Source organism: Aegilops tauschii, chromosome 2 (assembly GCF_002575655.3).
Source record: "Aegilops tauschii subsp. strangulata cultivar AL8/78 chromosome 2, Aet v6.0, whole genome shotgun sequence".
Classification (NCBI taxonomy): Eukaryota; Viridiplantae; Streptophyta; class Magnoliopsida; order Poales; family Poaceae; genus Aegilops; species Aegilops tauschii.
The window spans coordinates 347321110-347393198 of NC_053036.3; the positions used below are offsets into that span (position 1 = coordinate 347321110).

At 45.8% G+C, this 72089-nt stretch overlaps 1 protein-coding gene across 1 annotated transcript; it reads right to left on the reverse strand.

Annotated features, from left to right (window-relative positions):
- Positions 1 to 8668: 8668 nt before the first annotated feature.
- LOC141041007 (uncharacterized) lies at positions 8669 to 39505 on the reverse strand. Its single transcript, XM_073507119.1, has 5 exons — positions 39179 to 39505; positions 31561 to 32020; positions 30980 to 31469; positions 30132 to 30220; positions 8669 to 9142 (listed from the first exon to the last, which is right to left on the reverse strand). The coding sequence occupies exons 1-5, from the start codon at positions 39503 to 39505 to the stop codon at positions 9051 to 9053; spliced, it is 1458 nt and encodes a 485-aa protein (XP_073363220.1). The 3' UTR covers positions 8669 to 9050.
- Positions 39506 to 72089: the final 32584 nt, after the last annotated feature.

Below are 72089 nucleotides of genomic sequence, written 5' to 3' on the forward strand. Positions count from 1 at the left end.
GGCACTCGTTGTTTCGAGCAAGCCATGGATTGATGCTTGTTGGTGGAGGGGGAGTATAAACTTTACCATTCTGTTTGGGAACCGCCTATAATGTGTGTAGCATGGAAGATATCGCCATCTCTAGGTTGTTATGTTGACAATGAAAGTATACCGCTCAAAATATTATTTATCTCTGCTTTAAAATCGAGCTCTAGCACCTCTACAAATCCCTGCTTCCCTCTGCGAAGGGCCTATCTATTTACTTTTATGTTGAGTCATCACCCTCTTATTAAAAATCACCAGCTGGAGAGCACCGCTGTCATTTGCATTCATTACTATTAATTTATATTGGGTATGACTATGATTGGATCTCTTTTACCATGAATTATAATGTTTAGTCAGTCCTTGATCTTTAAAGGTGCTCTGTATTTATGTTTTGCGGTCTCAGAAAGGGCTAGCGAGATACCATCTTGTTATATCATATTATGATTGTTTAGAGAAAGTGTTGTCATTGGATATTTATTATTATTGCTTGCTAGTTGATTATGCCATTGATATGAGTAAACATGAGACCTAAGCGTTATTGTGAATATGGTTAGTCATAATCTTTGTTGAAAACGTGAATGCTGGCTTTACATATTTACAACAACAAGAGCAAACAGAGTTTGTAAAAGTTTTTCTTTATCACTTTCAGTTTATCAACTGAATTGCTTGAGGACAAGCAAAGGTTTAAGCTTGGGGGAGTTGATACGTCTCCGTCGTATCTACTTTTCCAAACACTTTTGCCCTTGTTTTGGACTGTAACTTGCATGATTTGAATGGAACTAACCCGGTCTGACGCTGTTTTCAGCAGAATTGCAATGGTGTTGTTTTTGTGCAGAAACAAAAGTTCTCGGAATGATCTGAAACTCCACGGAGATTATTTTTGGAAATAATAAAAATACTGGCGAAAGAATCAAGGCCAGGGGGCCCACACCCTATCCACGAGGGTGGCAGGCGCGCCTGCCCCCTGGGCGCGCCCCCTGCCTCGTGGCCCCCCTGGAGCTCCACCGACCTCAACTCCAACTCTATATATTCGTGTTCGGGGAGAAAAAATCAGAGAGAAGGATTCATCGCGTTTTATGATACAGAGCCGCCGCCAAGCCCTAAACTCTCGCAGGAGGGCTGATCTGGAGTCCGTTCGGGGCTCCGGAGAGGGGAATTCGTCGCCATCGTCATCATCAACCATCCTCCATCACCAATTTCATGATGCTCACCGTCGTGCGTGAGTAATTCCGTCGTAGGCTTGCTGGACGGTGATGGGTTGGTTGAGATTTATCATGTAATCGAGTTAGTTTTGTTAGGGTTTGATCCCTAGTATCCACTATGTTCTGAGATTGATGTTGCTATGACTTTGCTATGCTTAATGCTTGTCACTAGGGCCTGAGTGCCATGATTTCAGATCTGAACCTATTATGTTTTCATGAATATATGTGAGTTCTTGATCCTATCTTGCAAGTTAATAGTCACCTACTATGTGTTATGATCCGGCAACCCCGAAGTGACAATAATCGGGACCACTCCCGGTGATGACCATAGTTTGAAGAGTTCATGTATTCACTATGTGTTAATGCTTTGGTCCGGTACTCTATTAGAAGGCGGCCTTAATATCCCTTAGTTTCCATTAGGACCCCGCTGCCACGAGAGGGTAGGACAAAAGATGTCATGCAAATTATTTTCCATAGGAACGTATGACTATATTCGGAATACATGCCTACATTACATTGATGAATTGGAGCTAGTTCTGTGTCACCCTATGTTATGACTGTTACATGATGAACCGCATCCGACATAATTCTCCATCACCGATCCAATGCCTACGAGCTTTTCACATATTGTTCTTTGCTTATTTACTTTTCTGTTGCCACTGTTACGATCACTACAAAACTATCATTGTTACTTTTGCTACCGTTACCGTTACTATCATACTACTTTGCTACTAAATACTTTGCTGCAGATATTAAGTTATCCAGGTGCGTTGAATTGACAACTAAGCTGCTAATACTTGAGAATATTCTTTGGCTCCCCTTGTGTCGAATCAATAAATTTGGGTTGAATACTCTACCCTCGAAAACTGTTGCGATCCCCTATACTTGTGGGTTATCATAGAGCTTATCACACCCGATCATCACGTGGTGTCTCGGCACGACGAACTTTCGCAACGGTGCATACTCAGGGAGAATACTTATATCTTGAAATTTAGTGACAGATCATCTTATAATGCTACCGTCGATCTAAGCAAAATAAGATGCATAAAAGATAAACATCACATGTAATCAATATAAGTGATATGATATGGCCATCATCATCTTGTGCCTTTGATCTCCATCTCCAAAGCACCATCATGATCACCATCGTCACTGGCGCGACACCTTGATCTCCATCGTAGCATCGTTGTCATCTCGCCAACTATTGCTTCTACGACTATTGCTACCGCTTAGTGATAAAGTAAAACAATTACATGGCGATTGCATTTCATACAATAAAGCGACAACCATATGGCTCCTGCCAGTTGCCGATAACTCGGTTACAAAACATGATCATCTCATACAATAAAATTTAGCATCATGTCTTGACCATATCACATCACAGCATGCCCTGCAAAAACAAGTTAGACGTCCTCTACTTTGTTGGTGCAAGTTTTACTTGGCTGCTATGGGCTGAGCAAGAACCGTTCTTACCTACGCATCAAAACCACAACGATATTTCGTCAAGTATGTGTTGTTTTAACCTTCACAAGGACCGGGCGTAGCCACACTCGATTCAACTAAAGTTGGAGAAACTGACACCCGCCAGCCACTTGTGTGCAAAGCACGTCGGTAGAACCAGTCTCGCGTAAGCGTACACGTAATGTCGGTCCGGGCTGCTTCATCCAACAATACCGCCGAATCAAAGTATGACATGCTGGTAAGCAGTATGACTTGCATCGCTCACAACTCACTTGTGTTCTACTCGTGCATATAACATCTACGCATAAACCTGGCTCTGATACCACTGTTGGGGAACGTAGTAATTTCAAAAAAATTCATACGCACAAGCAAGATCATGGTGATGCATAGCAACGAGAGGGGAGAGTGTTGTCCATGTACCCTCGTAGACCGAAAGCAGAAGCGTTATGACAACGCGGATGATGTAGTCGTACGTCTTCACGATCCGACCGATACAAGTACCGAACGCACGGCACCTCCGAGTTCAGCACACGTTCAGCTCGATGACGTCCCACAAACTTCGATCTAGCAGAGCTTTGCATGAGAGTTCCGTCAGCACGATGGCGTGATGACGGTGATGATGTTGCTACCGACGCAGGGCTTCACCTAAGCACCGCTACGATATGATCGAGGTGGATTATGGTGGAGGGGGGCACCGCACACGGCTTGGAACAATCAACTTGTGTGTCTATGGGGTGCCCGCTCCCTCGTATATAAAGGAGTGGAGGAGGGGAGGGGCCGGCCCTCTCTATGGCGCGCCCTAGGGGAGCCCTACTCCCACCGGGAGTAGGATTCCCCCCTTCCCTAGTTGGAGTAGGAGAGGAAGGGAAGGAGGAGTAGGAGAGAAGGAAAGGGGGGCCGCCACCCCCAAACCTATTCCAATTCGGCCTCCTGCCCAAGGGGGCCGCACCAGCCCCTTGCGGGCTGGTGTTCTTCCTTGTTATGGCCCATAAGGCCCATAACTTCTCCCGGGGGGTTCCGGTAACCTCCCGGTACTCCGGAAAAATGCCCGAACCACTCGGAACCCTTCGATGTCCGAATATAGCCTTCCAATATATCAATCTTTACGTCTCGACCATTTCGAGACTCCTCGTCATGTCCGTGATCTCATCCGGGACTCCGAACTACCTTCGGTACATCAAAACACATAAACTCATATTACCGATCGTCACCGAACGTTAAGTGTGCGGACCCTACGGGTTCGAGAACTATGTAGACATGACCAAGACATGTCTCTGGTCAATAACCAATAGCGGAACCTGGATGCTCATATTGGCTCCTACATATTCTACGAAGATCTTTATCGGTCAAACCGCATAACAACATACGTTGTTCCCTTTGTTATCGGTATGTTACTTGCCCGAGATTCGATCGTCGGTATCTCAATACCTAGTTCAACCTTGTTACCGGCAAGTCTCTTTACTCGTTCCGTAATGTATCATCCCGCAACTAACTCATTAGTCACATTGCTTGCAAGGCTTATAGTGATGTGCATTACCGAGAGGCCCAGAGATGCCTCTGCGACAATCGGAGTGACAAATCATAATCTCGATCTATGCCAACTCAACAAGTACCATCAAGCAGTCAGGCTGTTTGAAGGTGAAGGATGGAGGGAGGGTGGGATCGGGACGGTGACACGAATGCTCGGCGGCATCAAGCAGTCAGGGTCCAGCCCCCCGACGCACTGCTGCTAGTTTCACCAAGGGTCCATAGTGGCTAGGCTAGCCCCTCTGACCACTTCGTTCATTCATTCGTTCATTCTGGAGCATGATACAGGACACCAGTGTTTGAATCATGCTGATCTTATTCATTGTTTATTGGTTGTATTGTGAAGGTGTAAATTATGATACTATATATAGCAGTATTTATGAATATGATTTTGTTCATGTCAATGTAAACTTTTTTTTGTTTAGTCGGTTACTTGGATGCATTTATCTTTAAAGCAACTTCAACCGGGCGACCAAAACGTACGCGCGCTATGTCCGTTTTTCATTCGTTTGGGTCGGTCAGGCGAACGCGCGCGTTCGCTTTTCGATTTGTGTCGGCAGGTGCGTCCAATGGGAGACATACCCATTTTTGTCAACGTGGTCGAAACAGACTTAATAACGCATAATTATACATAATGGCTGGTCAACCACCGGCCAAAGTCCACTTAAGCATCAACTAAACATTAAAAAAATTCTAAACGCCCACACACTGCCCTAGTAGACCGCCTTGATCTTGCCCTTGCCACCGCCGTCGTCGCCGGCGAGGTCGACGAAGACGGGAGGCGGCCCAGCCCAACCGAACGCGGCTTCATAGGCCGCGAGGGCAGCCTCCTCCAGCGTCTGCTGCGGCGGCGGCATAGGGGCGAGGCGGGCACGCTCCTCCTCCTCGTCCCAGCGTAGCTGCTGCTCCCGGCGCATCCGCCGCTCGCCGTCGGCCTCCTCCTCGGCGAGGCAATGCGCCTTCCAGCGCTCAAGGTGGACCGCCTCATCTTCTGGCATGGAGACGTAGTAGCAGGGAGGCGCGCTCACCCAGTCGCGGAGCTGGCCGGTCCACGAATAAGACTTTTCTCAAGCCAAGTGGGGGCGGCGGTGACCGCTTTGGCTCGCGCTCCGGCTCCGGCTCGGCCTTGGGCTCGACGAGGGGCGGCACCGGCGGCGGTGGCGGGACGAAGAGGGGCGCCTGGATGGAGTCCCCCTCCACGAACAAGGCAAGGGCGTGCTCCCGCTCATCCCAACGGGCGTCCTCTTCGAGCCAGTAGCCTCCAACGCATGCTGCAGGGACTCCTCGTGGGCGGCTTGGTACTCCTCCTCCGCCTCCTCATCCTCTGGCAATACCTGCGGGGGCGGCGGGGCAACGTCGTGGCCGATATGGACACTGTGGCGGTGCTCCTCCTGGTGCTCTAGCACAAACTAGTGTTCCCTATTGGTACAGTTTGGCGCGTACGCGCTTCTCAGGCGTAAGGAGCTCGCGCCACCAGCGAACCTCCTCCGCATGCATCCGCGCGGACCACAACGCCGCCAGGATGAGGATGCACTGCGGGCCTAGATGCCAGCCGTGTGGTAGGTTCACATCAGAGTACTACAGGGGTTGGCGATACTCCCAGTGGCACCGCGCCTGGTGGACTGGTATGTATAGCCGCTCTCGTTCCCACGGTGGTGTGACGCGTCTAGCCGGCGGTGATGGAGGAGGGAGCCCGCGGGAAGATCTCGCGCTGGTGCTTGACCTCCCTTTCCCCCTCCCCTTTGTTGGGGAACGTAGTAATTGCAAAAAAATTCCTACGCACACGCAAGATCATGGTGATGCATAGCAACGAGAGGGGAGAGTGTTGTCCACGTACCCTCGTAGACCGAAAGCGGAAGCGTTATGACAACGTGGATGATGTAGTCGTACGTCTTCACGATCCGACCGATCCAATTACCGAACGCACGGCACCTCCGAGTTCAGCACACGCTCAGCTCAATGACGTCCTACGAACTCCGATCCAGCGGAGCTTTGCGGGAGAGTTCCGTCAGCACGATGGCGTGATGACGGTGATGATGTTGCTACCGACGCAGGGCTTCGCCTAAGCACCGCTACGGTATGATCGAGGTGGATTATGGTGGAGGGGGGCACCGCACACGGCTTGGAACAATCAACTTGTGTGTCTATGGGGTGCCCCTCCCTCGTATATAAAGGAGTGGAGGAGGGGAGGGGCCGGCCCTCTCTATGGCGCGCCTAGGGGAGTCCTACTCCCATCGGGAGTAGGATTCCCCCTTCCCTTGTTGGAGTAGGAGAGGAAGGGAAGGAGGAGTAGGAGAGAAGGAAAGGGGGCCCGCCACCCCCCAAACCTATTCCAATTCGGCCTCCCGCCCAAGGGGGGCGCACCAGCCCCTTGTGGGCTGGTGTGCTTCCTTCTTATGGCCCATAAGGCCCATAACTTCCCCTGGGGGTTCCGGTAACCTCCTGGTACTCCGGAAAAATGTCCGAACCACTGAGAACCTTTCCGATGTCCGAATATAGCCTTCCAATATATCAATCTTTACGTCTCGACTATTTTGAGACTCCTCGTCATGTCCGTGATCTCATCCGGGACTACGAACTACCTTCGGTACATCAAAACACATAAACTCATATTACCGATCATCATCGAACGTTAAGAGTGCGGACCCTACGGGTTCGAGAACTATGTAGACATGACCGAGACATGTCTCTGGTTAATAACCAATGATGGAACCTGGATGCTCATATTGGCTCCTACATATTCTACGGAGATCTTTATCGGTCAAACCGCATAACAACATACGTTGTTCCCTTTGTCATCGGTATGTTACTTGCCCGAGATTCGATCGTCGGTATCTCAATACCTAGTTCAATCTCGTTACCGGCAAGTCTCTTTACTCGTTCCATAATGTATCATCCCGCAACTAAATCATTAGTCACATTGCTTGCAAGGCTTATAGTAATGTGCATTACCGAGAGGGCCCAGAGATACCTCTCCGACAATCATTCGCCGGCTTTACTAAGTCACTCCGAGTATCGGAGAGGTATCTCTGGGCCCTCTCGGTAATGCACATCATGATAAGCCTTGCAAGAAATGTGACTAATGAGTTAGTTGCGGGATGATGCATTACAGAAAAGAGACTTGCCAGTAACGAGATTGAAGTAGGTAAGAAGATACCGACGATCGAATCTCGGGCAAGTAACATACCGATGACAAAGGGAATAACGTATGTTGTCATTACGGTACGACCGATAAAGATCTTCGTAGAATATGTGGGAACCAATATGAGCATTGATACGTCCATTTTGCATCATGCTTTTATATCAATATTTATTGCATTATGGGCTGTTATTACACATTATGTCACAATACTTATGCCTATTCTGTCTTATTTTACAAGGTTTGCATGAAGAGGGGGAATGCCGGCAGCTGGAATTCTGGGCTGGAAAAGGAGCAAATATTAGAAACCTAGTCTGCACACCTCCAAAAGTCCTGAAACTTCACGGAGGCAGTTTTTTGGAATTAATTAAAAATACTGGCGAAAGAATCAACCAGAGGGGGGCCACCCACCATCCACGAGGGTGGGGGCGCGGCCCCCTGCCTCGTGGGCCCCCTGGCAGGCCTCCGGTGCCCATCTTCTGCTATATGAAGTCTTTTACCCTGGAAAAAATTATAAGGAAGCTTTCGGGACGAAACATCGCCGCCACGAGGCGGAACCTTGGCGAAACCAATCTAGGGCTCCGGCGGAGCTGTTCTGCCGGGGAAACATCCCTCCGGGAGGGGGAAATCATCACCATCGATCCTCTTAGCGGGAGGGGGTCAATCTCCATCAACATCTTCACCAGCACAGTCTCCTCTAAAACCCTCGTTCCTCTCTTGTATCCAATCTTTGTCCCAAAGCCTCAGATTGGTACCTGTGGGTTGCTAGTAGTGTTGACTACTCCTTGTAGTTGATGCTAGTTGGTTAATTTGGGTAAAGATGATATGTTCAGATCCTTCATGCATATTAATACCCCTCTGATTATGAACATGAATATGATTTGTGAGCAGTTACGTTTGTTCCTGAGGACATGGGAGAAGTCTTGCTATAAGTAGTCATGTGAATTTGGTATTCGTTCGATATTTTGATGAGATGTATGTTGTCTTTCCTCTAGTGGTGTTATGTGCACATCGGCTACATGACACTTCACCATTGTTTGGGCCTAGAGGAAGGCATTGGAAAGTAATAAGTAGATGATGGGTTGCTAGAGTGACAGAAGCTTAAACCCTAGTTTATGCGTTGCTTCGTAAGGGTCTGATTTGGATCCATATGTTTCATGCTGTGGTTAGGTTTACCTTAATACTTCTTTTGTAGTTTCGGATGCTTGCAATAGGGGTTAATCATAAGTGGGATGCTTGTCCAAGGAAGGGCAGTACCCAAGCACCGGTCCACCCACATATCAAATTATCAAAGTAACGAACGCGAATCATATGAGCGTGATCAAAACTAGCTTGATTATAATTCCCATGTGTCCTCGGGAGCATTTTCCTTTGTATAAGAGTTCGTCCAGGCTTGTCCTTTGCTACAAAAAGGATTGGGCCATCTTGCTGCACCTTATTGTCACGCCCAATATGCGACCCTATCCGAGAGGAACTCGAAGGTCCCACCAAGGATAGACCCGCATATTGAAATGCTTTTGCAAGGTGGATATCATTACATCAACATTACATAATAGATGGGGAAACATACAAAAGGCACAAACGCCCCAAGAATACATCAATACATCATACATAAGATCAACATCCGACTATGGATTAAACACAAACAGAAACTCAACCGACATCCACCCTGCTAGCCCAGGCTGCCGACCTGGAACCTATCCCCTGATCGAAGAAGAAGCAGAAGAAGAACTCCAAAACAAGTAACATCGCTCTCGCGTCATGATCATCGCAAAACCTGTACCTGCAACTGGTGTTGTAGTAATCTGTGAGCCACGAGGACTCAGCAATCCCATTACCATGGGTATCAAGAATAGCAAAGCTTAATGGGTAAGGAAGGGGTAAAGTGGTGAGGTTGCAGCAGCGACTAAGCAAGTATGGTGGCTAACATACGCAAATAAGAGCGAGAAGAGAAGCAACGGAATGGTCGTGAAACTAGCAATGATCAAGAAATGGTCCTGAACTCCTACTTACGTCAAACATAACCCAAAAACCGTGTTCACTTCCCGGACTCCGCCGAAAAGAGACCATCACGGTTACACACGCGGTTGATGTGTTTTATTTAAGTCAAGTGTCAAGTTCTCTACAACCGGACATTAACAAATTCCCATCTGCACATAACCATGGGCACGGCTCTCGAAAGTTTATACCCTGCAGGGGTGTCCCAACTTAGCCCATTATAAGCTCTCACGGTCAATGAAGGATATTCCTTCTCCCGGGAAGACCCGATCAGTTTCGGAATCCCGGTTTACAAGACATTTCGACAATGGTAAAACAAGACCAGCAAAGCCGCCCGATGTGCCAACAATCCCGATAGGAGCTGCACATATCTCGTTCTCAGGGCAACACCGGATAAGTCAAGCTACGAGTAAAACCAGGCCTCGAGTTTCCCCGAGGTGGCCCCGCAGAAGACGAACCGAGCGTAGACGAACGAATCCTCACGATCGCAACGAAACGGGAACTATCGAGAAGAAGCACACAACATGGTAAACACACCACACATGAACAAGGCATGATGCTCAACCAAGTATGATGAATGACAAAGCTGAAGCTACTCATGGCAAGAGATGATGCATACAAGAGCAACACATCAAAGCAAGTTTAAATGAGGCCGGTAACAACATATAACAAATCCGGTAAGTCCTCATATGCAAGTTTTGAAATTGGACCAGATCTGAACAAGCCTTATGTTCAAGTTGTTAAACAGCAAGTTAAGATGCACCAAGATGATCTACATGAATTTCTAGTCAAGTTAAATATAAAGTTCATTAGATTCGGAGCTACGGCCTAGAAGATATGAGCAAAACAAGTTAAACATGGCATTGATGCAAAATGCATTCAAACATCAAGCAAACACCTCAAAACAAGGATGCAACAAGTTAACATGAAACTACATGCAAAACTAAGCAAGTTTCATATAGAGCATGCTCAAAACGGAGCAACGGTGCAACACATACACTCCAAACAAGATATAGCAACAATCTGTCCAAAACAGCAACTAGGCAGCTTGCAAGCATCAAAACAATATGCTACAGCACCTCAACATGAAAACAAATGACATGGACGTGATTTACAGGTAAAGCATTATAAAACATGAACACTGAGCTATCTCCAGAAACCAATACAACATGCTCAAAAGGACATGGCAAGATTGCAAATAATAACAGATTCACAGACTTAGCAGAATCACTGGACATGGCAGAAATAATATCAGGTTGCAATGTTTAGAGCTATCAAACAACATGGTACAGCAAGCTATCATGGAAAAATAGAGCATGGCATGCTAATACTAAAGACAAAGAACAAAACTCCCTTACTGAACTGATTCTAAATATCAACAGAAAAGATGGTAGGAACCATGCAAACATGGCAAGTGATATGACAGATTCAGACTTGGTGAAAATAACAGTTCATGGCAGAAACAACAATAAGTAGGCATGTTGGTGAGCCTGTACCAGTCACCACAGAGCATTATATGACATGTGAAGTCAACGAACAGTAATAAGACACATTTATGGAGCTAAAAATGGCAATAGCATAGACATAGGGAGCATGGATCACTAGCAAAACACATGGCAACACTCAACTTCATGTTAACAGGCTGACATCAACATTATTTAGCAATTTGAGAGCAAGATTACTACAATCTACAACAAGCCATAATTTCAACCAAGGGCATGGATGGATAGAGCATAACATGTAAAATAAAACAACCTTAATGATCATGTCCAGATTATGCATAGAACTCATGATAACAGCAGGTTTACATGGCAACAAAATATAACAAACTCAGACTCAGCAGAAATGACTCACAGAAATCAGCAACATCACGGGGGCTACTTTGCATGCCTGTGCTAGTCACCACATGGATCAAAAAAAATACAAGATAAGCACCACTGTAAAGATGGCATAATGTAGTTCAAAACACATGTAGCTCTCATGCTCATAGGATGCACACACAAAATGCAATGAAAAAGACAAATCATCAAGTTCTGTTAACAGACAGCAGTTACCATCATATAGCTCTTGCAACGATGCTTATGGCATCAAGATTAAATCAAACAAGCATGGCACAATGGAATGCAATGAAGAGCATCTCATGATGAACATTCCGATATATAACACGCACAAAACGGAGATACAGTCATGGAGATATGGCATGGCAAAGTATGCAACATAATATGCGTTTCTGGGGACTTAGCAGAAAATATACCCCGCGAAAACGTGGACGGGACGGAGGGATCCGGGCGCGGGGCGCAGCGTTTGGTTCCTGGTCTTGGTGGATCTGGTCCAACTTCTCCGGATCCGACCGGAGAACGAATCCGGCGACGGCGAGGGCCTCCGGCAAGGTGGCGGCCGGCGGGGGAGGCATGGGACGGCGGGGAGGCGCGGCGCGAGGATCCTCCGGCGAGCTCCGGCGGCCGGAGGAGAGGCGCAGCTGGGCGGCGAGGTGGCCGGCGTCGGGCGGCGGAGCAGAGGCGCGAGGCAGCGGCGACTGCTCCGGGAGGGGCGACGGGCGGCTCCGGCGGCGGGGCCGAAGATGGCGGCGGTGCTCGGGGCAGAGAGCGGAGGAGGCGACGGAGCGAGGGGGCGGCGCTCGGGGCGGCGGCGGCGGGTGGCGCCGGCGAAGCCCTGCGGCGGCGGGGTAGGCGCGGCCCGGCGAGCGACCGGGCGGGCGCGGCGGCGGACGGTGGCGGAGTCCGGCGAGTGAGGCGCGAGGCGGCGGCGCCCTTCGGGTGCGGGGTGGCAGAGAAGCTGGGCGGCGCCGGCTAGTCGGGTCACTGGAGGCGGCCGGGGGCGGCGGTGCGGGTGCTGGATCCGGAAGCCGAGGCGGCGCCGGGCGGGGAGGCGCGCGGTGGCCGGCGTCGGAGCGGGCGGCGCTCGGGCGCTTCGGGCGCGGGCGGCGGCGATGGGCCGAGAGGGCCCCGGCGGGCCCGCGCGGGCGACACGGAGGGGAGGCGGCTCCGGGTGGCAACATGGCGGCGGGGGATTGGGCGCGGGCGGCGGGCGGACATGTCCGGGGCGGCGAGGACGCGTCCGGCGGCGCGAGGAGGAAGATGGCTAGGGTTAGACCGAGAATTTCGGGGAAGGGGACTAATTTATAGGTAGAGGGAGCTAGGAGAGTCCAAATGGGGTGTGGTTTTCGCCCACACGATCGTGATCGAACGGTGGAGAGCATGGTGGGGAGTTGGATGGGCTAGGTGGGCTGTGTGAAGAGGTGCTGGGCTGCAAAGAGAAGGGGTTTTTGGGCTACGCGGTTAACCGTTAGGGCGCCAAACAAGCTCCAAATGGAATGAAAATTGACAGGCGGTCTACCTACTCTAAAACAACACCGCATGCCAAGTTTCCTCCCATTCTGAGAACATCTTTAAGCCACTCACGAAACAAGGTCTGAGAGGTGCAACGGGCGCGTGTGAGAGGGTTGGATCGCGAAACGGACAACGGGGAAAATGACCGGATGCAAGTTTTGAAAAACATGATGATGCAATGCATATGATGACATGGCAAAATGCAACACGCAAGCAAATGACATGGCAACGACGACGAATAACTGGAAGACACCTGGCGCATCGAATCCGGTGCGTTACAACACTCCTCCACTAACAAGAGATCTCGTCCCGAGATCTTAGGAATGAGACGGGGGGAAGAGGATGAGGTGAAACAAGAACGCAAGAGGTAAAATGAACAAAGTCTAGAGCACTCAGATAGAAAAGAGGAATGACGATTATGACGGGAATCAAAAGCTCAACGAACAAGATAGACTCTGAAAGCACTCCGGTTAGAACAAGATAGAAAAGAAATAATAATGAAGGAATTTATGCAGCACTCCGGCTGAACAAGGAAAGAATAGAACATGAACTTGAGAAATGGAACGATACTTGACTTGAGGAACAACACAAAACCTCCGGAAGACTTGAAAGAGTGGAATGAGAAGAACGGGGAAGAACATGACAACTTCTACCATGAATGAAATAGAGAGCATCCTTAGAAGGAAACATTGAATGGAGTTGTTGGAAATTCAACAACAACAGAATAAGCTTGTTGTGGACTTATGGATAACATATCAAAATTATGAGGTGGTAACCTACCACAAGCGGAAAAGATTGAAAAGCTGAGAAGAACGAGGAAATGCAAAACTCCACTTCAGAAGAATACGGAGAATTAATTGCACTTCGAGATGCAAGAAGAAAAGATACTTGAGCTCCTTCGATAAGAATCTTGGATGAACACTTGAGGAATGAATTAAATCATGACGAACCACCATAAGAACTCCGGTAACAAATGTATGATGAGATAGAATTGAAGGATGAAAGGGATAAGATTAGAGCGTCGAGACAAGCGAGAAGCTTGGAACTCCGGAAAATAAAAGATGTAAATACTTTGAACCGAGAATGTGATAAGATGAACAAACTCTGAAAAGAAGAGATTAATCCACTTGAAGAAAGAAGAATAAGAATTATGTTATGTGTATCCTCCATCAATTAAATTGATGAGAAACAATTGATTTGCATACTACTTATTCTCGTTGGAAAAGATTAAAGGGGGTATAGCGCAAAACTTGCGAAAGTCTTCATGAACCACCGGTAGGATTTGGAAAGAACGAATTAATTGATATGATAACAACAGAAGGAATCTTGAACGAGCCACCGTAGGAATTGAAACGAATGACGAAAAGAGAATGAATCACCGAAAAGAATTAGAAAACAAACGAAGATGCTTGAGGGAATCTAGAGACAAGAGAACGAAGAGATCGCGAACTGATTGAAGAATGCTTGAACGAAGAGCCGGTGCAAATATAGGAACGAACAGAGCTGAAAACTTGGAACGAAGAAATATTCCGAAAAGATGGCCTTCGGATGATCGAGAGCGAAAGCAACTCCTGAAATACTCCGGATGGATGAAAAGAATTGCACGACTAGAAACAATATGAGCGGATAGCATCGAGCTAGCGACATGAATCTTCGGGAGAACGGACAAGATTTAAGAGAAACTCTTCCTCGGTCTTCAAATGTAGAGAATGGGGACGAGAAAGAACATCAAAATTGTTGAGATACTCTAGGAGAATGAAAAGCGAAGAGGTAGAGTCAACGATGAAAATAATTTGAAATCGATCTTGGAAAGGCATATGACTAATGGAATCCAAACTTACGTCAAACTTCGAAAGAAAAGATTTGAGAAAAGCTCCGGGAAATTAGAAGAGTCAGGTAAGATCCTGGGAAATGACCTGTGGGTTAGGGCCCACCAAAAGAAACACCGTCGAGAGGAATTGAAGAAGAGACAATGCATCGGAACAACTGCGGGACTTGAATGAGGTGACAACCTTGAAATAATTGAATGCAAACACGAATCTTCTGAGATGACTTCATCACTCCGGAATGATTAAACTGGCGAGAGGTGAACGAGCAAAGAAAGCACTTGAGTCGAGGACAGGAATATGATCAACATCGAAAAAGCTTGAATTGAAACCACTGGAAAGAAAATGGGACGAACAATGATGAACTAGACAAGAATCCACCGGTTGAGACAACTGAGGAAAGACTGAAGATACTCCGCACGAATGAAATTGATGGTCGAATAGAGGCTCAGACTCCGGGAATAAAAAGGGTGGGAGGGCGGGAAAAACACAGGCAATTGGAACGACGAATAATTGAATAGAAAAATGCCGGTTGCAATGATTGAGGAGAGAATGCAAAGGCTTCGCACGAGTAGGATGGATACTCAATTTCGGACTCTGGTTCCGAGAAGAATGGTGGGCGGGTGGGAAAAACAAGGACAACTTCGGACAGGGAACAACGTCGGTTGAAAAGAGCCGAGGATTGATCTTGCAAATGGTGACAAGGATCGAAACCACTCAAAGAGAGGTGCACCGGATTGAAAAGAGGATGGACAACGAACGAAAACTAACCGCGAGATCCTAAAAAATTTGAAGGGGAAGAGGAATAATTCAACACCTACGTCAAGATTTCTCACCAGAGCGACGAAGGGGCTGAGGAGTAAAAAGAATTCCGACTCTCCGATATAACTGGACTCCGAATTTTTTTTGATCTAGACTCGACATCAGCCAAACTATACGATCAATCAAGGGGGGCTCCTATGGTCAGTCGAGGCTCTGATACCAACTTGTCACGCCCAATATGCGACCCTATCTGAGAGGAACTCGAAGGTCCCACCAAGGATAGACCCGCATATTGAAACACTTTTGCAAGGTGGATATCATTACATCAACATTGCATAATAGATGGGGAAACATACAAAAGGCACAAACGCCCCAAGAATACATCAATACATCATACATAAGATCAACATCCGACTACGGATGAAACACAAACAGAAACTCAAACGACATCCACCCTGCTAGCCCAGGCTGCCGACCTGGAACCTATCCCCTGATCGAAGAAGAAGCAGAAGAAGAACTCCAAAACAAGTAACATCGCTCTCGCGTCATGATCATCGCAAAACCTGTACCTGCAACTGGTGTTGTAGTAATCTGTGAGCCACGAGGACTCAACAATCCCATTACCATGGGTATCAAGACTAGCAAAGCTTAATGGGTAAGGAAGGGGTAAAGTGGTGAGGTTGCAGCAGCGACTAAGCAAGTATGGTGGCTAACATACGCAAATAAGAGCGAGAAGAGAAGCAACGGAATGGTCGTGAAACTAGCAATGATCAAGAAGTGATCCTGAACTCCTACTTACGTCAAACATAACCTGTCGTGGAATTGTCACGGCAGATGTCCTCGTGCAAGGACTTAGTCGTGGAGCCATCGCAGCTAGGAAGCTTAAAGGGGTTGAATGGGACAAGGAACACGAGGGTTATACTGGTTCGGCCCCTTACGGTGAAGGTAAAAGCCTACGTCCAGTTGAGGTGGTATTGCTTAGGGTTTCGATGACCAGGGAGCTTAATCGCTATGCCCGGCTCTCGATCTGTGGTCTCTCGTCCTGAACCACCGCCGGGTCGTCCCTTTATATAGAGAGGTTGACGCCCCGCGGCTCTCAGAGTCCCGGCTGGCTTATAACAGTATCCGGCTCGGACTCTTAACTACTCTTGCCTTACATTACAAGTCTTGCCATAACGTCGGTTCATAACTACGGGCCTTAAGCCGCCTCCGGGTCTTAAGCCCACTATTGATCCGCCATCCTCTAGCCTGATACTGGGCTTCATGTGATGATCATTATAACGTAACCCAGACCCTCCTGGGCGGGTGACTCTAATGGTTATATCCTCAACATTAGGCCCCAGATTGATTTGAACCGGTTCATGTCAATCTTCAATCCCTTTGAAAGAAAATCTTCCGGCTTCTGCTTGTGCGAGAGTTATAACCCGCCGTGACGTCATCTTCTAGATTCTTGGTAACCCGCCGTGACGTCATCTTCCAATTAAATTCATTTTTTATTCTGTCATATCCCAACGGATCTTATCTTTAATGACCATCCCGAAAATCGAGGCGTTTATGTGGCGAGATAATCACATCTTGGCCTCCTTGTTTTTCTCGCGCCCATTTATCAGCCACCCTTATAAATTGGCCCGGCCCATAAGCCTTCATTCACTCCTCTCTTCCATCATCTTCCTCTTCTGACGCCCGAGAGCTCGAGCTCCGCCGCCGCCACCGCGCCCCTTGTCTCCCTCAACCTTGGCCGCTGCATCACCCTGAACTGGTCCAGAGAAACGGCGGCGACCTCCGCATCTCATCAGCGCCAGTAAGTCCTTGCACCTCCCTACAGTAGATTCGCATTAGGGTTCTGTCGTTCTTCCCCTGTTCTTCGTAGTTCATCCCAAGTTCTTCACAGTTCCGCCACCGCGACCTCTTTTGATCCGGAAAACAGGATAGAACTCCTGCGGTAGTGGTTTCGCACCCATTTCCAGTACTAGCAGATCCTCTTGCTTGCAAAAGGCCTTATTAGAACTTATGAACTTCTCTGTGCCAGTTTTTAGGTCTAGAAAAATTTGCCTTTCTAGACGACCGTTTGATCCAAAGTAATTACTGCGATCTGTGAAACCTGTTTGTGCCACACTTAGTCAAAAATTGCATCTGTTAGCTATGGCGGCTCATACCTCCTGTTGAAAAGAGGCCATGCGCTGTGAAATTTCCGGCTCATTTATGATAGAGTTTTAAACAACTTGAATTGCTCATTACATCCCCAGCGGCTTAGATAACCCGACACACTTAGCCATATATCATTAGGCCCCTTCATAAGCCGCCATCTTGAATACTGAACTGGAATCTTCCTCCGGCTTATATTTGAACCGGACATTTCCTTTTGTCATAGGATTTCATCTTTCACAATGCCGCCCAATGCTCCCAAGACACCCATTACGTGCAACTGGGTGAGGTCCAACGTTACAGATGATACCTTAGATGATTTTGTGAAGACGGGTTACCTGCCTAAGAAGGAGGTCATGTCCTATCGTGCCCCTGACCCGTCGGAAGAAAGACCTCAACCAAGAGATGGAGAGGTTGTGATATTTGCTGATCACATGAGCCGGGGTTTTGCACCTCCCGGCTCAAATTTTTTTAGAGATTTTCTGAACTTCTTCGATTTGCGACCTCAAGACATTGGACCCAATTCTGTGTCGAACATTTGTAATTTTCAAGTGTTCTGCGAAGTATACCTTGGAGAAGAGCCCAGCCTACTGCTCTTTAGGGAGCTGTTTTATCTGAACCGCCAGAATGAGTGCGCCAACGGGCCTAGCTTGGAGCTTGCAGAATTTCAATCCAACGACGCAGAGATTGCCTTTTTCCTTATGCTGAGCCGCCAAGCCACCCAAAGGACTGGAACCAGACATGGTTTTACTACCAGGATACTTCTCCGGCTGATGAAAACCCTCTGCCCGGCTTTCGCGCCCTGCGTCTGGAGTCAAATCACCCCCTGCCGGACAAATTGTCTCAAGCTGAGCGACAACCGCTTATCCCCACCATCAACAAGATTAAAGCTCTTATGGGAAACAGCCTTAACGGTGTTGATCTGGTCCGGGTCTGGATTGCTTGGCGGGTGATCCCCTTGAGCCGCCGCCCCGGCTTAATGTGTGATTACACGGGTCGAAAGGATGACCCTTTGCGGCACAGCCCTAACGACCTACCTGAAGACGTCATTGACGACATGACCAAAGCCCTTCTGAACGAGAGCTTAGCAGACTGCGGGAGGACAGGCTTAAGTCCCTGCTGCAAAGCTAACCCGGCTCCGGCGGTAAGCTACTGACCTGAGCACCTTACTTTCCATTTTAACAATTTTCATCTTCACCTCAAGAAACCTTTGTTGTATTTTTCAGGCTAATGATAAGTTCTGGAAGGTCAAGTATGATCATGAGGCTGCTAAAAAAGCCAGGAAGGTTAAGAAAGCCGCCAGGAGAGCCGCTCCCCGCAAGAAGGGGAGTAAGCCTAGCGCCTCAGAGCTACTTCAGCTGGATGACTCCTCCGAGTCAGAGGTAACCCTTTATTCTTACGCTCTTCTCTTGTTTTTTTGTTTGTTCTTAACCACCTTATTGACATTGATTATCAGCAGGAGGACACTGGAGCGAGTAACCCGGTGATTGAAGAGGTAACTATACTTTCCTCCGACTCGGACCCCTTGCCAAGGCTGAAAGTCCGAAGAGTAACCCGGAAAGTAAGATTTTCCCATCCTTTAGCTTATCAAGATCCTCAATTTCTTTTGAAACGACAAATTCATGAGAGCCGGAGGCACATCCGGACAAACAAGGATGCAGACCTCTCCTCTGGCTTACCTGAAGCATCAAGGAAGCACCGGACCGAGGTTATCTCCAACTTATATCCTTTTCACCCTTTGGCGGGTGTCACTCGTCAACCGCTCAATTCTTCTGATTCAAACTATCAGGAAACTTCACCTTCCTCCGGGGACTCCATGCAATCTAACTTGCCGGCTTTCAAGACCGCACCCGGGTAATGATAATCAGCTTATGTTGTGCTTATCTTACTCATGTTTTTGCACTAACCTTTTGACTTTCAGCGCACAAGCAAAGCTCAGCAAGAGGGCAAAGAAAAATCACTCGGTCGAAGACCCGGTCTCGACTGAAACCAACGCCTCTGCTTCTGAGCCGCCGTCTGCACCAGCTCCAGAGACCACTGCTCCAACTGGTCAACAAGCCATGGGGAGTTCTGACAACCCAGAGATCCCCAGCTCAGCTCAACCGGCCGATGACCCGGATGTGGTGATTACCCGGACCGAATATGTTGAGCTGGGAAGACCCACTGTGCTGGCCAGATGCTCTGCTAAAGAAGAACTGCTAGAGCGCCGCAGGGCCAGACTGGATATCACTGACTATACTAACTTGAGCATTGGAGACATTGTTTCTGGTTATATTGGTCAAGTGCACAACAGCCGGGACCTGGAGATTGACATGGTGAAGCAGATACAGCAAAAATCTGAGGTACAACTCCCTTGCTTACTCCATAATCATCCTTACCATGCTAGCCCCCAAGTCTATTACTTATGATAGAATATGTTGTAGACTTAACTTCCGGCTTACCTTCATGAACCGGCACGATAAATAGAATCTTTCAGCATACATTAGCCCCCAAGTGCCAAGTGTCTTTGCTTGCAAAGTGCTTGGGACTTTAATGTTTCATGATAACCACTCAAACTATAACCCGGAATTTATACAGGCTGCCTGCATGAAATTTGAATCAGAAATCTCTGAGCTGAAGAACCGCTTGAAGACTCAGGAAACTGAGACCCGGAAGGCCAATGCCAAGTTTGAGTTCAGTGTTGCTGCACAAGAAAAATTGAAGAAAAAATTTGAAACAGAAAGAAAGACTTGGGCCGAGGAGAAGACTGCCTTGCTCAGCCGGGCCGAACAAGCGGAGGCTGCTCTGACTGAAAGAACCGCCGAACTCTCCGGCTTAAAATGCCATGTGTCACAGATGGTCTCCGCAATCTTCGGTAAGTCATTCTGCAAACTTTTAACAAGTTTACATCATTCATGTCTCATGAATCCCACCATTGTCATCAGCTCACCTGACTTTGCTATACAGGCCCCAGAAGCTCCAATCTGAATCAGAACGTGCTGACCAAGCTGAAGGCGGTTTACACCTTGGTGGAGCAACTCTACACCGGGTCACAACGTGCTTTAGCCGTTGTGGCTCTGTCCAATGAGGTTCCCACTCACCTGGCAGACGTACTCAGGCGGCTTGCCGTTCTTCCTTAGCGCTTGCAAGAGCTGAGACGTGCTTCTGCAAGAGCCGGAGCTATAGCTGCTCTAAGCCGGCCAAGGCGTTTCTCCTGGAGCTAGACCCGGCCGACATCGCTCTTGGATACCCCAGCCTGAAGGAAGACGGTACCCCCTTTGACCAGAAAGACTTTGCCGCCCGTGTGAAGAGCGTGCGCCCGGTGGCTACCTTGATTGGGAATGACACAGATCTTACCAAGTATCAGCCGAGCTATGACGCGGAGAATCAGAGGATCCCAACTCCATGCTATGAAGCAGTCAGCCTGATCCCGCGGACTCGTAAGCACACCTTCACCCCAGAAGTTGACCCGGCCGGGTTAATTGATGATGAGGCTCAATTTGAAGCTTTGAGCGGCATTGACTGGAAATCATCAACCTTCCAGGTCATGGAAACAGCCGGAGGAGCGGAGAGGGATGAGCCGGGAGCTTCAACCCAACAAGCATCTTGATTTCTTAGGCGGCTCATGGTTACCCTTTAAAAACAATGCCTCACCTTTTGGACTCAGGGAGTCTTGTAATAGAGTAGGACAAACACTTAATTTTGTCGTTCCATCGTGCACGTGTAGAATGCTTAACTCCATTGAAGCTGCTCCTTTATATTCGTCCGGGTTATGTTCGATCATCTACTTTCCTTAAGTTAAAGAGCTGTATTTAATTGTCCTGCATAGAGAACAAATCACAAGTCTCTGGGCGGCTTACCGCACTGAGAGTCATATACTTTACATATAACCCGGACTATGAACCAAAGTCACCAAAGACCGGCCCTCAATTGTATCCTCGAGGTAACCATAATAACATACTTACAAGCCTTCAAGTATACTTCCGGTTTATGTAACCCAAATAATGAGGTTGAGAACTCAACTCCGGTTCACCAGCATCGATAATGCTTATTGTGTGCTATCAACATTGTTAATCAAAGTTAAGCCGGCGGGGTAAGAACCGCCCTTGCACACTGTTGACATGATCAAAAGAACTTATTACAAACCAAAAGATCAAAACTTAGGGGCTTCTGATTCGAATACGACCAGAGAACCGTCCCAAAGGGGTTAAGCTAAGATTCGAATGCGATCATATAGCCCCCAGTGGCTTTGGCGTTGCCGATCAAGAGGGTACCGACAGCTATGTTCTCTTTGGTTCGAATACGACCTATGTTTGAACAGGAAGCCCCCAAATGACCTTGAGAGTTGTTTAACGACGCTGATTCGAATACGATCCACGTCGGTTCCCAAAGGGGGTTGAACTATGATTCAAATATGATCAAGAAAAACTCCCCAATGAGCTCGGCAATTTGCCAATCAAGTGGGTATCGACAGCTATGTTCTCTTTGGTTCGAATACAACCTATGTTTGAACAGGAAGCCCCCAAGTGATCATATTGTTAACGGCTAGATTCGAATACGATCATAAGCCGGATCCACCTCCAAGTGACCATGTGATGTTGTAATGGAAATAACACATTTACCTTTGGAGGAGAAAAGGACAGAGGTCCTGCTTTATTATTTATCATAATATATACATGGCTATAGAAATATGTACATTATGAGAGCCGGTGGCTCAAGTGTAATAAGGCCGAAGCTGAGCTATGTTCCATGGCCGACGGGTCTCTTCCTCTGACTTACGTGAATCTTTGTGCTCCCGAACATCGACAAGGTAGTATGACCCGTTGTGCAAGTTCTTGCAGACCACAAAGGGCCCTTCCCAAGGCGGGGATAACTTGTGCGCATCTGTTTGATCTTGGATGAGCCGGAGCACCAGATCACCTTCCTGGAAGACCCTCGACTTAACCCGGCGGCTGTGATAGCGGCGCAGGTCTTGTTGGTAAATCGCCGAGCGAGCTGCTGCCACATCACGCTGTTCGTCCAATAAGTCAAGAGCATCTTGACGCACCCGCTCATTATTCGCCTCAACATAAGCCGCCACTCGAGGCGAGTCATGACGGATGTCGCTAGGGAGGACCGCCTCCGCTCCATAAACCATGAAGAAAGGCGTGTAACCCGTAGACCTGTTAGGAGTAGTATTGATGCTCCATAGCACGGAGGGTAACTCCTCCACCCAACAACCCGGCGTCCGTTGCAAAGGGACCAAAAGCCGGGGCTTGATGCCTTTCAAGATTTCCTGATTAGCTCTCTCAGCTTGACCATTGGATTGAGGGTGAGCCACTGATGAAACATCAAGCCGAATATGCTCTCGTTGACAAAACTCCTCCATGTCGCCTTTAGACAGATTGGTACCATTGTCAGTTATAATGCTATGTGGAAAGCCAAAGCGAAATATCACCCTCTTCATGAACTGAACCGCTGGGGCCGCGTCACACTTGCTAACTGGCTCTGCCTCAACCCACTTTATGAACTTGTCAACCGCCACCAAGAGGTGGGTCTTCTTATCCTTGGACCTTTTAAAAGGCCCAACCATATCAAGCCCCCAGACCGCAAATGGCCAAGTAATTGGAATCATCCTCAATTCTTGAGCCGGCACATGAGCCCGTCGCGAGAACCTCTGGCAACCGTCACATTTACTGACCAAATCCTCTGCATCAGCATGAGCCGTTAGCCAATAGAAACCATGACGAAAAGCCTTGGCCACAAGGGATTTTGAGCCGGCATGATGGCCACAATCCCCTTCGTGAATCTCACGTAAAATTTCTTGACCTTCCTCAGGGGAAACACAACGCTGGAAAGTTCCAGTGACACTGCGACGATGCAGCTCACCATTGATGATTATCATTGACTTAGACCGCCGGGTTATTTGTCTGCCCAAAGTTTCATCCTCAGGCAATTCTCCCCGGGTCATGTAAGCCAAGTATGGTACTGTCCAGTCTGGGGTGATGTGGAGAGCCGCCACCAACTGTGCCTCCGGGTCAGGGACAGCCAAGTCTTCCTCTGTAGGCAACTTAACAGAAGGGTTATGCAAAATGTCCAAGAAAGTATTAGGCGGCACCGGCTTTCGCTGAGAGCCCAGCCGGCTTAATGCATCAACCTCCTCGTTCTTCCTGCGATCGATGTGCTCTACTTGGTAACCCTGAAAGTGTCCAGCAATGGCATCAACTTTGCGGCGATAAGCCGCCATGAGAGGGTCCTTGGAATCCCACTTGCCTGACACTTGTTGACCCACTAAATCTGAGTCGCCAAAGCACCTTACCCGGCTCAAGCTCATCTCTTTAGCCATCCGAAGACCATGGAGCAAGGCCTCATACTCAGCCGCATTGTTAGTACAGGGAAACATCAACCGTAGCACATAGCAAAACTTGTCACCTCGAGGGGAAGTTAGTACAACTCCAGCCCCCGAGCCCTCCAATTGCCTAGACCCGTCGAAGTGAATAGTCCAGTATGTATTACCCGGTTTCTCTTCAGGCACCTGCAGCTCTGTCCAATCGTTGATGAACTCCACCAATGCTTGAGATTTGATGGCAGTGCGTGGCACGTATTTCAGACCATGAGGCCCAAGCTCTATAGCCCACTTAGCCACTCTTCCTGTAGCTTCTCTGTTTTGGATGATATCCCCTAAGGGAGCAGAACTAACCACAATGATAGGGTGACCCTGGAAATAATGCTTAAGCTTCCGGCTTGCCATGAATACCCCGTAAACAAGCTTCTGCCAATGTGGATACCGTTGTTTGGACTCAATGAGCACTTCACTGACGTAGTAAACCGGCCGCTGAACCGGATACTCCTTACCCTCTTCCTTGCGCTCCACCACCACAGCCACACTGACGGCTCGTGTGTTAGCGGCTACATACAGCAATAGGGGCTCCTTGTCAATAGGAGCAGCAAGAACTGGGGGCTCAGCTAGCTGTCTCTTCAAATCCTCAAAAGCAGCATTAGTAGCATCATTCCAGACAAAGTCATCTGTTTTTTTATCAACTGGTACAGTGGCATGGCCTTTTCACCCAAACGGCTTATGAACCGGCTCAAAGCAGCGATGCGGCCCGCCAGACGCTGGACGTCGTTTATGCACGCCGGCTTAGCCAGAGAGGTGATTGCCTTGATCTTTTCCGGGTTAGCTTCAATGCCTCTGTGAGAAACCAGAAAACCCAAGAGATTGCCTGCGGGAACACGAAAAACACATTTGGCCTGGTTAAGCATCATCTTGTAAACCCGGAGATTATCAAAGGTTTCTCTAAGATCATCTACCAGGGTCTCCTTCTCCCTGGATTTAACCACGATATCATCCACATAGGCATGAACATTCCGCCCAATCTGGTTATGAAGACAATTCTGCACACAACGCTGGTAAGTCGCCTGTGCACTCTTGAGCCCAAAAGGCATAGACACATAACAGAAGGCTCCAAAGGGAGTGATGAACGCCGTCTTCTCCTGGTCCTTAACTGCCATTTTAATCTGATGGTATCCAGAATAAGCGTCCAAAAAACTTAAGCGCTCACAACCCACCGTAGCATCAATAATTTGATCAATACGGGGGAGAGCAAAAGGATCAGCCGGACAAGCCTTGTTTTAATCCGTGTAGTCCACACACATCCGCCAGGTGCCGTTCTTCTTGAGCACGAGCACCGGGTTAGCTAACCATTCTGGATGAAAAACTTCAACAATAAACCCGGCTGCCAAGAGCCGGGCCACCTCCTCACCAATGGCTTTCCGCCTCTCCTCATTAAACCGCCAAAGGAATTGCCTGACCGGTTTAAATTTCGGATCAATGTTGAGAGTGTGCTCAGCGAGTTCTCTAGGTACACCTGGCATGTCAGAAGGTTTCCATGCAAAAATGTCCCTATTCTCACGGATGAACTCGATGAGCGCGCCTTCCTATTTCGGATCCATATTGGCACTGATGCTGAACTGCTGAGATGAGTCACCTGGAACAAAGTCAACAAGCTTAGTCTCATCAGCTGACTTAAATTTCATTGCCGGCTCATGCTCCGTGGTCGGCTTTTTCAAAGACGTCATATCGGCCGGGTCAACATTGTCCTTGTAAAACTTCAACTCCTCTGTCGCACAAACAGATTCAGCGTAAGCCGCGTCACCTTCCTCACACTCCAAGGCTATCTTTCGGCTGCCATGAACCGTAATGGTCCCATTGTGACCCGGCATCTTGAGCTGCAAGTACACGTAACACGGCCATGCCATGAACTTGGCATAAGCCGGCCGCCCAAATAAAGCCTGATACGGACTTCTTATCTTAACCACCTTAAAGGTTAATTTTTCCGCCCTGTAGTTGTACTCATCTCCAAAAGCCACTTCCAGCTCGATCTTACCAACTGGATATGCCGACTTACCAGGCACTAAACCATGGAAAACAGTATTGGACTAGCTAAGGTTCTTATCAATCAACCCCATACGATGGAAGGTCTCATAATAGAGGATGTTAATGTTGCTGCCTCCGTCCATGAGCACCTTAGTGAATTTATATCCCCCCACCTGAGGAGCCACCACCCGGGCCAGATGACCCTGATTATCAACCCGGGGAGGGTGATCTTCCCTACTCCACACAATAGGCTGCTCAGACCATCTTAAATAGCGTGGAACCGCCGGCTCAACAGCATTCACAACCCTTTTATGAAGCTTCTGATCTCACTTGCACAGACTGGTGGTAAACACATGATACTGTCCACCATTGAGCTGCTTTGGATTGGTCTGGTATCCCCCTTGCTGCTGATGATGATGACCTTGGCCGGACTGCTGATTAAAGCCCCCTTGAACATTCTGAGAATTGGAATTTGAACCGCCGCCCGGCCCATGAAAGCCGCCAGCGCCTGAGCCGCCACCCGGGCCACTATTGCTATTGAAAGCATTGGAATTTTTAAAGGCCTTCATGATTGCGCAGTCCTTCCACAGATGAGTGGCCGGCTTTTCCCTAGAGCCATGCTTTGGAGAAGGCTCATTTAACAATTGTTCAAGCGTCGGGCCTGACCCGCCGGCTCGGGGAGGTGGTCTCCCCTTGCGCCGGTGGTTGTTACCCTATGAATTGGTGTTGGCCACAAATTCCATACTGCCATCAGCCTTACGCTTGTTGCCTCCTTGGTTCGCCGGGTTATGCTGGGGGCCCTTGCCATTGCCATTCCATTTTCCCTTCCCTGTCCTTTCATCATCCGACGCGGGATCCTTGGTACTATCAGAGTCGGCGTACTTGACCAGAGCCGCCATCAGCGTACCCATATCATTGCAATCGCGCTTGAGCTGCCCGAGCTTCATCTTCAGGGGCGCAAAACGACAATTCTGCTGTAACATTAAGACTGCAGAGCCGGCATCCATCTTATCAGATGAATGTATTATCTCTTTGACCCGGCGAACCCAATGGGTCGTAGACTCACCCTCCTGCTGCTTGCAATTAGTCAAATCCACAATTGACATAGATTGCCTACATGTATCTTTGAAGTTTTGGATGAACCGGGCTTTTAGCTCAGCCCACGACCCGATAGAGTTCGGTGGCAGTCCTTTCAACCAAGTGCGAGCAGTCCCATCTAACATCATGGTGAAGTACTTGGCCATTGCCGCTTCGCTGACCTCCAGCAACTCCATAGCCATCTCGTAACTCTCGATCCATGCTCCGGGTTGTAAATCAGCCGTGTAATTAGGTACCTTCCTAGGCCCTTTGAAATCCTTGGGCAGACGTTCATTACGGAGAGCCGGCACCAGACAAGGGACACCTCCAGTCCTCGTTGGTATACCCGCATCAATAGAAGCCGTCGGATAAGCCGGGGGTGGCTGGTAAGCCGTCAACTGAGGCACCTGCTCCGCCTCTTGCCGTGCTCTGTCTTGGTCTACCACATGAAAGGCTCCGTTGTGAGCCGGGCCGTGGCCAGGAGGCAAGTCATGGCGTCGGGCATTGCTTGAGCCGGTCGCTGAGACCATGTGCCTGCTATAACTCGGGCTCCGGCCTGGACGAGGGGTTGAATGAATCCTGTCCCGGCTATAAGAATATGCCTCGTGTTGTGCCAGAGCCGTCTAAAGGAGCTCTCTGACCCGGCGGGTTTCGACCGCCGTTGGAGAGTCGCCATCGATTGGGAGAGCCGCCAGTCGGGCCGCCGCGGCGACCATGTTTTCCAACGGGTTGGCATAATGACCCGGTGGTATTGGCACGTACTGAGGCGGGGTAGTGTTCACCCGGGGAGGCCCCATCACTTGGGGCTGGATTGGCATTCCAGCTCCGGGCGTCGTGATCTCTGGCGGGTTACTGGGCCCTGCACCAGGGGTGTTGAAGAGGTTTCGAGGATCGTAAACCGGAGGGAGTCGAGATTGGGCCTTTTGATGCCTCCTTCTCATGACCTCATTGGACGCGTTCTGATCCGTCGTGAGCCGGAAAGACTGCGCTTGAATTAGCTGAGTCTGGGCGTCGAGAGCCGCCCTCTCTACAGCCATCCTGATCCCTTTCGCCGCCAGATCCTCCTTGGCCTTTGCTAGATCGAGCTTTAACTGTTCCACCTCTGCGTCATGCTGAGCTTGATCCGCCGGGGCGACCGTAGCGGTTAACAGGACCGTCATCTTGTCTGTGAGATCCATCAGCACCTGAGCCGGCGAGGGCACAGGGCTTCCTGCCCCGGCGGTGGGGTTTTGAACAGGTTGTGCGCCAGCCATGAAGATTCCAACCCGGCTCAGCGGCTCAAAGGGGTCCGGAATACTATCACCATCGGAACAACCCCTGAGCCTGCCATCTTGAAGTTGGTATAACGAATCGGTCTCTTCTGTGGATGACTCGCCGTCAGAGCGAGCGGCCGTCTCATCGCCAGATCCAGATCCTTCAGAGAGCTCTCCATGGACGCATCCCACGAAAGCACGCTTCAAGGCAGGCAAAGTCCGGGCGGGTCTTGCACGTTGAGCCGTCTCGATGAGAACGGTGCAGAGGTCCGGCTCCGGGCCCGGCTCACCAATCTTGCCAATAAAGACATGGATTCCGCCGAAGGGGACTCGGTACCCGTACTCAATTGAGCCGGCGTCGGGGCCCCAATTTTCATTGTCGATGTAGAGCTTGCCGCGACGACTCTTGGTCATCCGGCCCACAGCGTATCCCTTGAGCCCTTCGAAGCTGCCCTTCAAGAACTCAAATCCACCATGCGCTGGCCCCACGGTGGGCGCCAACTGTCGTGGAATTGTCACGACAGATGTCGTCGTGCAAGGACTTAGTCGTGGAGCCATCGCAGCTCGGAAGCTTAAAGGGGTTAAACGGGACAAGGAACACGAGGGTTATACTGGTTCGGCCCCTTACGGTGAAGGTAAAAGCCTACGTCCAGTTGAGGTGGTATTGCTTAGGGTTTCGATGACCAGGGAGCTTAATCGCTATGCCCGGCTCTCGATCTGTGGTCTCTCATCCTGAACCGCCGCCGGGTCATCCCTTTATATAGAGAGGTTGGCGCCCCGCGGCTCTCAGAGTCCCGGCCGGCTTATAACAGTATCCGGCTCGGACTCTTAACTACTCTTGCCTTACATTACAAGTCTTGCCATAACGTCGGTTCATAACTACGGGCCTTAAGCCGCCCCCGGGTCTTAAGCCCACTATTGATCCACCATCTTCTAGTCTGATACTGGGCTTCACGTGATGATCATTATAACGTAACCCGTCCCCTCCTGGGCGGGTGACTCTAATGGTTATATCCTCAACATAACCCAAAAACCGTGTTCACTGCCCGGACTCCACCGAAAAGTGACCATCACGGTTACACACGCGGTTGATGCGTTTTATTTAAGTCAAGTGTCAAGTTCTCTACAACCGGACATTAACAAATTCCCATCTGCCACATAACCGCGGGCACGGCTCTCGAAAGTTTATACCCTGGAGGGGTGTCCCAACTTAGCCCATTATAAGCTCTCACGGTCAACGAAGGATATTCCTTCTCCCGGGAAGACCCGATCAGTCTCGGAATCCCGGTTTACAAGGCATATCGACAATGGTAAAACAAGACCAGCAAAGCCGCCCGATGTGCCGACAATCTCGATAGGAGCTGCACATATCTCGTTCTCAGGGCACACCGGATAAGCTAAGCGTACAGGTACCGACGTAACCCAAGTTGCCAAGGGATGGTCCTGCACGGTGCTCTAGTTTGGACCAACACTCAGAGGAGCACTGGCCCGGGGGGTTAAAATAAAGATGACCCTTGAGTCTGCAGAACCCAAGGAAAATAGGCTTAGGTGGAAAATGTTAAAACCAAGGTTGGGCCTTGCTGGAGGAGTTTTATTCAAAGCAAACTGTCAAGGGGGTCCCATAAATCACCCAACCGCGTAAGGAACGCAAAATCAAGGAACATAACACCGGTATCACGGAAACTAGGGCAACAAGAGTGGAACAAAACACCAGGCATAAGGCCGAGCCTTCCACCCTTTACCAAGTATATAGATGCATTAATTAAGATAAGAGATATTGTGATATCCCAACATATCCATGTCCCAACATGGAACAAACTTCATCTTCACCTGCAACTAGCAACGCTATAAGAGGGGCTTAGCAAAAGCGGTAACTTAGCCAAACAACGGTTTGCTAGGAAATGATGGTTAGAGGCTTGACATGGCAACATGGGAGGCATGATATGGCAAGTGGTAGGTAGCGCGGCTTGGTAATAGAGCGAACAACTAGCAAGCAAAGATAGAAGTGATTTCGAGGGTATGGTCATCTTGCTTGAAATCCCGCTAGGAAGAAGAACGAGTCCATGAGGTAGACGAACCAACGTAGTCAAACGGATCCTCACAATCGCAACGTAACCGGAACTATCAAGAAGAAGCAACACCGGAAAGAAGCAAACAACATGGTAAACAACCATCACATAAAAATGACATGATGCACAATCAAGTATGATGCATGTCCGATTTAATGAGGCATGGCAAAATGCAACAAACAATACTACAAATAAAGTGGAGCTCAATATGCAACGAGTTGCATATTGACAAAACACCACATCAATTATTTAGTTCTCTCTCGTTAAGGTACACAACAATATTAAATGTTATTAAACATGGCAAGGGGTGAAACATATGAAAACTACCTATCTAGGCAAGTTTAAATGAGGCCGGAACAACAAACAACAATTCCGGAAAATCCCCATGTGCATATTTTAGATTTGGTACTGTTCTGTCCTAAAACATATTTTAGTGTTGTTAAACAGCAAAATGAAGTGCACCAAGTTAATCTAAGCATTTTTCTATCCCATTTACATATAAAGTTTATTTAAATCTGAGCTACGGTTATTTAGTTATGAAATAAAACATTTTAACATGGCATTTAGCAAATTTAATGCAAACAGCATTTTAAACATTTTAAACAAGGATGTAAGCATCATATTATGAAACTAGATGAAATTCTGAGCATTTTTCATATATAATGTTTTTACAAATGATGCATGGTTATTAAGTTATTATATGCATGACAAAGAGGGTTATCTGCAAAACTAGAAATCCTCGGAAATAGACAAATTCGGTGACAGGAAAAAACAGAAGCGGGCCGAATCTGCTGGGAGCTTGGGCGCTCACCATGGGCCAAGCCCAGATCGATGGAGAGACCAAGGCAGGCCGCGAAGGGGCGCGCTGGGCCTAGAGGCGCGGTCAACGCGAGCGCTCCCCTCGCTCGCTCGATGCAAACGAAGCAGAGGCCATGGCACGGGACTTGGCGAAGCAGGGAGGTTCAGGCGGCGATGGACTTGGCGGCGGGGACGACTGGAGTTGCGGGGCGCTGGTCCTCGTCCAGAGCGAGGAATGGCCAGATCTCGAGGTGGCCGGAGGGAGAAACTTCGAGGCAGCGACGACGTAGGGACGGCCATGGATGCTCCTGTCGAAGGAAAAAGGAGAAGGTTCAGAGAACACAGAGAGACAGGGGAGAGATAGAGAGTGAGAGAAGATGAGCGACGAGGCTCCCCGGAGATTGTGGTGAGGGCGTCGAGTATGGAGGTGCCGGCGGCGAGGTTCGACGAGGGCGGCGGAGGCAAGGTGCAGGAGAAGGACTCCGGCGAGGTTGAAACTCCTCCTGTGGACGCATCAGAGAGAGAGGGAGACGTGTGAGATATAGAAGGTGAAGGGGAAGGAAGAAACAGAGGCACGGGCGCGGCTTGGCTCACCGGAGCTTCGCCATAGGCGTGCGGGCACGGCGGCGCTGCCGGAGGAGATGCAGGCGACGGGGAGGGTCGAGGAGGAGGCCTCGGGCGCTCGCTGCTGGAGAAGCTCCTGCTCTTGTTCGAGCAAACAGAGAGGGAGAGATGTGAGGTGAGGGAGAAAGACAGGGAAGGAGAGGAGCGGGAGGAGGCCGGTCCTTGCCGTGGTCGACGGAGGGCGAGGTCGCCAGCAGCAGGTCGATCTCTTGCTTGAGGAAGGAGGCGCGCGAGGTGGTGCTTCAGCACGGGAGTTCGAGGCGGCGGGGTCGACGTGCTCGGGAACGAGGGCGCCATGGGAGGAGCACGAGTGGAACTCGGGGTAGGAGGCGCGCTGGAGCAAGGGCTGGAGGGCTACTGGTGCTCCGGTGGCTTGTGGTGATAGGGGAATCGGGCGAGCGGTGCTGGTAGGATGGATCGAGGGAGGAGGCTACATGGTGGAGGCCGAGAGGAATTTTGGATTGGGGGCTCAGGCATCTGGAACAAGGAGGAGGGAGAGCGCTGGTTGGGTGAATCGGGCAGGGGAGATCCCGAGGGGATTCGGTGGAGTGGCGGCGGCGTGGGGATGGATGGGACATTGTTCCTAAAATTTAGGGTTAGGGGTCTATTTATAGGAAGGGTTAGCTTAGGGGCTACCTAGTCCCTCCGATTGAAATCGGACGGTCAAGAAAAATAAGCTAGGAGAGTCCAACAAAGAAAACGGTGATGTTTTATAGATGTTAGGGGATGATCCGGACCCAACGTTAACGAAAGTCCGGTTCGGGTTCGGGATATCTTCGGACGCGCACACAAGGGGGTTTGTGCACTGTACAGAGAGACTCCGGTTTAGGCAAGAGGGCAAACGAATAACAAGGTTTGACTCGGAGCGGTCAATGAAAGCAAGGGGGGACACGGCAACTACGAGCGGATGCAAGTTTTAAAAACAATGACGGCAACGAGGTGCCGATGCAATGCGGATGATGCCATGATGAAATGCAACAAACAAATAAAACACACGACGGTCACGCAAAACATGGTAGGCGTCTGGAGCGTCGGTCTTGGGGCGTTACAACACTCCACCACTACAAGAGGATCTCGTCCCGAGATCTAGGATGGCACCAGAGAGAAAAGCGGAAGAGGTAAAACAAAGTTGCTTCTTCGACAAACGAGTGAAACCACGAACCTTGAGAGATTGAACGAACGAAAAGAGAGAATACTAGGGAGATGAACGAGATTGAAAACACTCCGTTATCAAAGAGGAACAAGGAACATTCGAGAACCTTGTAGGTTGAAAGACATGAAATAAGAGCTTCAAGAACCAAAAGAATATGACCACACCGGTAGAAAAGAGAAACAAGGAACAAGAATGACATAATTTGGACAGCACTCCGACTGAAAAAGAGAAGGAAACTTGATAAGATGAAAAGAAATTGAAGAGATGACACAATGCTCCGGTTAAATGGATAAGCAAGGAAAGAAGATGATCTTGACAAAACAAGAAGATGGGTCGAAGAGAGCGATATCACAATGCCTCCGGAAACAATGCATGATAGTTAGATAGTTGGAGTGAATAGAATGAAGAATGAAACCAACATCTCCTACCATAAATGAATTTTAAAGAGCATCCTTATGAAGTAGGATTGAACGGAGTTGTTGGAAAACCAACAACGAAAAGAATAAACTTGTAGTGGACTTATGGAAAAAACTTCTCAAAACTATGAGGTGAAATTCTGCCACTAACAGAAACAATAGATTGGATTGATATGAACAAGGAGACAAGAAACTTATTTCTCCGGAGGATAAATGAAGAACTTGGGTCATTGATAAGCACCATAATAGCAACATTCTTTAGGGAAGGCTTTAGGTGAAACATGACACAAGATGATTCCAATGAAGAGATTGGTGGATTTAAAATATCTCATTCTTGATAACTTGTGAATCATGAAACATGAAAAGAAACTGTCAAGAATGACATATCACCATCTCAACATGAGGTAGAAAGAGTTGCACTTCGGAATGCAAGATGAAGAATGCTTGAACTCCTCAAAACAACACATGTGTTGAGCACCATGTTTATTTTGAAGTATGGCTTGACATATCATAGCTTCGAGAGAAATCTTGAAGAACAATTGAGGAATGAAAAGAATCCTTGACGAACCACCATGTGAACCTCCATGAAGAACTCCGGTAATGAAAGGATGATAAAAGAAAGCGAAGTTGAGAACACAAGGTGAAGCCTTGCGATGATTTAGATGGAGCTTCGCGATGAGATAATGCGGAAAACTTGGAACTCCGGAAAAGGAAGATGAACAACATATAACTGAGAAATTGATATCACTACGAACTCCGGAAGAAGGAATTAATCACTTGGATGAAACAATAATAAGAATTATGTTATGCGTATCCTTCACCAATTTAAATTGATGACAAACAACAGATTTGGCATACTACTTATTCTCGTAGAAAGGATTAAGATCGATATGCCGCAAACTTGGGAAGGTCTTCAACGAACCACCAGTAGGATTGGAAAGAACGAATGAATTGATATGATAACCAAGGAAGAGAACTCTTGAACGAACCACCGTAAGAATTGAAAATGAACGAAGAAAAGATAAAGAAACACCGGGAAGAATTAGGAAATGAACGAAGATACTTGAGAGAATTTATATACAAGTGAACGCAGAGGTCCCGAGTTGTTTAGGTAATACTTGAATGATGCACCGGTATGATTTGGAGAACGAGAGCTGAAAGCTTGAATGAATAATTCTGAGATGATGGGCTCCGGAGAATCAAATTGAGAAGACTCCTAAAATGCTCCGGATGGGTGAAAAGAATTCTCACAATCGAAAACAATTATGAGAGGATGGCATCAAGCTAGAACCATGAATCTTGAAGAGAATGGAGCAAGATTTAAGAGAAACTCTTCTTCGGTCTTCAAATGTTGAGAACGACGATGAGAAACACCACCATGAATTGTTGAGGCACTCCGGAATGAAAATCGGAAAGGTTGAACCAACGATGAAAAGAATTTGAAAGATCTTGGAGAAAGACATATGACTGATGATAACCCATTCTTACGTCAAGCTTTGAAAAGAATTTTTGAAGCTCCGGGAAAATTAGAAGAGTCAGGTAAGATCCTGGGAAAAGACCTGTGGGTTAGTGCCCACTCAAAAGATACACCGTTGAATGATTTAAAAGAGAGATTGCGCCGGTTCAATTAAATGGCTTGAATAAGGTAAGACCTCGAAATAGCTTGAACGGATCTTGAATGAAAAGACAAGCCTTCTGAGATATCTTCAGCACTCCGGAACAATTGAATAACGAGAATTGGATGATTAAGAGGTGCACCGGCATGAGAAAACATTTGAAACAAGGAAATATATGATCGACAAAGCTTGAATTGAATCCACCGGAGAAGAAAAGAATGAAGAATGATAAACTTGAAGCTCCGTTAGTATCGTCCTGAGAATCACCGGATAAGAACATTGACGGAAAAGAATGGAGAGACTTCGCATCAATAAAAAGGATACTTGGTTAAGAAATCTGAGTCCTTAAAGAAAAGGGTGGGAGGGTGGGAAAACAAAGGCAACTTGGGACGGATGAAACAAACACCATTGAGAAAACTTAGAATTGATCTTCGGGATGTTGAAATGATCGCATCCACTTGAACAGAAGCACGTCGGTTGGAAAAGGAATTAACATGGCAACCTCGATGATCAAGAAGGATTAAGATTCACATAGAAATATGAGAACACCGTTTAGGAAAGGTATGGATTCAACATTTGACTTCGAAGCAACTCGAATACCACAAAACAAAACAAAAACAAAGGATTTGGCTTGCAGAATAAGCCGGAACAAACATATGATAGAGCCCATATCGTACCATGTGTGTGTTGGAAAGATATCCTACGAGATACTTGAATTCCCACTTATAAACTCCCAAAACTTTCTGGTTATGCAATCAGGTGTTGGGGATACAGGGGACACAATATATCTCACCCAAACTAACAATACCTAGATCCAGCTGTATCCATCCTTCGACACATAACCAAGAAACCATCGGAAATCATTTACCTCAACCTTCGAAAAGCATCCGTTATACGAGTTATGGCAATACTCCCGAACTCCCGCCCCAGTACTGGGTGGCGTCGAGGTGATCTCACCAACAACTGCATAAAAGAGATTTCGATGTCGGCGAAACTCAGGTATACCAGAACTGCAACGATAAAATTGTGACGACAACACCTCGGAGCTCAACTCCCCGGGACACTGCCACAACCCCTAAATGTCAGGAGGCACCAAGAACAATGTTCTCGTCACAAAACCATCGGAACGATTCCAAGATACCCGCGTGATCCTAATTTTTTTTAGTGAAATTTGAGGAGAGGAAAATCAAAACATCTACGTCAGGGGGCCTCACCAGAGCGACGAAGGGACTGAGGAGTAAAAAGAATCCTACTCTCCGATATATATAATCCTAAGACTCAAAACATTTTTGTTCTAGACTCAACAACGCCAGCGATTCGATCAAGCAGGGGGCTCCTAAGTCGGGGATGGCTCGGATTACCAACTTGTAACACCCACGATGCGGCTATATCTCCCACGTGTCGAGGCACGACTTAGAGGCATAACCGCATTGTGGTTTTGTCGCAAGAAGGGTCATCTTCACACAATCCCATGTAATGAACAAGAATGGGATAAAGAGTTGGCTTACAATCGTCACTTCACACAATACATAAATAAATCATACATCAATCAGAGTACACACATAGGCCCGACTATGGAACCAAAACAAAAGAAGACAACCCCAAATGCTAGATCCCCGATCGTCCCAACTGGGCTCCACTACTGATCAACAGGAAACGAAACATAGTAACGACCAAGGTCCTCGTCGAATTCCCACTTGAGCTCGGTTGCATCACTTGCACTGGTATCATTGTCATCTGCAACAGTTTGGAAGTATCTGGTGAGTCACGAGGACTCAGCAATCTCACACCCGTGAGATCAAGACTATTTAAGCTTATGGGTAGGAAAGGGTAAGGTGGTGAGGTTGCAACAGCGACTAAGCATATATGGTGGCTAACATACGCAAATAAGAGCGAGAAGAGAAGCAACGGAACGGTCGTGAAGCTAGCAATGATCAAGAAGTGATCCTGAACTCCTACTTACGTCAAACATAACCAGAAAATCGTGTTCACTTCCTGGACTCCGCCGAAAAGAGACCATCACGGCTACACACACGGTTGACGTATTTTAATTAAGTCAAGTGTCAAGTTCTCTACAACCGGATATTAACAAATTCCCATCTGCCACATAACCGCGGGCACGGCTCTCGAAAGTTTATACCCAGCAGGGGTGTCCCAACTTAGCCCATTATAAGCTCTCACGGTCAACGAAGGATATTCCTTCTCCCGGGAAGACCCGATCAGTCTCGGAATCCCGGTTTACAAGACATTTCGACAATGGTAAAACAAGACCAGCAAGACCACCCGCTGTGCCGACAAATCTCGATAGGAGCTCCACATATCTCGTTCTCAGGGCACACCGGATAAGCTAAGCGTACAGGTACCGACGTAACCCAAGTTGCCAGGGGATGGTCCTGCACGGTGCTCTAGTTTGGACCAACACTCAGAGGAGCACTGGCCCGGGGGGTTAAAATAAAGATGACCCTTGAGTCTGCAGAACCCAAGGGAAAAAGGCTTAGGTGGCAAATGTTAAAACCAAGGTTGGGCCTTGCTGGAGGAGTTTTATTCAAAGCGAACTGTCAAGGGGGTCCCATAAATCACCCAACCGCGTAAGGAACGCAAAATCAAGGAACATAACACCGGTATCACAGAAACTAGGGCGGCAAGAGTGGAACAAAACACCAGGCATAAGGCCGAGCCTTCCACCCTTTACCAAGTATATAGATGCATTAATTAAGATAAGAGATATTGTGATATCCCAACATATCCATGTCCCAACATGGAACAAACTTCATCTTCACCTGCAACTAGCAACGCTATAAGAGGGGCTGAGCAAAAGCGGTAACTTAGCCAAACAACGGTTTGCTAGGAAAGGATGGTTAGAGGCTTGACATGGCAACATGGGAGGCATGATATGGCAAGTGGTAGGTAGCGCGGCATAGTAATAGAGCGAACAACTAGCAAGCAAAGATAGAAGTGATTTCGAGGGTATGGTCATCTTGCCTGAAATCCCGCTAGGAAGAAGAACGGGTCCATGAGGTAGACGAACCAACGTAGTCGAACGGATCCTCACAATCGCAACGTAACCGGAACTATCAAGAAGAAGCAACACCGGAAAGAAGCAAACAACATGGTAAACAACCATCACATAAACATGGCATGATGCACAATCAAGTATGATGCATGTCCGATTTAATGAGGCATGGAAAAATGCAACAAACAATACTACAAAGTAAGTGGAGCTCAATATGCAACGAGTTGCATATTGACAAAACACCACATCAATTATTTAGTTCTCTCTCGTTAAGGTACACAACAATATTAAATGTTATTAAACATGGCAAGGGGTGAAGCATATGAAAACTACCTATCTAGGCAAGTTTAAATGAGGCCGGAACAACAAACAACAATTCCGGAAAATCCCCATGTGCATAGTTTAGATTTGGTACTGTTCTGCCCTAAAGCATATTTTAATGTTGTTAAACACAAAAGTTAAGTGCACCAAGTTAATCTATGCATTTTTCTACCCCATTTACATATAAAGTTTATTTAAATCCGAGCTACGGTTATTTAGTTATGAAATAAAACATTTTAACATGGCATTTAGCAAATTAAATGCAAACAACATTTTAAACAAGGATGTAAGCATCATATTATGAAACTAGATGAAATTCTGAGCATTTTTCATATATAATGTTTTTACAAATGATGCATGGTTATTAAGTTATTATATGCATGACAAAGAGGGTTTTCTGCAAAACTATAAATCCTGGGAAATAGACAAATTCGCTGACAAGAAAAAAACAGAAGTGGGCCGAATCTGCTGGGCGCTGGGGCGCTCACCATGGGCCAAGCCCAGATCGATGGAGAGACCAAGGCAGGCCGCGAAGGGGCGCGCTGGGCCTAGAGGCGCGGTCAACGCGAGCGCTCCCCTCGCTCGCTCGATGCAAATGAAGCAGAGGCCGTGGCAGGGGACTTGGCGAAGCAGGGAGGTTCAGGCGGCGATGGACTTGGTGGCGGGGACGACCGGAGTTGCGGGGCGCTGGTCCTCGTCCAGAGCGAGGAATGGCCAGATCTCGAGGTGGCCGGAGGGAGAAACTTCGAGGCAGCGACGACGTAGGGACGGCCATGGATGCTCCTGTTGAAGGAAAAAGGAGAAGGTTCAGAGAACACAGAGAGACAGGGGAGAGATAGAGAGTGAGAGAAGATGAGCGACGAGGCTCACCGGAGATGGTGGTGAGGGCGTCGAGTATGGAGGTGGTGGCGGCGAGGTTCGACGAGGGCGGCGGAGGCAAGGTGCAGGAGAAGGACTCCGGCGAGGTTGAAACTCCTCCTGTGGATGCATCAGAGAGAGAGGGAGACGTGTGAGAGATAGAAGGTGAAGGGGAAGGAAGAAACAGAGGCACGGGCGCGGCTTGGCTCACCGGAGCTTCGCCATAGGCGTGCGGGCACGGCGGCGCTGCCGGAGGAGATGCAGGCGACGGGGAGGGTCGAGGAGGAGGCCTTGGGCGCTCGCTGCTGGAGAAGCTCCTGCTCCTGTTCGAGCAAACAGAGAGGGAGAGATGTGAGGTGAGGGAGAAAGACAGGGAAGGAGAGGAGTGGGACGAGGCCGGTCCTTGCCGTGGTCGACGGAGGGCGAGGTCGCCAGCAGCAGGTCGAGCTCCTGCTTGAGGAAGGAGGCGCGCGAGGTGGTGCTTCGGCACGGGAGTTCGAGGCGGCGGGGTCGACGTGCTCGGGAACGAGGGCGCCATGGGAGGAGCACGAGAGGAACTCAGGGTAGGAGGCGCGCTGGAGCAAGGGCTGGAGGGCTACTGGTGCTCCGGTGGCTTGTGGTGACAGGGGAATCGGGCGAGCGGTGCTGGTAGGATGGATCGAGGGAGGAGGCTACATGGTGGAGGCCGAGAGGAATTTTGGATTGGGGGCTCGGGCATCTAGAACGAGGAGGAGGGAGAGTGCTGGTTGGGTGAATCGGGCAGGGGAGATCCCGAGGGGATTCGTGGAGTGGCGGCGGCGTAGGGATGGATGGGACTTTGTTCCTAAAATTTAGGGTTAGGGGTCTATTTATAGGAAGGGTTAGCTTAGGGGCTACCTAGTCCCTCCGATTGAAATCGGACGGTCAAGAAAAATATGCTAGGAGAGTCCAACAAAGAAAACGGTGATGTTTTATAGATGTTAGGGGATGATCCGGACCCAACGTTAACGAAAGTCCGGTTCGGGTTCGGGACAACTTCGGACGCGCACACAAGGGGGTTTGTGCACTGTACAGAGAGACTCCGGTTTAGGCAAGAGGGCAAACGAATAACAAGGTTTGACTCGGAACGGTCAACGAAAGCAAGGGAGGACACGGCAACTACGAGCAGATGCAAGTTTTAAAAACAATGACGGCAACGAGGTGCCGATGCAATGCGGATGATGCCATGATGAAATGCAACAAACAAATAAAACACACGACGGTCACGCAAAACATGGCAGGCGTCTGGAGCGTCGGTCTTGGGGTGTTATAGCCACTTTATGGTTAATGACGGTATTGTCCTGGGGTACAAATTTCTGAAAGAGGTATTGAAGTCGATAAAGCTAAAGTCGATGCTATTGAAAAGATACCGTGTCCTAAGGACATTAAAGGTATAAGAAGTTCCCTTGGTCATGCCAGTTTTTATAGGAGGTTCATTAAGGACTTCTCTAAAATTTCTAGGCCTCTCACTAATCTCTTACAAAAAGATGTTCCTTTTATCTTTGATGATGATTGTGTAGAAGCATTTGAAATAATTAAGAAAGCCTTGATTTCTGCACCTATTGTTCAGCCACCTGATTGGAATTTACCCTTTGAAATTATGTGTGATGCTAGTGATTATGATGTAGGTGTTGTTTTAGGTCAAAGAGTTGATAAGAAATTAAATGTTATTCAATATTCCACTAAAACTCTAGACAGTGCCCAGAGAAATTATGCTACTACTGAAAAAGAATTTTTAGAAGTTGTATTTGCTTGTGATAAGTTCTGACCTTATATTGTTGATTCTAAAGTAACTGTTCACACTGATCATGCTGCTATTAAATATCTTATGGAAAAGAAAGATGCTAAACCTAGACTTATTAGATGGGTTCTCTTGCTGCAAGAATTTAATTTGCATATTATTGATAGAAAGGGAGCTGAGAACCCCGTTGCAGACAATTTGTCTAGGTTAGAGAATGTTCTTGATGACCCACTACCTATTGATGATAGCTTCCCTGATGAACAATTAGCTGTCGTAAATGCTTCTCGTACTGCTCCATGGTATGTTGACTATGCTAATTACATTGTTGCTAAATTTATACCACTTAGTTTCACATACCAGCAAAAGAAAAAGTTTTTCTATGATTTAAGACATTACTTCTGGGATGACCCACACCTTTATAAAGAAGGAGTAGATGGGGTTGTTACACGTTGTGTACCTGAGCATGAACAGGAACAGATCCTACGCAAGTGTCACTCCGAGGCTTATGGAGGACACCACGCTGGAGATAGAACTGCACATAAGGTATTGCAATCTGGTTTTTATTGGCCTACTCTCTTCAAGGATGCCCGTAAGTTTGTCTTGTCTTGTGATGAATGTCAAAGAATTGGTAATATTAGCAGACGTCAAGAAATGCCTATGAACTGTTCACTTGTTATTGAGCCATTTGATGTTTGGGGCTTTGATTATATGGGACTGTTTCCTTCCTTTAATGGCTATACACATATTTTAGTTGCTATTGATTACGTTACTAAGTGGGTAGAAGCTATTCCAACTAGTAGTGCTGATCATAACACCTCTATTAAGATGCTTAAAGAAGTTATTTTTCCGAGGTTTGGAGTCCCTAGATATTTAATGACTGATGGTGGTTCACATTTTATTCATGGTGCTTTTCGTAAGATGCTTGCTAAGTATGATGTTAATCATAGAATTGCATCCCCATATCATCCACAATCTAGTGGTCAAGTAGAACTTAGTAATAGAGAGCTCAAACTAATTTTGCAAAAGACTGTTAATAGATCTAGAAAGAATTGGTCCAAGAAACTTGATGATGCATTATGGGCCTATAGAACTGCATATAAAAATCCTATGGGTATGTCTCCATATAAAATGGTTTATGGAAAAGCATGTCACTTACCTCTCGAACTAGAACATAAGGCATATTGGGCCATTAAAGAGCTCAACTATGATTTTAAGCTTGCCGGTGAGAAAAGGCTATTTGACATTAGCTCACTTGATGAATGGAGAACCCAGGCCTATGAGAATGCCAAACTGTTTAAAGAAAAAGTTAAAAGATGGCATGACAAAAGGATACAAAAAGTGAGTTTAATGTAGGTGATTATGTGTTGCTATTCAACTCTCACTTAAGATTTTTTGCAGGAAAACTTCTCTCTAAATGGGAAGGGCCTTACGTTATCGAGGAGGTCTATCGTTCCGGTGCCATAAAAATCAACAACTTCGAAGGCACAAATCCGAAGGTGGTGAACGGTCAAAGAATCAAACATTATATCTCAGGTAATCCTATAAATGTTGAAACTAATGTTATTGACACCGTGACCCCGGAGGAGTACATAAGGGACAATTTCCAGAACGTTTCAGACTCCGAAAAGGAATAGGAATGTGATACGGTAAGTAAACCGACTCCAAAACAGTTCTAATGGCAATTTTTCTCTATTTTGGAATATTTAAGAAAATAGGAATATAAGAAGTAGTCCGGGAAGGACACGAGGCGTCCACGAGGGTGGAGGGCGCGCCCCTCTACCTCGTGTGCTCTTCGGACTCCGTTTTCTTGCACGATACTTCTTTTGGTCAGTAAAAATTCATTATATAATCTCCCGAAGGTTTTGACACACGTATCACGCAAATATCCTTTGTTTTTGTTTTGAGCTGTTTTCTGCCAGAGTTGTCAAGGCCAGGCATCATGTCGTCCCCCTTCTCCAACAATGAGGGCAACGATGCTTGGCTAATGAAGATAGAGCTGAAGAGAGAAGTACCCGAGGAGATCAACAAGGATGATGGGATCAAGAAGGCCATGGAGGATCAAGCTCCAACAACAGAAGACGAAGATATCCTCCAACCTCATTACAATCTTCTTACCCCAACGGAGATTGAAGATTTCAAGATGATTGAGCTAGCTCGCATACAAAATAAGTATTTCACACGTGAAAATATTTTGTTGAAGGAGCATATCACCGCACTCAAGGACATTATTCACAAATTGGAGGATCTCCTACGCTCTATGTGCGACTATCCATCATCACCACCATCTTCTTCACCAGCAAAGGAGAACTGAGTATCTGGTATGGCCACTCCCCTTGGCAACTGCCAAGCTTGGGGGAGGTGCCCCGGTATCGTATCACCATCACACTCCTATCTTTACCGTTTTTCTTAGTTCGATCCTTTTAGTAATATCTTGATCTAGTAGAATAAAGTTTTAGTATGATTTAGTTTTGAGTTTTGCTTTATGATCCTCCTATGTAATCGAGTCCGTGAGCTATATATAATAAAGATTAGTTTTGAGTCAAGGGCTTGATTATCTTGCTATGATCTTGAGGGAATAAAAATAAAAGAGAAGAGAAAGAATAAAAAGAAATAAAGAGATCATATTGATCTTATGGAGAGTAATGACTTCACATATAAAGAGTATGATGAACAAAAGTTGTTGAGAGTTGACAAACATAGTTTTGGTCATCGTTGCAATTAATAGGAAGTAATAAAGAAAGAGAGGTTTTCACATATAAATATACTATCTTGGACATCTTTTATGATTGTGAGCACTCATTAAAATATGACATGCTAAACAGTTGATGTTGGACAAGGAAGACAATGTAATGGGTTATGTTTTCTTATATCTGAAATAAAGTATATTGTCATGGATCATCCAACATGTTGAGCTTGCCTTTCCCCCTCATGCTAGCCAAATTCTTTGCACCAAGTAGAGATACTACTTGTGCTTCCGAATATCCTTAAACCCAGTTTTGCCATGAGTGTCCATCATACCTACCTATGGATTGAGTAAGATCCTTCAAGTAAGTTGTCATTGTTGCATGCAATAAAAATTGCTCTCTAAATATGTATGATTTATTAGTGTGGAGAAAATAAGCTTTATACGATCTTGTGATGTGGAAGCAATAAAAGTGACGGAATGCATAATAAAGGTCCATATCACAAGTGGCAATATATAGTGACGTTCTTTCGCATTAAGATTTTGTACATCCAACCACAAAAACACATGACAACCTCTGCTTCCCTCTGCGAAGGGCCTATCTTTTATTCTTGTCTTATACCTTATATAAGAGTCATGGTGATCTTCACCTTTCCTTTTTACATTTTATCCTTTGGCAAGCACATTGTGTTGGAAAATCCTGATATATATATATATATATATATATATATATATATATATATATATATATCCAATTGGATGTAAGTTAGCATGAACTATTATTATTGATGTTACCCTTGAGGTAAAAGGTTGGGAGGCAACACTATAAGCCCCTATCTTTCTCTGTGTCCGATTAAAACTCCATAACCATAAGTATTGCGTGAGTGTTAGCAATTGTGAAAGACTAAATGATAGTTGAGTATGTGGACTTGCTGAAAAGCTCTTATATTGACTCTTTCCTATGTTATGATAAATTGTAATTGCTTCAATGACCGAGATCAGAGTTTGTTAGTTCTCAATGAAGTTTCTGATTCATACTTGACATTGTGAATAGATTATTACTTGAGCATAAGAAATCATATGACAATATTTATATATGTTGCTGTTATAAGAATGATCATGATGCCCTCATGTCCGTATTTTATTTTATCGACACCTCTATCTCTAAACATGTGGACATATTTTTCGTTATTGGCTTCCGCTTGAGGACAAGCGAGGTCTAAGCTTGGGGGAGTTGATACGTCCACTTTGCATCATGTTTTTATATCGATATTTATTGCATTATGGGCTGTTATTACACATTATGTCACAATATTTATGCCTATTCTATCTTATTTTACAATGTTTGCATGAAGAGGGGGAATGCCGGCAGCTGGAATTCTGGGCTGGAAAAGGAGAAAATATTATAGACCTATTCTGCATAGCTCCAAAAGTCCTGAAACTTCACGGAGGCAGTTTTTGGAATTAATAAAAAATACTGGCGAAAGAATCAACCAGAGGGGGGCCACCCACCATCCACGAGGGTGGGGGCGCGCCCTACCCCCCTGGGCGCGCCCCCTGCCTCGTGGGCCCCCTGGTAGGCCTCCGGTGCCCATCTTCTGCTATATGAAGTCTTTTACCCTGGAAAAAATCATAGGGAAGCTTTCGGGATGAAACACCGCCGCCACGAGGCGGAACCTTGGCGGAACCAATCTAGGGTTCCGGCGGAGCTGTTCCGCCGGGGAAACATCCCTCCGGGAGGGGGAAATCATCACCATCATCATCACCATCGATCCTCTCAGAGGGAGGGGGTCAATCTCCATCAACATCTTCACCAGCACCATCTCCTCTAAAACCCTAGTTCATCTCTTGTATCCAATCTTTGTCCCAAAGCCTCAGATTGGTACCTGTGGGTTGCTAGTAGTGTTGAGTACTCCTTGTAGTTGATGCTAGTTGGTTTATTTGGTGGAAGATCATATGTTCAGATCCCTCATGCATATTAATACCCCTCTGATTATGAACATGAATATGATTTGTGAGTAGTTACGTTTGTTCCTGAGGACATGGGAGAAGTCTTGCTATAAGTAGTCACGTGAATTTGGTATTCGTTCGATATTTTAATGAGATGTATGTTGTCTTTCCTCTAGTGGTGTTATGTGAACGTCGACTACATGACACTTCACCATTGTTTGGGCCTAGAGGAAGGCATTGAGAAGTAATAAGTAGATGATGGGTTGCTAGAGTGACAGAAGCTTAAACCCTACTTTATGCGTTGCTTCGTAAGGGGCTGATTTGGATCCATATGTTTCAGGCTATGGTTAGGTTTACCTTAATACTTCTTTTGTAGTTGCGGATGCTTGCAATAGGGGTTAATCATAAGTGGGATGATTGTCCAAGGAAGGGCAGTACCCAAGCACCGGTCCACCCACATATCAAATTATCAAAGTAACGAACGCGAATCATATGAGCGTGATGAAAACTAGCTTGACGATAATTCGCATGTGTCCTCGGGAGTGTTTTCCTTTATATAAGAGTTCGTCCAGGCTTGTCCTTTTCTACAAAAAGGATTGGGCCATCTTGCTGCACCTTATTTACTTTCATTACTTGTTACCCGTTACAAATTACCTTATCACAAAACTATCTGTTACCGATAATTTCAGTGCTTGCAGAGAATAACTTACTGAAAACTGCTTGTCATTTCCTTCTGCTCCTCGTTGGGTTCGACACTCTTACTTATCGAAAGGACTACGGTAGATCCCCTATACTTGTGGGTCATCAAGCATCCAAGTTCCGCTATTGGTTATTGACCGAAGAGATGTCTCGGTCATGTCTACATAGTTCTCGAACCCGTAGGGTCTGCACGCTTAACGTTCGATGACGATTTTGTATTATATGAGTTATGTGATTCGGTGACCGAATGTTGTTCGGAGTCCCGGATGAGATCACGTACATGACGAGGAGTCTCGAAATGGTCAAGGGGTAAAGATTCATATATATATATATATATATATATATATATATATATATATATATATATATATATATATATATATATATACACACACACACCCCCCTATATAGTGTGCGAATAACTTTGAAAGTTGGTCGTTGGATGAAGCCAATCCGACGGTATAGAGATGGAAAATCTGAGCACTACTGGCCGTTGGATATCATCTACATTCCACCAAATTCTGCCACATGTACGTCTAGAAGACTCCATGGTCGAACTAAAGCATAATGCACAAACCTCAAAACACAAGCACTTCTCCTTTGTTCTAGAATCTTCCATATCTTAATTGCCCAAACTTTTTTTTTCTAAATGAATTTTCACTATTTGTTTTTTACTTTATGCTTTACAATGCAGAATTCCATGAACCTTAAAATATATTTTTTATAAAACTAATTGATTTTGAATGAGATGAACTGTAAGAATTAAATGAACATCTACATCATGCATATATGACTCAAAGCTTACATGCTATAGTGTGGTATTTATTCATAATTTGGTTACCAAATCTCATGCGTGCAATGCATGTGTACCTTACTAGTAGGACGATAGTATTTGGACACCGGATGTCTTCCGGGGGTACCAGGTACGTATCGGGTCACCGGAAGGGGTTCCGGGCAACCCCCGGCAAGCTATATGGGCCTAATGGGCGAAGAGAGGGACAGACCAGCCCCAAAAGGGGCTGGTGCGCCCCTATAGGCCAAATAGGAGGAGAAGGAAAGGAAGGGGAGGGAGAAGGAAAGGGGAGGATTCGGCTTCCCCCTTTCCTTCCCCTCCCCCTCTCTCTTTCCTTCCCCCTCCGATGGATATGGAAGGGGGGAGGCTGATGGTAGCTGCAACTACGTTGGTATTTCCCCGGAGAGGGAGGATGATGTAGCATAGCGACAGTAGGTATTTCCCTCAGTTATGAAACCAAGGTATCGAACCAGTAGGAGAACCAAGCAACACAATGTAAACAACCCCTGCACACAAACAACAACACCTCGCAACCCGGCGAGTTAAAGGGGTTGTCAATCCCTTCCGGGGTACGGCGCCTCAAGATAGGCATGCGGACGTGAGGTAAAAAATTGTAGTAGATTGATAGATCGAACGCCAAATAAAATAAATAAAGATAAAACGCAGCAAGGTATTTTTGTATTTTTTGGTTTAATAGATCTGAATAAAAATACAAAGGAAAAGTAGATCGCAAGGCAAATATATGAGAAAGAAGACCCGGGGGCCGTAGGTTTCACTAGTGGCTTCTCTCGAGAAAAATAGCAAATGGTGGAAACAAATTACTGTTGGGCAATTGATAGAACTTCAAATAATTATGACGATATCCAGGCAATGATCATTATATAGGCATCACGTCCAAGATTAGTAGACCGACTCCTGCCTGCATCTACTACTATTACTCCACACATCGACCTCTATCCAGCATGCATCTAGTGTATTAAGTTCATGGAAAAATGGAGTAATGCAATAAGAATGATGACATGATGTAGAAAAGATCTGTTTATCTATATGGCGGTAGATATAGATCCCGTCTTTTTATCCTTAGTAGCAACGATACATACGTGTCGTTTCCCCTTCTGTCACTGGAATCGAGCACCGTAAGATCGAACCCACTACCGGGCACCTCTTCCCATTGCAAGATAAATAGATCAAGTTGGCCAAACAAAACCCAAATATCGGAGAAGAAATACGAGATTATAAGAGATCATTCATATAAGAGATCAAAGAAACTCAAATAACTTTCATGGATATAAAAAGATATGAGTGATCATAAACTCAAAGTTCATCAGATCCCAACAAACACACTACAAAAGAGTTACATCATATGGATCATAATCTCAAGCATATCAATAAGCAACCATGTCTTTCAAAATATCAACGCTAAAATAAGTTATCCCTAGCCCATCATGCTCAAACATTGATCCATTCATTAAACACACTCGAATATTAACTACACCCAATACTTGAGCACGATCATATTGCCTCCTAGTTAGTTCTTTTTATGAGAGAAGATGGAGACTCAAATTTCAAAAAAAATTGCATAAAGTAAAAGAAAGGCCCTTCGCAAAGGGAAGTAGGGATTTGTAGAGGTGCCAGAGCTCAAAGCAAAAAATTAGAGATAAAAACATTTTGGGAGGTGTATCCATCCCACCAATGAAAACGACTTAGAGTTCCCAACACTTTCCATGCTAGATATGCCATAGTCAGTTCCCAAACAGAAAATAAAGTTTATTCCTTTTTCCACCATACTTTCACTTTCCATGGCTAATCGTATCCATGGGTGCCCTCCATACCAACACTTTCCAAGGAATTTATTATTTGACAACATAAAGTAAATTCATTTTTTTGCATTTCAGGACTGGGCATCCCTAAGACCTTTGCCTTACTCTCGTGCAATGACAAGTGAATAAACACTCATCTTGAGAATAACACATCCAGCATGGAAAATATTAGCCACCCGTGACCATTCCGCGAGCGCACACAAAAGAGAAGTTTATTTTGAATATTAGAGATGGCACATGCAAATTTGCTTAGGACGGCAAAAGAATACCGCATATAGGTAGATATAGTGGACTCATGTGGCAAAACTGGTTTAAAGGATTTTGGATGCACAAGTAGAGATCATACTTGGTGCAAAATGAAGGCTAGCAAAAGATTGGGAAGCGACCAACCAAGAAACGGATAATCTCATAAGCAAGCATTAAGCGTAATTAACACCGAATAATGCACCACAATTAGGATATAATTTTCATTGCATGATTATTGACTTTCGTGCATGCATAGGGAATCACAAACCTTAACACCAATATTCCTACTAGAGCACAATTACTCATCAACATAACTCATATATCACATCATCATATCTCAAAACTATTACTAAGAATCAAGTTTATTTTGTCCAATGATCTTCATGACATTTTTTTACTTTATCCTTCTTGGATATCTATCACTTTGGGACTAATTTTCATGTGTTGCTTTTCATAAGCTCAAACAAATATAAGTGAAGATCATGAGCATAACAAATTTTCTTTCTCTGAAAATAATTTAAGTGAAGCAAGAGAGAATTTCTTCAAAATTTTACTACCTCTCAAATAAATCTAAGTGAAGCAAGAGAGCATTTCTTAAAAAATAACAAAGCACACCATGCTCAAAAAGATATAAGTGAAGCAATAGAGCAAGTTCTAGCTCATAAAAGATTTAAGTGAAGCATAGAGAGCAATTCTAACAAGTCATGACATAAATTTGGCTCTCTGAAATAGGTGTGTCCAGCAAGGATTGATTACTTAAAACACAAAATAAAACAAGCAAAGACACATATCATATAAGATGCTCCAAGCAAAACACATATCATGTGACGAATAAAAATATAGCCTTGAGTAAAATACCGATAGTTGTTGGAAGAAAGCGGGGATGCCACTCGGGGGCATCCCCAAGCTTAGTTGGTTGCTCATTCTTGGATAATAGCTTGGGATGCCGGGGCATCCCAAGCTTAGGCTCTTACATCCTTCCTTCATCCATCGTAAGATAACCCAAGACTTGAAAACTTCAATCACACAAAACTCAACAAAACCTTCGTGAGATCCGTTAGTGTAAGAAAAGTAAACCCGTACTATAAGTGTTGTATCAAACTAATTCTTATTTTGTTTTTTTTGTATTATATCTACTGTATTCCAACTTTTCTATGGCAAAAACTCATCAAAGAAAACCATAGAGCCATCAAAATAAGCACACAACACAAAGAAAACAGAATCTGTCAAAACAGAACAGTCTGTAGAAATCTGATTTGTTCGAATACTTATGAAACTCCAAAAATTCTGAAAAACTAGGACAACCTGGATAATTTGTATATTGATCTTCTTCAAAATGAATTAGCATTTTATCACATTCTGGTGAATTTTAACAATTATTTGCGTGAGCATAAAGTTTCTGTCTTTCTCAGCAAGATCAAACAACTATCACCCAAGAAGACCCTATTGGTTCTACTTGGCACAAACACTAATTAAAACATAAAAAACGCAATCATAACAGTAGCATAATTCTTCTAACACTCAAGAACAGAAAGAAAAAAGCAAAAATAAATTTTATTCGATGGGTTGCCTCCCAACAAGCGCTATAATTTTACGCCCTTAGCTAGGCATAAAGCAAGGGCCTAAGTTTTGTCTTCCAAAGTTTTGGCAACTTTTGTAAGGGTTTTCTCAAACCCGGGAGGCTCTTTACGCTTCCCCAAATTCTCCAGAAAATAAACCATCTTAAGATCCAAAATATCCAATTGCTTGTTGCAAAGAGTAATCATAGTATTCATGCGACTGATACTACCATTGAGGTGTTTGAGGGGTTCATTATATTTCTGTATTTCAACCATATGTTTATGCAAATCACCAAGTTTGTCCAGCATTTGGCTCCCTCGGGGGTAAAATGAAACCCCCTCTTTTGAGGTGGAATTCCCAAAATTCCCTCTAAGATTTCATAGGCAGCATTGGCATCAAGTTCAATAAAATTTCCTTTAGCGGCAAAATCAAGAAGTTGTCTATGATGCAAAGCCAACCCTATGTAAAAAATTATGAAGCAAATCCTTGGCGTCCCCCTTTAAGTTGGAAATACGATATGATTCCATAAGCCTATACCAGACATCTTTCAAATTTTCCCATTGTCTTTTCTTGAAGTACAAGACTTCAAAATCGGGTGACAAAGGAGGAGTAGGGACGATAGCCATTGAGACTAGAAAGCAAGAGAACGGCGAACGGAAAAAGAGAGGCGAATAAAACGGCAAATTTTTATGAAGTGGGGGAGAGGAAAACGAGAGGCAAATGGAGAATAATGTAAATTGCAAGGAGATGAGATTTGTGATTAGGAACCTGGTTATGTTGAAGATCCTCCCCGGCAACGGCGCCAGAAATTCTCCTTGATGGTAGCTGCAACTACGTCGATATTTCCCCGGAGAGGGAGGATGATGTAGCAGAGCGGCGGTAGGTATTTCCCTCAGTTATGAAACCAAGGTATCGAACCAGTAGGAGAACCAAGAACACAACGTAAACAGCCCCTGCACACAAACAACAACACCTTGCAACCCGATGAGTTAAAGGGGTTGTCAATCCCTTCCGGGTACGGCGCCTCAAGATAGGCAAGCGGACGTGAGGTAAATTATAGTAGATTGATAGATCAAACGCCAAATAAAATAAATAAAGATAAAACGCAGCAAGATATTTTGTATTTTTTGGTTTAATAGATCTGAATAAAAATGCAAAGGAAAAGTAGATCGCAAAGCAAATATATGAGAAAGAAGACCCGGGGGCCGTAGGTTTCACTAGTGGCTTCTGTCGAGAAAAATAGCGAACGGTGGGTAAATGTGGCATCCCGGCTCAGAGCGGCCGGTTTACCATGCATTGCCAGTCCAGAGACCATGTATTCTGGCAACACACAACATCTTGGTACAGAAAACAACCGCTTTATTGATGCTAGCGGAACAAAGTTTATATTACAACAACTGTCGAGGCCAAGCGGCACACCCGGTGCGGCTGAACAATATGTACATTATTTAGTGAACATAAAGGGGCCTCGATCAGAACAACTACGTGGCAGCGGAATAACATCGCAGCGGAAGCTCCATATCACAGGGACACCGATGTGGACACGATCTAGACTTGAGCAGCGCTCCTCTCCAACGAGACTTTCTTGAAATCTGGCATGACACGCCAGGTCAGTACATTGAATGCACTTGCAAGCTCACAACAGGCATAATCATAATGGCAAACAATATCATGATACTTAACCAATTATTACTAATGCAACACTATATGTCAAACATGTTGTGATCATGCTCAAACGTCCCTCGGGACAACTTACCAACCGTGATCATTCTCGGATTACAAACAAGCCACCAACGTGGTCTTAACAAGAGTAACTCGTGATCCTTACGGCGATCACAACCACGACCAATATCTGGTCCCGAATATCTCGATGGCCTTTCTGCCATCCACAACAATGCAAAGTTCATAGCTTAGTGTGCACATTTTATTAAACGTTGACTCATGGTGGGACCTACTACGAGGTGTCCGTGACCGTGGACTCGGCTATCGATGGATTATACACTCTTCAGAGGTAGCACACTGTACCCACACCACGGAACCCATGGCCTCGCACTCCCATTCGGGTGGACCAACGGCATTCCGACGAAACCCTTCCATTGCCATGACACTCTCCCGGCCACTCCGACCCAATCCCCAACGGGCTAGTCCTGGGTGGCCCCGTGTCTACCAAAGACACACCGACCACCGTCGTGGCCAAAACGATCCCACTCAGGGACCCGGTACCATAATCTCAACAACGGGCACACAAGGTTATGCCTTCTTACCGGGCCAGGGTAAGCACGACGTAACCTTCCCTAGTTTGAGGCACCGACCAGAGGCAATGTCAATGGACCGAATCAAGGCCTCCCCACAAAAGCAAATGTGGTTGCACTGGGAAAAACTCGATTCAGCGGCACCATGACCCAGTCAACGGTATATTCAAGTTGAGTTATATTCAGGTTCAACTTAAAATGAAAATGACCGGTGTCATAGCATGCCATGAAATGCAAAACTACACATGCATCACTTAATAACGAAAATGACCGATGTCATCCATATTCACACTAAGCATAAACATCAACAACTCATATTACTTTGCTGATCAAGATAACTCACATATTAACCAAAATATTTTGCAGCAAGTTTTATTATTTTCTCATGCAAGAACGTAACTCCGATTAATTTCTCATATGAATAACAAAGATTTTACCACACACAAATCCTAATTTCTTTACCAACCAAGTGAGGTTCAATCATTCTATAAGTCAGGTAAAATGACCAAACAAGTACTTAACAGAATATTTTCTAGCAAATTTCTATCATTTTATTTATGCAAGAACATAACTTTAAATAATTAATAACATGCATAACAAAATTTATTTCTATCATCACCACAAATAGATCCTAGCTTTGCTTCACCAACTAAGCTAGTTTCCACATTCTGTAAATCAAGCATATTAACTAGCAAACACTTAACAGAATATAAATAACACAATAGTTATTTAAATGCATGGATTAATCATTTCATTCAAGTAAGATAATCATAAATATTGAAATGACACCATGAAAATGTTGTTGTGGCTTGCCTTAGTGCAGATGAGGTTCACAAGCCTTCTGGTGATCCTCAAGACAAGCCTCACCCTCTGAAAATAATTTTAAACACAAAAAGAAAATATCATGAACACTTCTGAAAATCACCAGAAATTCTAAACAGCTCAGAAAAATCTCATCTTTGGTGAGCTGCTAGATTTCTTTGCAAAGAACAAGATGCAAAAAGAATCAATTCATTTGGACTTATGGTTGAGGAGTTATGGCTGTTTGAAGTGTTCTGTAAATTCAAATGAATTTGAATAAAAATAAGCAGGCTGGGGGGTGACGTCGAAGGCGTAAAGCCCAGGGGCGCCACCACTCGAACCGCTTCGCGTGCATACAGAGTAGCTGACTAGCGGGCCCTGCAAGTCAGTTTAGGAGGAGGGGGAGAAGGAAACAGAGGGAGTCGCAGCTCCGCCGGAGCTCTCGCCGGCGACGAGGACTCCTTGGCCAAAACGAGAGGGGGGATGGCAAAAGGGGGTTGAGGCGCACCTGCCCGTACCCGTAACGTAGCTAGGGGCGGTCGGACGGCGTCGGAATCAACCTCGCAAGTGGAGGCAGAACACGGTGGTCGCCGGAGATGAAGAAGACGGCGAGCAGAGGCAACTCCAAGGGCTCCAGAGGGGCGGAACGGCTTCACCGGAGAGGGGTGGAGGCCCTGGAAGGGTCGCCCTGGCCTGGGAGGGGCTGGAGCTACCGCGGCGACCAGAGGGGATCGCCGGCGAGCTCGAGCTCGGGGACGGCGGCCCGAGGCCTGCCCGGTCGGGCTACGGCTTCCTACTCGCTTGTGGGGTGTGTGGGAGTGCTGGATGGTGCTCTAGCAGGCTGGGGTGGCGAGGGGGTTTCGGGCTCTGCCGGTGGACACTTGTCCATGGCGCCCGGCGGCGAGTGGCGTCAGTGAGAGGGGAAGAAGGCGACGCAGCTCACGCGACAACTGTTGGCGGACGGAGACGAGCACAGGAATGAGGAGAAGGCGACGAGCACAGTGCGCACCGCACTGTTGGGTTGGCTGGACCATGCCCGTGCTCGCTGCGGCGAGCGCTAGAGGGGAGTAAAGGGAGTTGAGACAAAGATGGTGGCGAAGTTTGGTGTGCTACGGCAGTCGGGGAAGCGAGCACGCGCGAAACAGTGCGCTCGGCGGCACTCAGAGCGCGTCGACACGCAAGCCAGCACCCCTGGACGAACGCGGTCACCGCATGGACTATGACATCAGGCCGAGCTAAGCCGAAACTTCATGTTTGGTGTGTTGTTTGTGGTAGTTTGAGATGTTACCACGCTTTGGTTTGGATCCAGGTGCAGTAGAGAAGTTTTTACACGCCAGGTAAGTTTCTGGTCAGTAACTTTGAGAGGTTACTGAGGTCAAATGGCTGGGAGTTAGAGGCTGTGCTTTGGAGGTTAGCCAAGAGTTACTAAGGTGAAAATGCACAAGAAAACCCTGACACAATGGAGCAAGTAAAATGGTAGTTGCTGTAGAAACCACCATTTTTGTCCAGAACAGAAAATATTTTCTGTAGCAAAAATATTCCAAAAAGTGATGAAATATTTTTGCTCAAGAATATGCCCTAGGGTTCAAAGAATATTTCTGAATTATCTCAGATTTTTTCTGGGCCATAAAAAATAGGGTTGCTTTGGAGCATACTGATCTGGCTAGGGTTTTTGAGAGAAAATGAATATTTTTCTTTTAAGAAAAATATTCCAAAGATTATTTTGGGATGGCTCAGAAGGGGAATGATGATCAGAGAGGGAAATGGAGCACTTGGGTGAAAGACAAGAGTACCCAAGTGTTTAAGTCCATATGAAAAGATTCAAAAACTCCATGTTTCAAATTTAATCCAAATAAAAATCAAGCAAATGAGAGAGGGCAAAAACCAGGCTGTCACAAACCTCCCCCACTTAGAATGAATCTTGTCCTCGAGATTCGGTTGCTTGGGTAAACCACTCTGGATAATGTGACTGTAGAAATTCTTCCCGCTCCCAAGTTGATTCTGACTCTATGTGATGCTCCCACTGAACTTTGTAAAATTTCCTTACTTTACTGCGAGTGACCCTTTCCATCTGATCCAAAATTCTGAACGGTCTCTCTTCATAAGTTAAATCATTTGCCAACTCTACCTCAACCATAGCAGTCCTTTTCTCAGGCGGGGATATGCATCGTCTCAATTGTGAAACATGAAACACGTTGTGCACGTCCGCCAACTCAGCGGGTAGTTCTAATTGATACGCAACAGTACCTACTCGAGACATAACTGGGAATGGACCGATAAATCTGGGGGCCAACTTTCCACGAGTCAGAAATCTCTTGACTCCTTTCATAGGAGTGACTCGGAGGTATACGTGCTCTCCGGGTTCAAAACTTATCTGTCGGTGCTTTGCATCATAATAACTTTTCTGTCGAGATTTGGCCAATTGCAATCTGTCTCTGATTTCCTTAACTTGTTTCTCAGCTTCCATCATGAGATCTGTTCCGAAGATACGGCTATCTCCAGTTTGAGACCAATTTAAAGGAGTGCGGCACTTACGGCCATACAGAGCTTCATATGGTGACATTTTCAGACTGGTCTGGAAGCTGTTGTTATAGGAAAACTCGGCATATGGCAAACAGTCTTCCCATTTGGGTCCTTGGGGTAAAGCATAGGCTCGCAACATATCTTCGAGTATTTGATTTACCCTTTCTGTCTGTCCATCCGTCCGAGGATGATAAGCAGTACTATATTTCAGTGCTGTCCCCAAGGCTTGATGGAGGCGTGACCAAAAAGCGGAGGTAAACAGGGAACCTCGGTCGGAAGTGATAGTTCGGGGTACTCCATGCATACTGGCTATTCTGGATACATACAGCTGTGCAAGTTGATCTGCCATGTATCTGGTGCTGATTGGAATGAAGTGAGCGACCTTGGTTAGGGTGTCCACTATAACCCAGATTGCATCATTGCCTCACTGAGTCTTAGGCAATCCCGTAATGAAATCCATACAAACGTCATCCCATTTCCATTGTGAAACCGGCAGCGGTTGGAGGAGTCCGGCTGGCTTCTGATGCTCTGCCTTCACCTTGTTGCATATGTCGCAACAGGCTACAAAATAGGAAATGTCTTTCTTCATTCCATCCCACCAGAATATTTGTCTAAGGTCCTCATACATTTTTGTACCTCCCGGGTGAAAGGAATATGAGGATTCGTGTGCTTCTGACAGAATTTTCTTCCTCAAATCCGGTTGATTGGGTACACAAATCCGTCCACGGAATCGTAGGGTACCGAATTTGTCCTTGAAGAAATCTGGGGTCTGTTCTGCCATCTGGCCCTGGGCACGTCTTTGCAGCTCAGTGTCAGCTGGCTGGGCCTTGTGGATCTCTATCTCAAGTGTGGGTGTAACTTCCAAAATATTAGCGAGGCCAGCATCCACTATGACCAAGTTGAGCTGAGCGATCTCCTCTTGGAGTTCGGGCGGCAAGGATCTCAATATGACATTTAAGCTGACGGGCTTTCGACTGAGTGCATCGACAACTACGTTGGCCTTGCCCGGGTGGTAATTTATTCCAAGGTCATAATCCTTGACCAACTCTAGCCATCTTCGCTGACGGAGGTTTAAATCTGGCTGAGTGAAGATGTATTTGAGACTCTTGTGGTCGGTAAAAATTTGGCACCGCTTTCCAATGAGGTAGTGTCTCCAAATTTTTAATGCATGAACCACCGCAGCCAATTCCAAATCATGAGTAGGATAATTTCCCTCATGGGATCGTAGCTGTCGCGTTGCATATGCTACTACCTTGCTGTCTTGCATAAGTACGCAACCAATACCTTGCCTGGAGGCGTCACAATACACATCAAAACTGCGATAAATGTCTGGAAGAGGCAATACAGGTGCGGTTGTCAGACGTATCTTTAACTCATTAAAACTTTTCTCACAGTCCTCCGTCCATTCAAACTTCTTATCCTTTTTGAGCACCTCCGTCATGGGTTTAGCAATCTTGGAAAAGCCTTCAATAAAACGACGGTAATATCCAGCCAATCCGAGAAAACTACGGATCTGCGTCTCAGTCGTGGGCGGCACCCAATCGAGCACATCCTTTACTTTGCTCGGGTCCACGGCTATACCTTCGGCGGATAGTACATGTCCGAGAAACCCAACTTGCTTGAGCCAAAATTTGCATTTACTGAATTTGGCGTATAGCTGATGGTCGCGGAGTCGTTGTAGCACTGCTCGGAGGTGATCCTTGTGCTCTTCTTCACCCTTGGAGTAAATGAGGATGTCATCGATGAAGACTACCACTAATTTGTCGAGGAAGTCTATGAATACTTTGTTCATCATATGCATGAAGAAAGCAGGGGCATTGGTGAGACCAAAGGACATCACGGTATATTCATAAAGACCGTACCGAGTAGTGAATGCGGTCTTAGGAATATCCTCCTTTTTAATCTTGAGCTGATGATATCCGCTCCGTAAATCGATCTTAGAGAATACTTTAGCCCCACCGAGCTTATCAAACAGATCATCAATCCTTGGCAGCGGATATTTATTTTTGATAGTGACCTCATTTAGCTAGCGGTAATCTACGCACATACGGAGACTGCCATCCTTTTTGTCCACGAAAATAGCAGGTGATCCCCATGGTGAAGTGTTGGGACGAATATATCCTTTCTGGAGCAATTCATCAAGCTGTTTCTTTAGCTCCACTAATTCTGATGAGGGCATCCGGTAATACTTCTTGTATAATGGTGCAGTCCCGGGCACAAGATCTATTGCAAATTCCAGTTCCCGATCTGGTGGCATGCCTGGCAGTTCTTCTGGAAATACATCAGGGTACTCGCTGACCACAGGAATAAATTCCAATTCAGCCACAGTGGTGCAAACCAATTCTTGCTTGGGTATATTCTTGCGAGCGTAGAATTTGATAGTCTGCCCATTCAGACTGGTCAAAGTGACTTCTCGGGTTGCGCAGTTTATGCAAACTTGATATTTGGTCAACCAATTCATACCCAATATAATATCCAACTTTTCAGACTCAATGATTATCAGAGAGGTTGGAAAGTAGAATCCGTTGATATTGATTTCCAGATCATGGCAGACCAGATTGCTCTTGATTATAGATCCCGGGGTTTGTACCAGCATATTTTTGCCCAAAAGCGTGCAAGGAAAGTTGTTTTGGGCAGCAAAACTCTGAGAAATAAAAGAATGGGAAGCCCCAGAGTCAAATAAAATTACGGCTGGTATGTCATTAACAGAAAACATACCAATGACGACTTCTGGCTTCTCTTGGGCTTCATCGGCAGAGATATGATGCACGTGCCCAGTGAAGTTTTGCTGGATTGGCCATGACTCCATAAAGTTGACTTGTGGCCTGATTAGGGCATTCGCCTTGTTGTTCTTGGGGCACTGTCTGGCATAATGTCTGTTCTGCCCACAATTAAAACAAGAATTATTGCGCTGACGCTCTTCATGTATTGGGTTGGTCATGACATTCTTGACTTGAGTGGTGGTCTTGTTAACATTTTGCTGCGAATTTGGCTTGTATTCCACCTGAGTCTGCTGCCAGGTACGAGCCTTTTGCACTGGTTGCCCATCCTTCTTTGGCTCAAACTTACGCTTGTTGTCGTTGTTAACAGGCCTATTATCTGCTATAAGCTTGTGCTCCCGTTCAACAATGAAAGCCTTGTTCACCAGAGTTTGGAAATATGGGAAATCAAGCATACTGAGAGTACACCGAAGTTGCGGATTTAGGCCTCCAAGAAATCTGTCAATCTTCCTTTCTTCGGTGCCCACGTCATAAAGAGAGTAACGGGCCAGATGATTGAATTTTTGCAAATATTCAGCCACAGACTGATTTCCTTGGACGAGTGCGAGAAATTCACGCTGCTTGGTCTTCATAACTCCAGTAGGGATATGATATTTTCGGAGCTGATCCTTAAACTTTTCCCAGGTGATTTCCTCATCAACCGGCCACGTGGCTTTTGTATTTTCCCACCATATGGCAGCTGCGCCTTCAAGGTAATGAGTTGCAAATGGAACTTTATCATTTTCTTCAGTACGAGCAATCTCAAGCTTTTTCTCAATGGTGCGCAACCAATCTTCTGCATCCAATGGGTCAACAATCTGACTGAAGCTGGGTGGCTTGGTCCTCTGAAAATCTGACAGCTTTGAGTGATGACCGTTCTGATTTCCATTCTGTCCAACCATAGCTTGCACACTTCTTAATATTTCAATCAGATCATTGTTCCTTCTTTCCTCAAACATACGCAGAATTTGCTCGGTGGAGGGCAGATTAAGCGGTGGAGGTGGTGGCGGAACGTACGGCTCGGGAGAATGTCCTGCCTGTCGTGCGGAACGACGAACATGAGTTCCCTCACGAATGTTGCTACTGCTGCCTCCCCGCGTCATCCTATTGTGGATTTTTCCCAAGACAACGCAATCGAGATGAGAAACACCCAGGAATAAAATTGGGGAAAAGCCAGCAACAAATCCCGGAAGAAAACAAAAGAGCGAAGAAAATACGGCGAATAAAGTCCCAACATAATTATACATAAACTCATACATGAAATATAAACAACATGCCAGGTTCAACTACTCTCATACATGCAACGAAACATCATGACTCGTACGACTACATCCGTACATCATCCGGACGACTCCGAATACTCAAAGATACTACTGCTCTTCTGGTGCGGCGGTGTCCTCCCCTGAAGCGGTCTCGGATCCCGAACTGACGTGGTTAACGGAAACCTTCGGGTTAAAGGTAACACGACGGCGCTGCCTCGAGGGCTCTCCCTCAGGGGCAGGGGTAGGACGAAGCATCGGGGCTACACGAGTAGCGAGAAGTGAAACCCACTCGGCAGGAGTACTGAGAGGATTCACGGCCGAGACACCCGTGCTACTCGGAGGAGTAACCAGCGAAATAGGGGAACTAGAACTGGCTAGAATATAAGGGGTAAATCCCAGAGAAGATGGAGTAGTGGCAGATCTAGTAGTGACTAAAGCAGCGGCTAAAGCAGTACGGGCACGAGTCAGCTCTCGAGCCAGCTCGTGGATCATCAGATAGCTAGTAGTGACATAACGAGCAAGGTGGCTAGCAACGCTATCAGACTCTGGATCAATGATAGGGAAACAGACACGACCGTTGTCGTGCAGAGATGGGTAGTAATAGAAACCTGGGTGGTTCTGCATTCGGACCTTGTTGTAGCGAAGCTCGACATGGACCTCGAATGCAGCAAACTGGACAGCCTGAGAAGCGGTGGAGGCGTATCCGCTCCGAGAAGTACGAGTGTAAGAGCTGGAATCGGAACTAGTGCGCAGAGTGACCACTGCGTGATACTCATAGAGTGAATCAGCTAGATGCTCCCGGTACACACGATAGACTGGGTCGTCTCCGAGAGGGTACAGCCGACGCCACACGTTGCGCAGGAGGTGTGGTGACGTGTACGGCATCAGCTGCAACTGGCACGGATACGACACCGGAGCCATCTACACCCACAACCATTAGCAGGTTACCATAAAAATTTATAAGCCAAATGCATGCAATGCAACAACCAGCAAAAATTACTACCGGCACTCAACTTAAACTCGTATCTAACGTCCAGTTAACACATCGTAGTCTAGCGTGGCCTACAGTCAGCGCGGCTCTGATACCAAGCGTTGTGGCACCCCGGCTCAGAGCGACCGGTTTACCATGCATTGCCAGCCCAGAGACCATGTCTTCTGGCAACACACAACATCTTGGTACAGGAAACAACCGCTTCATTGATGCTAGCGGAACAGAGTTTATATTACAACAGTTGTCGAGGCCAAGCGGCACACCCGGTGCGGCTGAACGATATGTACATTATTTAGTGAACAGAAAGGGGCCTCGATCAGAACAACTATGTGGTAGCGGAATAACGTCGTCGCGGAAGCTCCATATCACAGGGACACCGATCTGGACACGATCTAGACTTGAGCAGCGCTCCTCTCCAACGAGACTTTCCTGAAATCTGGCATGACACGCCAGGTCAGTACATTGAATGCACTTGCAAGCTCACAACAGGCATAATCATAATGGCAAACAATATCATGATACTTAACCAATTATTAATAATGCAACACTATATGTCAAACATGCTGTGATCATGCTCGAACGTCCCTCGGGAGAACTTACCAACCGTGATCATTCTCGGATTACAAACAAGCCACCAACATGGTCTTAACAAGAGTAACTCGTGATCCTTACGGCGATCACAACCACGACCAATATCTGGTCCCGAATATCTCGATGGCCTTTCTTCCATCCTCAACAATGCAAAGTTCATAGCTTAGTGTGCACATTTTATTAAACGTTGACTCATGGTGGGACCTACTACGAGGTGTCCGTGACCGTGGACTCGGCTATCGATGGATTATACACTCTTCAGAGGTAGCACACTGTACCCACACCACGGAACCCATGGCCTCGCACTCCCATTCGGGTGGACCAACGGCATTCCGACGAAACCCTTCCATTGCCATGACACTCTCCCGGCCACTCCGACCCAATCCCCAACGGGCTAGTCCTGGGTGGCCCCGTGTCTACCAAAGACACACCGACCACCGTCGTGGCCAAAACGATCCCACTCGGGGACCCGGTACCATAATCTCAACAACGGGCACACAAGGTTATGCCTTCTTATCGGGCCAGGGTAAGCACGACGTAACCTTCCCTAGTTTGAGGCACCGACCAGAGGCAATGTCAATGGACCGAATCAAGGCCTCCCCACAAAGGCAAATGTGGTTGCACAGGGAAAAACTCGATTCAGCGGCACCATGACCCAGTCAACGGTATATTCAAGTTGAGTTATATTCAGGTTCAACTTAAAATGAAAATGACCGGTGTCATAGCATGCCATGAAATGCAAAACTACACATGCATCACTTAATAACGAAAATGACCGATGTCATCCATATTCACACTAAGCATAAACATCAACAACTCATATTACTTTGCTGATCAAGATAACTCACATATTAACCAAAATATTTTGCAGCAAGTTTTATTATTTTCTCATGCAAGAACGTAACTACGATTAATTTCTCATATGAATAACAAAGATTTTACCACACACAAATCCTAATTTCTTTACCAACCAAGTGAGGTTCAAACATTTTGTAAGTCAAGTAAAATGACTAAACAAGTACTTAACAGAATATTTTCTAGCAAATTTCTATCATTTTACTTATGCAAGAACATAACTTTAAATAATTAATAACATGCATAACAAAGTTTATTTCTATCATCACCACAAATAGATCCTAGCTTTGCTTCACCAACCAAGCTAGTTTCCACATTCTATAAATCAAGCATATTAACTAGCAAACACTTAACAGAATATAAATAACACAATAGTTATTTAAATGCATGGATTAATCATTTCATTCAAGTAAGAAAATCATAAATATTGAAATGACACCATGAAAATGCTGATGTGGCTTGACTTAGTGCAGATGAGGTTCACAAGCCTTCTGGTAATCCTCAAGACAAGCCTCACCCTCTGAAAATAATTTTAAACACAAAAAGAAAATATCAAGAACACTTCTGAAAATCACCAAAAATTCTAAACAGCTCAGAAAAATCTCATCTTTGGTGAGCTGCTAGATTTCTTTGCAAAGAACAAGATGCAAAAAGAATCAATTCATTTGGACTTATGGTTGAGGAGTTATGGCTGTTTGAAGTTTTCTATAAATTCAAATGAATTTGAATAAAAATAAGCAGGCTGGGGGGTGACGTCGAAGGCGTAAAGCCCAGGGGCGCCACCAGTCGTGCCGCTTCACGCGCGTACAGAGTGGCGGACTAGCGGGCCCCGCTAGTCAGGTTAGGAGGAGGGGGAGAAGGAAACAGAGGGAGTCGCAGCTCCGCCGGAGCTCTCGCCGGCGACGAGGACTCCTTGGCCAAAATGAGAGGGAGGGATGGCAAGAGGGGGTTGAGGCGCACCTGCCCGTACCTGTAGCGTAGCTAGGGGCGGTCGGACGCGTCGGAATCAACTTCGCAAGCGGAGGCAGAACACGATGGTCGCCGGAGATGAAGAAGACGGCGAGCAGAGGCAACTCCAGGGGCTCCAGAGGGGCGGAACGGCTTCACCGGAGAGCGGCGGAGGCCCTGAAAGGGTCGCTCTGGCCTGGGAGGGGCTGGAACTACCACGGCGACCAGAGGGGATCGCCGGCGAGCTCGAGCTTGGGAACAGCGGCCCGAGGCCTGCCCGGCCGGGCTACAGCTTCCTACTCGCTTGTGGGGTCTGTGGGAGTGGTAGATGGTGCTCGAGGAGGCTGGGGGCGACTCCATTTATAGGCGAGCGGCGAGGGGGTTTCGGGCTCCGCCAGTGGACACCTGTCCACGGCGCCCGGTGACGAGCGGCTTCAGTGACAGGGGAAGAAGGCGACGCAGCTCACGCGGCAACTGTTGGCGGACGGAGACGAGCACAGGAACGAGGAGAAGGCGACGAGCACAGTGCGCACCGCACTGTTGGGTTGGCCGGACCGTGCCCGTGCTCGCTGCAGCGAGCTCCGGCGTCGGCGGCCCCCAGAGGGGAGTTAAGGGAGATGAGACGAAGATGGTGGCGAAGTTTGGCGCGCTACGGCAGTCGGGGAAGCGAGCACGCGCGAAACAGAGCGCTCGGCGGCACTCAGAGCGGGTCGACACGCATGCCAGCACCCCTGGAAGAACGCGGTCACCGCATGGACTATGACATCAGGCCGAGCTAAGCCTAAACTTCATGTCTGTCGTGTTGTTCGTGGTAGTTTGAGATGTTACCACGCTTTGGTTTGGATCCAGGTGGAGTAGAGAAGTTTTTACACGCCAGGTAAGTTTCTGGTCAGTAACTTTGAGAGGTTACTGAGGTCAAATGGCTGGGAGTTAGAGGTTGTGCTTTGGAGGTTAGCCAAGAGTTACTAAGGTGAAAATGCACAAGAAAACCCAGACACAATGGAGCAAGTAAAATGGTAGTTGCTGTAGAAACCACCATTTCTGTCCAGAACAGAAAATATTTTCTGTAGCAAAAATATTCCAAAAATTGATGAAATATTTTTGCTCAGGAAGGTGCCCTAGGGTTCAAAGAATATTTGTCAATTATCTCAGATTTTTCTGGGCCATAAAAATTAGGGTTGCTTTGGAGCATACTCATCTGGCTAGGGTTTTTGAGAGAAAATGAATATTTTTCTTTTAAGAAAAATATTCCAAAGATTATTTTGGGATGGATCAGAAGGGGAATGATGATCAGAGAGGGAAATGGAGCACTTGGGTGAAATCCAAGAGTACCCAAGTATTTAAGTCCATATGAAAAGATTCAAAAACTCCAAGTTTCAAATTTAATCCAAATAAAAATCAAGCAAATGAGAGAGGGCAAAAACCAGGCTGTCACAATAAACAAATTACTGTTGGGAAATTGATAGAACTTCAAATAATTATGACGATATCCAGGCAATGATCATTACATAGGCATCACATTCAAGATTAGTAGACCGACTCCTGCCTGCATCTACTACTATTACTCCACACATCGACCGCTATCCAGCATGCATCTAGTGTATTAAGTTCATGGAAAAACGGAGTAATGCAATAAGAATGATGACATGATGTAAACAAGATCCATTTATCTATATGGCGGTAGTTATAGATCTCGTCTTTTTATCCTTAGTAGCAACAATACATACGTGTCGTTTCCCTTTTTGTCACTAGGATCGAGGACCGTAAGATCGAACCCACTACCGGGCACCTCTTCCCATTGCAAGATAAATAGATCAAGTTGGCCAAACAAAACCCAAATATCGGAGAAGAAATATGAGGCCATAAGAGATCATTTATATAAGAGATCAAATAAACTCAAATAACTTTCATGGATATAAAAAGATATAACTGACCATAAACTCGAAGTTCATCAGATCCCAACAAACACACCGCAATAGAGTTACATCATATGGATCTCCAAGAGACCATTGTATTGAGAATTCAGCGAGAGAGAGAGAGAGAAAGCCATCTAGCTACTAACTACGGACCCGAAGGTCTACAAAGAACTACTCACGCATCATCGGAGAGGCACCAATGGAAGTGGTGAACCCCTCCGTGATGGTGTCTTGATTGGATGTGGTGGTTCTGGACTTTGCGGCGGCTGGATGAGTATTTCGACGACTCCCCTAGGGTTTCTGGAATATTGTGGTATTTATAGAGCAAAGAGGCGGTCCAGGGGGCACCCGAGGTGGGCAGAACCCACCAGGGCGCGCCTGGGCCTCCTGGCGTGCCCTGGTGGGTTGTGCCCCCCTCGGGGCACCCCCTAGGTGCAACCAGGGCCCATTGCCTTCCTTCTGGCCCATAAAAAATCATCATGGAGTTTCATGGCATTTGGACTCCGTTTGATATTGATTTCCTGCGAAGTAAAAAACATGGAAAAACCAACAACTGGCACTATGTCAATAGGTTAGTACCAAAAATGATATAAAATGATTATAAAACATCCAAGATTGATAATAAAACAACATGGAACAATATAAAATTATAGATACGTTGGAGACGTATCAGAGGCCGACTTGGAGAAGGCGCCCAAGTAGTATTACTCCTACTTGGTGCGGCCCTTGCAGCCCATCTCCCTCTCCCACCTATATATATGTGGGGGGGCACCACTAGAACACACAACATTGATTCCTAGTTGTGTGCGGCGCCCCCCTCCACAGTTTACGCCTCCGGTCATATTCACGTAGAGCTTAGGCGAAGCCCTGCGCGGATCACTTCACCATCACCCTCACCACGCCGTCGTGCTGACAGAACTCTCCCTCGATAGTTTGCTGGATCAAGAGTTCGAGGCACATCATCGAGCTGAACGTGTGCAGAACTCAGAGATGTCATACGTTCGGTGCTTGATCGGTCGGAACAAGAAGAAGTTCGACTACATCAACCGCGTTGTCAAACGCTTCCGCTTTCGGTCTACGAGGGTACGTGGACACACTCTCCCCCTCTCGTTGGTATGCATCTCCTAGATAGATCTTGCATGAGCGTAGGAAATTTTTGAAATTGAATGCTACGTTCCCCAAAAGTGGCATCCAAGCCAGGTCTATGCGTAGATGATATGCACGAGTAGAACACAAAGAGTTGTGGGCGGTGATCCTCATACTTCTTACTATCAATGTCTTATTTTGATTCGGCGGTATTGTTGGATGAAGCGGCCCGGACCAACCTTACATGACCACGTTCATGAGACCGGTTCCACTGACAGACATGCAAGTAGTTTTGCATAAAGGTGGTTGGCGGGTGTCTGTTTCTCCAACTTTAGGTTAATCGAATTTGACTGCGGCCGGTCCTTATTGAAGGTTAAAATAGAAAACTTGATAAATCACTGATACGTCTCCAACGTATCTATAATTTATGAAGTATTCATGCTATTATATTATCCATCTTGGATGTTTAATGGGCTTTACTATGCACTTTTATATTATTTTTGGGACTAACCTATTAACCCAGAGCCCAGTCCCAGTTTTTGTTTTTTCCCTTGTTTCAGTGTTTCGCAGAAAAGGAATATCAAACGGAGTCCAAACGGAATGAAACCTTCGGGAGCGTGATTTTTGGAACAAACGTGATCCAGGAGACTTGGAGTTGAAGTCAGGGAAGCTTCGAGGTGGCCACGAGGCAGGGAGGCGCGCCTGCCCCCCCAGGGCGCGCCCCCAACCTCATGGGCGACTCGTGGCTCCCCTGACCGACTTCTTTCGCCTACATATGTCCATATACCCTAAAAACATCAGGGAACATAATAGATCGGGAGTTTCGCCGCCGCAAGCCTCTGTAGCCACCGAAAACCAATCGAGACCCTGCTCTGGCACCCTGCCGGAGGGGGGATCCCTCACCTGTGGCCATCTTCATCATCCCGACACTCTCCATGACGAGGAGGGAGTAGTTCACCCTCGGGGCTGAGGGTATGTACCAGTAGCGATGTGTTTGATCTCTCTATCTCTCTCGTGTTCTTGAGGTGATACGATCTTGATGTATCGCGAGCTTTGCTATTATAGTTGGATCTTATGATGTTTCTCCCCCTCTACTCTCTTGTAATGGATTGAGTTTTCCCTTTGAAGTTATCTTATCGGGTTGAGTCTTTCAGGATTTGAGAACACTTGATGTATGTCTTGCATGTGCTTATTTGTGGTGACAATGGGATATTCACGTGATCTACTTGATGTATGTTTTGGTGATCAACTTGCGGGTTCAGTGACCTTGTGAACTTCTGCATAGGGGTTGGCACACGTTTTCGTCTTGACTCTCCGGTAGAAACTTTGGGGAACTCTTTGAAGTTCTTTGTGTTGGTTGAATAGATGAATCTGAGATTGTGTGATACATATCGTATAATCATACCCACGGATACTTGAGGTGACATTGGAGTATCTAGGTGACATTAGGGTTTTGGTTGATTTGTGTCTTAAGGTGTTATTCTAGTACGAACTCTATGATAGATCGAACGGAAAGAATAGCTTCGTGTTATTTTACTACGGACTCTTGAATAGATAGATCAGAAAGGATAACTTTGAGGTGGTTTCGTACCCTACCATAATCTCTTCATTTGTTCTCCGCTATTAGTGACTTTGGAGTGACTCTTTGTTGCATGTTGAGGCATAGTTATATGATCCAGCTATGTGTTGAGAGAACTTGCACTAGTGAAAGTATGAACCCTAGGCCTTGTTTCCTAGCATTGCAATACCGTTTACGCTCACTTTTACCACTTGTTACCTTGTTATTTTTATATTTTCAGATTACAAATACTCATATCTATCATCCATATTGCACGTGTATCACTATCTCTTCGCCGAACTAGTGCACCTATACAATTTACCATTGTATTGGGTGTGTTGGGGACACAAGAGACTCTTTGGTATTTGGTAGCAGGTTTGTTTGAGAGAGACCATCTTCAACCTACGCCTCCCACGGATTGATAGACCTTAGGTCATCCACTTGAGGGAAATTTGCTACTGTCCTACAAACCTCTGCACTTGGAGGCCCAACAACGTCTACAAGAAGAAGGTTGCGTAGTAGACATCAAGCTCTTTTCTGGCGCCGTTGCCGGGGAGGTGACTGCTTGAAGGTATATCTTTAGATCTTGCAATCGAATCTTTTATTTTCTTGTTTTATCACTAGTTTAGTTTATAAAATAAAACTACAAAAAAATGGAATTGAGAGTGCCTCATATGCTTCATCTTTTTAATGTCTTTCGTGAAAATGACGGGAAGGAAAATTGTGCTCAAGTACTAGAAGAAGAATTACATAGAATGCTTGGCATAAAATATGTGAATGATGAGCATGATTGCAATGTTGTTAGTATGAATTCTTTGAATACCCATGATGCTAATGATATGCAAAGCCACAAGCTTGGGGATGCTATGTTTGATGAAGATGATATGTTTAGTCCCCCAAGTTTTGATGAGCAAATTTATATGATGAAAGCATGCCTCCTATTTATGATGATTATCGTGATGACACATATGCTATAAAGAATAAAGATAACCATGAAACTTGTCATCATGATTTTAATTTTCAATTGGATTATGCTTTACATGATAGTTATTTTGTTGAGTTTGCTCCCACTACTATTGATGAGAATAAATTTGCTTATGTGGAGAGTAATAAAATTTCTATGCTTGTAGATCATGAACAGAATGCTTTATGTGATAGCTATATTGTTGAATTCATTCATGATGCTACTGAAAATTATTATGAGGGAGGAACATATGCTTGTAGGAATTGCAATAATATCGAGTTTCCTCTCTATGTGCTTAAAGTTTTAAAGTTATGCTTGTTTTGCCTTCCTATGCTAGTTGATTATTGTTCCCATAAGTTGTTTTCTTGCAAAATCCCTACGCATAGGAAGTGGCTTAGACTTAAATGTGCTAGTCATATGCTTCATGATGCTCTCTTTATGTTTCAATTCTTATCTTTTATGCAAGCATCATTGAAATCATCATGCCTAGCTAGGGGCATTAAACGTTAGCGCTTGTTGGGAGGCAACCCAATTTTTATTTTTGTTCTTTCTTTTTGGTTCTGTTTAGTAATAAATATTTGATCTTGCTGAAAATTCCAGAAACTTTCTGTTCACGCCTCTGGTTAGATGTGGTTTTATGTTTTAATTAGTGTTTGTGCCAAGTAAGACCTATAGGATCTTCTTGGATGATAATTATTTGATCTTGCTGAAAATTCCAGAAACTTTCTGTTCACGAAAACAATTGTTTAAAATCACCAGAACGTGATAAAATACTGATTCCAATTGCAGCAGATAAATAATCAAATTATCTAGGTCTTCCTATTTTGGTAGATTTTTCTGAGTTCCATAAGTTTGCGTTAGTTACAGATTACTACAGACTGTTTTGTTTTTGACAGATTCTGTTTTTTCGTGTGTTGTTTGCTTATTTTGATGACTCTATGGCTAGTAGAATAGTTTATAAACCATAGAGAAGTTGGAATACAGTAGATTTAACACCAATACAAATAAAGAATGAGTTCATTACAGTACCTTGAAGTGGTGTTTTGTTTTCTTTCGCTAACGGAGCTCACGAGATTTTCTGTTAAGTTTTGTGTTGTGAAGTTTTCAAGTTTTGGGTAAAGATTCGATGGACTACGGAATAAGGAGTGGCAAGAGCCTAAGATTGGGGATACCCAAGGCACCCCAAGGTAATATTCAAGGACAAACAAGAGCCTAAGCTTGGGGATGCCCCGGATGGCATCCCCTCTTTCGTCTTCGTTCATCGGTAACTTTACTTGGAGCTATATTTTTATTCACCACATGATATGTGTTTTGCTTGGAGCGTCAATTTATTTTGTTAGGATTTGCTTTCTGTTATTTATAATTATGTTTTGCATCTCTATTTTCAATAAAAATGTCAAGGATAGCCTTTACTATGCTTATTTTACGAGTCTACATGTTGCTGTTTGAAAACAGAAAGTTTACCGCTGTTGCAAAACTTCCCTAGAAAAGTCAGAATGTGATAAAATGTTGAAATCTTTTGCATAATAAGCTCTGATAAATTTACTACAGTGGGAATTTTCTTTCATAATTTTTGGATCTAGGGAAGTATGGATCTTGCTGCATTCTTTACAGACTGTCCTGTTTTAATCAGATTGTTGTTATGTTTGCATTGTTTGCATATGTTTGCTTCTTTAATGATTCTATTTGAGGATAGGACAATTAAATATGCAGAGGAATTTAGTATGCAATGTTGAATAATGATTTTAGTGATTTTTTATAGTAGAAAATGATAAGGTTTTTGCATTGGTTTATACTAACTTATCTCACGAGTTCTTGTTGAGTTTGGTGTGGATAAAGCTTTTGAGATTTAGGGAACCGTGATATGAGAGGAATTAAGGAGATGCATAAGTTCAAGATTGGGGATGCCCAAGGCACCCCAAGATAATATTTCAAGAAGTCTCAAACATCTAAGCTTGGGGATGCCCCGGTAGGCATCCCACCTTTCTTCTTCAACAATTATCGGTTAGTATCGGTTGAGCCTAAGTTTTTGCTTCTTCACATGATGAGTGTTATCCTTGAAATGTCATTTTATTTTGTTTTTCTTGCTGTTTGAATAATATCCCAAGATCTGAAATTCTTAAATGAGAGAGAGTCTTCACAAAGCTACATAATTATTTAACTATTCATTGATCTTCACTTATATCTTTTTGGAGTAGTTTGTCATTTACTCGTGTGCTTCACTTATGTCCTATGAGTAAATAGTTGAATGATTTGAATGTGATAAATCTGAAATTATATATGTTTCATATGCCTTTCCCATGGGGAGTAATGCCTTCACATATAAGAAGTAGAGGTGGTAAATTTATTGAAGGTTAGCAAACATTGTATTGGTCACTTGAACAATTCATGAAAGAATATTGAAGGAAGAGAGATTTCACATATAAATATACTATCTTGGACATCTTCTATGATTGTGAGCCCCATTAATTATTTTCAAACCTGAGCAAATTAGTTGAAGTTGGACAAGCAAGACTACATAATGAGTTATTCTTGGGTATATTTGTATAGAAGTTATATTGTTATGGATCCTCTAACATGTGGTACTTGCTATTTAGAATCCTTTGCTAGCCAAAATATCTGTACTAAACGGGAATACTACTTGTGCATCCAAATTCCTTGAACCAAGTTTCTTCCATGAGTGTCCACCATATCTACCTATATGCGGTATTTACCTGCCGTTCCAAGTAAATTTGCATGTGCCAAAATCTAAACCTTCAAATAATAATCTGTTTTGTATGCCCGAATTGCTCATGTAGCGACTAGGGGCTATCAGTATCTTCCATGCTAGGTGGGTTATTCTCACGATGAGTGGACTCTGCTCATCATTCACGAGAAAATGGCCGGTAACTGGGATGCCCAGTCCTATGATCAAAAGATCAAAAACAAAATCACAAATAACTTAAACAAACTCCCCCAGGAATGTTGATAGTTGGACAGCACCCGTTGTTTCGAACAAGCCGTGGAGTGTGAACGTTGGTGGAGGGGGAGTAAAAACTTTACCTTTTTGCGTGGGAACCGCCTATAATGTATCTAGTATGGAAGATATTGGGAACTCTTGGTCGTT

Bases quoted from the DNA above. Each gene is read 5' to 3' on its own strand.
- LOC141041007 (XM_073507119.1), bottom strand. From the start codon at position 39,505: ATGGCGCCCTCGTTCCCGAGCACGTCGACCCCGCCGCCTCGAACTCCC. The intron at 31,470-31,560 runs GTGAGCCAAGCC...ATGCGTCCACAG, and splicing joins ACGCCTATGGCGAAGCTCCG to GAGGAGTTTCAACCTCGCCG. The intron at 30,221-30,979 runs GTGAGCGCCCAA...TCTTCTTGATAG, and splicing joins CGATCTGGGCTTGGCCCATG to TTCCGGTTACGTTGCGATTG.